The following is a 72089-nucleotide window of genomic DNA, read 5'->3' on the forward strand; positions in this document are numbered from 1 at the left end:
CTCCAAATTCAAGATAATACCAACAATACAAGAACAGAACAATAACAACATATATACATCATTTTCCAGCCCTATATACACCATCAAATACTACAAAACAGCCCAACACACCCCAATCTCTTCGTACACAAAACGACCACCGTAGTAGTGTCAAACGACCCGGAAATGTTATGACGAACGACCAGCCAACCACCCTACATTTATATGGTGTTTCTACACCCCCTTCCTCCTCCAAAACTCCACAAAATAGTAGTAAAACACGCAGCTCAACAGCAACACAAAACAGTCCACAAAACAGTCCGCTACAAGTGAATAACTCGAACTCACGGCTTCCGATCACCGTCCCGTGAGTTCTTACAAGTATATAACGACTTACCATGAATTTACAGCAGAAAAAAATGGATGAAAGAGAGCAGTAAACTCACCTTATTTGTTGGATAACTCAGCTCATATCTTGGTTCTTCAAATTCTAGGTTTTACCTCCAATTAGAACTTGAAAGCGAGAGAAAATCAATTAGGGTTTGTGGAAAATATTTTGGAGGATTCTTTGCAGAGCTTATGTCTAGTTATTATGCTCTATTTTAAGTCTAATATATGGAGAAAATAGGCCTTTAAAAGGCCTCTTTGGACGACCCGAAATGGCCCATTTTTGGGCTTTCATTTAAGCAAGTAGGTGACACACCTACTTGTCACCTAGCAGCTTGTGCAGTATCGCAACAATGCCCATATCTCTCTACTCCAATGTCGTATTGACAAACGGTTTAATGAGTTGGAAAATAGACTCATAGATATTTAATTTGATGGGTGGAACACCCCATAACTCTAAGTATATTGGAAGAAAATTGCAGTTACATTTGACCCAAAGTTTCAGTAAAACTTATGAATGTAACTTGTGATGACTTTCATCGACTTTTGTTCCACAACTTGCTTGACTTCAAAATATAACACACAGATGTCATACGACTAATATAAATCATAATATAATCTCCTTATCATGTTAATCACCCTAGTCTCACCCCAAAGGTACATGTTATAACATTCCCAACTTGTCGACTTTCGACGAAATATTATTTTATTTAATTGCTTTAGCTTCTGAACTGTCCAACCCTCTTTGTACTTGTTGTTCATGATCTTCAATATTTGTAACCTCAGAGGTAACATGATTAACTTACTTTATATACTTTTAAATATTATCTCATTTTTGGTCCTACAGTAGTTTGCTTACGACGCATTTTTACGTACGAAAATATAGGGTGTAACAACCAAGTTCTCCATATACAAAAAAAATGGAAGCAAGGTAAGTTAAAATTACCATAATATTTGGTCTTCCACCCGTATTTAAGGGCAAGTCCTTTCCACAAACGAGTTTCGGGCATCGTTATGTCCAAGATCTTCTGAACCCACCAGTCCAAGCCTTCCACCACCGGTGGGATCCATCGAGTTGCTGAGACATGCGGAGGGTGAAGAGTTGATACGGCCATAGAAAAATATTTAGTGAAAGAAAATATATTAACTAAAGATCTTACGAGTGCGGTTTCAAGCGGCCGGAAAGGATAAAGCCGTTGTCGGAATGATATTATTGGTGGCAACTGCAACATACCGTTCCGTCCACCCACAATCGTTATCATCATCCATGCTAGTCAACAGAGCATAGTGAGCACGTTTGCAGAGGTTTATCATACCCTCACAGAAAATTTTGGGAGAGTAGAGATTCATCATACGAGCTAATGTTAGCTCTTCTCCAGTATACATGCATAAGCATCGAAGGCAGGCAACCGTCCTCCACACTGAAGGACTTACCTATGCCAAACACACGTGGTAGCGAAGGCAAATCTCCGCAATTACAGAATCAAGCTCTCCACTCAAAGAAAACGCACCCAAAGTATAGGGATATGTGTAAAAGTATGTAAAATATTCCTTGGGAAGGGTCACTCGCTCCGATAGATCAGGAGCAATAATATCCAACTCATGGCAACAGTAATATTCCTTCACAACATGAATACTGGAAGGACGAATGGAAGAATGGTACCTACTAACAGCCCATGTACAAGGGTTAGAAGTAGGAAATTTCTCTTCAAAGTCCTTTGCGGTCTGAGTCTTCTTGGGATGATGGAACCCACCGTTGGAGGAGCAGAGTTCTCGGCTTTATTCTTGTTCTTTGAAGAACCGACACGCTTGGAGGAAGAAGCCATTGAATAAGAAGAAGGGAGAGGTTTTTGTTTGAAGAGAATTAGAGAAATAATAGAGAACAAAGATGCAAATTAGAAGTTCGAAAAATTATGAAGTGCAAAGAAAAAAAATGATGCGTATAAGTAAAATTTTGGCAGCTAAATTCATGGCCATGATAACCTCGATAATCGAAAAAAGTTGTGCTGAATCGTGGGATGACGCGTGTTCGGGACATTAAATGCGGAGAGACGTGTGTCTAATCAACCGTCAGAAGCCTTCAAAGGGAGTTATAGTAATTCCCGCCAAAAGAGTGTTTCTACCAACTTTCCGGTAACACAAAGTTATGTCACGAGAAAGCAGGGGGACTATCTGTATATGGTGAAATATGATATAACACGTGGTCATCTAAAGAAAGGACACGTGGAACCCAAGACGAGGATGGCCGAAGACCGAACGCAGCCATTCCACTTGTCACCGGAAGGGATAACGTTCATAAATATGTATTAAATGCTCTGCGCCCGATAGCATTTAATAAGAAATATTCTGCGGCATTAAGAGCGACGACCCGTTACAGAGAATTTGGCATTTATGTTCACTGTTACATCTTCATCAATGATCCTCACAATTGACACTAAAGGAGGACACGATCCTAGGACCTCCTTCCCTAGACTTAGCTATAAATAGTGAGCCCAGTTATCATTGTAGGGGACATGAATTTTCTGCCTAAACTTACACTATATTTTATACAAAGCTTAATACAATCTTACTTTCCCGCTTTTTGATCTCATCATTGCTGTGCCCGGAAACCTTATTTCCGGAACTGTCATCTCTGATATTTTATCTACATTTTAAGGTTAAGTATTGTTCATTTTTTCAATTATTGCATTATTTCAGAATCAAATTAGTTCACTTGTCTAGAAACCACATATAAATTCAACTGTACCGTTTTACGGGGTAAACAATGCCTTTGTTGCTTTTACTCTCAAGTGATGTCGATGACTTTAGTTCTTGCCTCAACCAACTTGCACAAAATTTTAGGTCCGCCACTGATTGCAGGCCCCCCTTTTGCCTAATTTGTTAATATTTTATATTACTGGTAATGAATTTTGACTCTAGACTAGTCTAACCCGCCTTCAAACTTCGTCAAAATTTGTATAATGCCTCATCTATATGTTTTCAACAAATCGCAACAATACCCATTGAATATTTTTTTTGCCTATTTTTTTGAATGTTGTATATCGCTGGTAAAGTTTTTAGCTATTTTGGTAGCATGACTAAAATAAATAGTTATTGTTAAGTAGTATTTTTTTTGGTACATTCCCGTAAGATTACCAAAGAATTACTTCTAAAAATAAACTGATTTTAGAAGCTCGTAAAACTTATGTCAGCATAATAAACTTTCGGTGATAGAGAAACCTATAGTTTATAATATTAGAATAAGCTTAAATCAAACGACATGGGCATGGATATTCACGTAATTGAGACGACGTAATATTATCTGGTCTAACTTACAACTTGTTTGGATGGTTGTTACCTATTGTATCATATCGCATTGTTACTTTAAATATAATATTTATTTTAATTGTTACTTAAATTTTATTGTATCGTATCGTTAAATCTGCCGTTACGTAACAATGAAAAGTGCCACTTTGTATAATGACGGATTTGGTGTGGCGGCACTGTTACCTTAATTTTTTCTCTTATCTTGCCTTTTCTTATTATTAAATAATCATATTTTATCATTTATTCTACTTTTTTATATAATATTTCTACTTCGTATCCTATTTTTTCTTAGAAATATTACAATTCTATCCTTCATATTGTTGGTGCGTGACATAAGGAAACGATGACAAACGATACAATTTATTCAAACGTTGTATTCATCAAACAATATAATACGATACATTATGAAACGAGATGTAACAACCATCCAAACAAGCTGTTAAGAAATTTTTTTTTCAAAAACTAATCCAAACACATTTTTTGTTTTTTCAAAATTATTTATCCAAATACTACCTCAATATAAAAGGAGTGAGTATTAGTCTTTGGTCTAAGATTTATTTAATACTACTACACGATAAAAATTGGAGTTTCATAACTCTATTTAATCATAAATTTTGAGTCAAAAGATGGAGCAGAAACGAAAGTGGATGAAGCAGAAAGCGAGGGACCAAGGAAAGGGAGTGGGGCTAAGTCCAATTTGTCTCTCTACTCAGTCTCACTTTCTGTCCTTTCCGAAATAGACAAGTGATTCATCCCTCTCAATCACTGGTCAGTATTACTTCCCACTCTCCACTGTATTTCAGTCTCTTTCTCAGAAACACAGAGTCACCTCTTCAATCACGCTACAAGGGAAGAAGAAAGGGACCCTTAATTAGATGAAACGTAAATGGAGTACGAAAGAATCGACAAGAGACATATACAGGTAATTAAACTTGACATTTTGAGCTTGAGAATCTTGCAGAATCAGTGGCAATGGAGTAGAGTACAAGCTTTAATGAGCTATGTACTACCATCTTTGATCTGGGTTGAAACCAATTTCTTTTACTTTTCTCTTTCCCCAATGTGGGTTTTAGTTTACAAGAAAAAAAGGGTAGAAAGAACGACGCTTTGACATTTCGTTTTCAACACAATTTGGGTTTTTACCCACTTTAATTATTGTTGGTTCTGCTTCTTCTCTTTTTGTGCTTTCTTTATTCTCCTTTTGTTTGAAGCAAAACAAATCAACCTTTGATCTATCAAATCTGCATATATTATATGAGCTATCACTTTCTTTGTGAACCCCATTTCTCATTTTAGCTTCTTTTGTCACATTTTGTTTGTTGTTATATAGCTGTCTCCTAGGAAGCTGAGGTCTATGCTACTGGGAGCAGAAAAGAAAAGAAGGGAAGAAATAGTAGAAGATCAAGAGCTTGAATCTGCTACTCTGTCCTTGAGATCCCAACTCCCTGAGATCCATGACTCTGGTATTTGTAATGCATTCACATTTTGTATACTATTTCAGTGAGATTTTTACTGTCCCATTATATGTGGTGGTGTTTGACTAAACATAGAGTTTAAGAAAGGAATGAAGATTTTTAAAATTTGTGGTCCAAGATAAGTCATAAATATTTGTCTGGTAACAAATCATCTCATTAAGGTAAGATGAGAAGTTTAAACTTAAATTGTTTCTAAATATAGAAACGTGTCATTTATTTTAGGACAGACTAAAAAGGAAAGTGTGCCACGTAATTGGACAGAGGGACTCATATTTAATCAAAAGAGCCTAAAGAAGTTGTGGGTTCTTCAAGCCTTCCAATTTCCAATGATAATACAGTTGCAAAGATAGGCATGGTCTGCTATTGGCTTGTTCTAATTTCGTTAGTATGAATGCAAGTACTTGTTTTTTGCTTACCAGGTTGTAATTTGGAGAAATGCAAAGATGTAAATGTTGTAAGTATTGTTCCTGAGAGCTCGACTTCCGTAGCAGTTGATACGCCAGCTTCCTTGGAGATGATGAATGACATGAGAATCAAAGATCAATCGTTGGTCAATTCAAGAATTAGATCTCAAGATGACAGTATTTTGGACTGTGATAGTGGGTTCGATAGTATTAGTACTATATCTCCACTCTTTGAATTTCAAAAGGCTGAGCGGGCTGCACAGAGAGTGCCCATAGCTCCTTTCTCAAAACCTGCCCCTTCTAAATGGGATGATGCGCAGAAATGGATAGCAAGCCCAACGTCTAACCGGCCAAGGACTGGGCAGAGCAGTCAAGTTGTTGGATCACGCAAGACTAGTCATTCTGGATATGGCTATAGACAACAACCTACAAAGGTTGTAATTGAGGTTCCTGATCAGCAATTGGTTCCTTATGAGGAGCCTGTCGACACAAAACAGATAGACTCAGGCCAACCGAAGGACAGTGGAGTTCAGAAGTTTGTGAGTTGGGAAGCTGAGCCGTACCCAATTGCTGAATCATATCCGAAGCCAGTGCTCATGATTGAAAATTCTATTGGACAATCAGCAAGTAAGACTAATTTTGACGTTCCATATCTATCACCCAACACCTTGCACTGTAGATTTAATGTTTTACCATAATTGGAAAAAATTCTATTTCCTCTTGATGAAATAGTGTACAAAAACAAGAAAAAGTGCTATTGCTAATTTATGTGTACTCTTTATATGGATATACTCATCGTTTCTAGTTTGTATTCTGATGTGTAAAGAAATTCGATTTAGAGGTTGCACAGAGATATTTAATAGTTGTCTCATATGACAAGCAATTTTTAATGCTTGTCTTCCTCCATACACTCCAAGACATTTCTTCTCTTAGTGGGATGATTGCACAGAGTATTGTGTTGACTAATAGTTTCTGAGAATATTAAAAATAAACATAGATTACTGAGGCACTGATAAAAAGAAATTGATACTTGAAAGCATTCAAATATTCTAGAATAACTCAAATCTTACTGAAAATGTAAAAGCCTATGATTTAGGTTCAAACAGAAGATTTAGTTGGCCACACGGCTGCATATTGCTAGGAGTGCAAGTGCACCTCTTTAAAGCTGCAAAGCTTTGCTTTTATTGTTTTGTTCTTTGATTGGTGATGTGTAACTTTCACTTTTACCTCATAAAAGAAAAGGAATATGTAACTTTCATTAATATACCACACACAGAGATTGTTGGGAGAGTTTTGCTTTTTGTTCTGGTTACATAGTTATATAAATAACCCTAGTCCCACATGGAATAGGAGTAGAATATGTATTTTATATAGTTATAAATAGGGTTATAGTAAAACACTTAATAGACTATCAATAATATTTTTTTCCCGTGCTTTCTCACATGGTATCAGAGCATACATGAGAGATTCATCACCGGGCAAAAATACCAGCAACTCCGGAAAGAAAAAAAAGGTCTCTGTGCAAATTCCGGTGGCTGTTCGGCGTCAATCCTTTTTCTGTTGGTGTTGTGCGAAAGCCAACATTACCACAAGGTTAAGCACCCTCTGGCGAGCAAACCCCAGCTAGAATCTCCGGCAACGGACGTCACACGTGCTCCCACGCGCCCTCAAAAGCCACAGTTCTGCCGGTACGTCTGCCCACGCGCTGGCGCGTGGAGGTGTTTCCGGCCACTTTCCGGCAAAACTTCTTGAGGACAGTTTGGTCGCGAGGTATTTCCGAGCTTACCCATCAAGGTTACACCAAATTTCGACAACTTTTTATTTTCCGGCGAGTGAACAGTGTTTTCCTAAAAAAAGGGAATAAGTCTCCCGCTTAACTTGTTCAAGAATTTGAGAAATCGGTTGTAGCAAAATGGGATTCAATACTAAGAATAGTTGGATGGTTTCTCTACCGGATTATATTGAGTTTCTTCAGACCAAAGCATGTTAACATACATCTTCAGAGATAGCTTCCGTAACAGGTAGTAGCGTGACTTGTGTCTCCCAATCTTCAACCTTCGAGTCTTGGGTCATCGATTCATGTGCATCTGATCACATTTCTGGCAATAAATCTCTTTTCATTATTATTTCATGCTCTCAATCTCTCCCAACAGTCACAATGGCCAACGGGTCTCAAACTGTTGCAACTGGAATAGGTTCTTCCTTCCTTACCTTTAGATTCAGTTCTTTATGTTCCCGGTAGTCCTTTTAATCTCATAGTCGTTAATCGCTTAGCCAAGTCACTTAAATGCTCTGTTCTATTTCTTGATGGCCTTGTTTTGATACATACGGGGCGGATCATTGGTTCCCGACGTGAATCAAATGGATTTTATTACCTTATCCTTGCAAAATCACATGGACTAACATCTTGTCTTCCTTCAACAATTTGTCATGTTACTGATTCACCAGATTTATTACATAAACGGTTGGGACATCCCAATTTAGCAAAACTTCAGAAAATGGTACCTAGTTTATCTCACCTGTCCACTCTAGAGTGTGAGTCATGTCAGTTCGGTAAGCATACTCGCTCTAATTTCCCTCGGCGTCGTGATAATCGAGCAGAGTCACCTTTCACTTTAGTCCATTTAGATGTTTGGGGTTCTAGTCGGGTCAGTTCTACCTTGAGATTCCGCTACTTTGTCAGTTTCATTGATGATTATTCCAGGTGCACTTGAATATTTTTGATGAAAAATCGATCTGAGTTGTTTTCTATTTTCTAGACCTTCCACGCTGAAATTCAAAATCAATTTGGGGTTTCTATCCACACATTTCGTAGTGATAATGCCCTAGAGTATTTGTCTTCCCCATTTCAGCAGTTTATGAACTCATGGAATCATTCATCAAACATCTTGTCCGTACACATCTCAACAAAATGGGGTAGCTGAAAGAAAGAACAGACATCTCATTGAAACTGCTCGTACCCTACTTATACAATCTCATCTTCCGTTGTGTTTTTGGGGGATGCAGTTCTCATATCGTGTTATCTTATTAATCGTATGCTATCCTCGGCTATCCAGAATCAAGTTTCATTCTCTGTCTTGTTTTCCCATTCACTTTTATTCTCTCTTCCACCCCGTGTCTTTGGGAGCACATGTTTTGTTCATAACCTTACTCCGGGAAAAGATAAGTCAGCTCCTCGTGCTCTTAGTGCATATTTATGGGTTACTCGTGAATGTAAAAGGGATATCGATACTATTTACCTGACCTCCAGCAGTACCTTATGTCTGCCGATGTTACCTTCTTTGAAACCTAGTCATACTTCACAGGTCCAGGCGATCACTTAGATATTTCTGAGGTGCTATCAGTTCCATCTTTTGGAGATTCAGTCACTATCTCCCCTTCATCTTCCTCCATAACTCCAGCTCCACCACGTACAACTCAAGTTCCAGCTCCACCACCTGCAACCCCATTTCATGCTCCACCACCTATAGCTCCAGTTCCATCACCTAGTCCAGTTCAACCTTCTACAGCTCCACCACTCCTGACTTATCATCGTCGTCCACGCCCAGCATCAGGCCCAGCCGATTCACGTCCTGCACCTGACCCTGCTCTTACTGTGGACTCATCTCCTCCTAGTCCACCGATTGCATTTCAGAAAGGTATACGGTCCACACTTAATCTTAATCCCCTGTCGGTTCAAGTTATCATCTTCTGTCATCACCCCATTATGCATTTGTATCATCTTTGTCCTCTATTTCCATCCTTGAGTCTGCAAGTGAAGCACTGTCTCATCCAGGATGGCGACATACTATGATTGGCGAGATGTCTGCTTTACATACGAGTGGTACTTGGGAGCTTGTTCCTCTTCCTTCAGATAAATCTACTGTTGGTTGTCATTGGGTGTATACAGTCAAAGTTGGTCCAGATGGTCAGGTTGATCGACTTAAGGCTCGTCTTGTTGCCAAAGGGTATACTCAGATATTTGGGCTCGATTACAGTGATACTTTCTTTTCCGTGGCTAAGATAGCATCAGTCAGCCTTTTTCTATCCATGGTTGTTGTTCGCCATTGGCCTCTCTATCTGTTGGACATTAATAATATTTTTTTCACCGTGACCTTGAGGATGAGGTTTATATGGAGCAACCACTTGGTTTTGTTGCTCAGGGGGAGTCCAGTGGCCTTGTATGTCGGTTGCGTCGGTCCCTCTATGGTCTAAAGTAGTCTCCTCGAGCCTGGTTTGGTAAGTTCAACACAATTATTTAGGAGTTTGGCATGATTCGTAGTGAAGCCGATCACTCTGTGTTTTATCGGCATTCTACTTCAATTCTCTGTATTTGTCTGGTGATTTATGTTGATGATATTGTTATTACTGGCAACGACCAAGATGGTATTGCTAAGTTGAAGCAACATCTCTTTCAGCACTTTCAGACTAAGAAACTGGGCAGATTGAAGTATCTTCTGGGTATTGAGGTCACTCAATCTAGCTCAGGTATTGTGATCTCACAACGGAAGTATGCCTTAGACATTCTTGAGGAGACAGGAAGCTGTAGACCTGTTGACACTCCTATGGATCCGCATTCTAAACTAAACTTCTGCCAGGACAGGGGAGCCGCTTAGCGATCCTGCAAGATATAGGCGGTTGGTTGGTAATTAAACTACCTCACAATGACTAGACCTGACATTTTCTTTCCTGTGAGTGTGGTGAGTCAGTTTATGGATTCTCCCTGTGATAGTCATTGGGATGCAGTTGTCCGCATTCTTCGGTACATAAAATTTGTTTCAGGCAATGGATTACTCTTTGAAGATCGAGGCCATGAGCAAATTGTTGGATACTCAGATGTTGACGGGACAGGATCACCTTGTGATAGGCGTTCTACGTTTGGATATTGTGTTTTAGTACGAGGTAATTTGGTGTCTTGGAAGAGCAAGAAACATAATGTGATTGCTCGATCTAGTGCAAAAGCAGAATATCGAGCAATGGTTGTGGCAACCTGCGAGCTAGTTTGGATCAAACATTTGCTTAAGGAGTTGAAATTTGGTAAAATCAACAAGATGGAACTTGTGTATGATAATCAAGCTACCTTTCATATTGCATCAAATCCGGTGTTCCATGAGAACTAAACACATTGAGATTAACTTTGTTTGAGAAAATATTTTTTCAGGAGATATTGTTACAAAGTTTGTGAAGTCGAATGATCAACTTGCAGATATTTTCACCAAGTCCCTCACTGGTCCTCGTATTAGTTACATATGTAACTAGCTCGGTACATATGATTTGTATGGACCGGTTTGACGGGGCGTGTTAGATAGTTATATAAATAACCCTAATCTCACATGGAATAGGAGTAGAATATGTATTGTATACAACAATAACAACAACCACCACCCAGTAGAATCTCACTAGTGGGGTTTGGGGAGGGTAGAATGTATGCAAACCTTACCCCTACCCCGGAAGGATAGAGAGGCTGTTTTCGGGAGACCCTCTGCTCAAAGACAGAATATGTATTGTATATAGTTATAAATAGGGCTATTGTAAAACACTTAATAGAATATCAATAATATTTTTCTCCCATGCTTTCTCACAGTTCTTATAGTCTTCACATTAGGCTGATACACACATATTTATTCATAGGCTCTTTACATTAGGCTAATATGTTTATTAAATAAACTCTATATCCCTTTTCTCGAAGTTTACCACTGTTCTCAACTCTGCATTGCACATGGTTAAGCCTATCTACCAATGTATTCAAGGAGTAATGAATTGTAAAAGGACAAGGTTTTTCGTTTAAGGAAAGTAGACAATATATTGGGCTGACTAAAAAAAAAAAAAAATGAGCAAGAGAATCTATTTGGAAGGCAGAGTACGTTATCATTTAGTCAAAGTCTTTGCATTAGATCCTCATCCTTTATGTTGCTAAAAAGTTCAAAGCTGCATGAATCATTCTTCATACTCAGTAATTGGACAATGAAAGTAACTTTTGGACCATTGGGTCCTGACTTATCTTTATGAGAATTAAAGGTGCTCATTTTCAAATTGATCTTCAATCTATATTTATTAAGTTAGCCAGCTCATTGATGGATGGGAAAATATGCCTTTTCTCCTTACTCCCGACTCCCATGAACTGCTAGTGGGGCAACCTTCCATGCCCATGGACTTCTGTTCCCCCCTTGTGAGCCAACTATGCAACGCCTCCGTCACTGTTCCAGGCATCACCCATTGCATCCCAAACAAGTTTAGGACCACCCTCCACAAATGATTAGCCATTTGACAATCCAATAGGAGATGATCTACATCTTCGCCCGAGCTTTTGCAACCAACATAGGTGATCCTCCTCTTTCTCAGATTTTTCGCTGTCAAAATCACTCCCCTTGCTGCCAACCAACACACCTTTCTTGGTACTTTAGGAATCCAAATAGAGTGATGAGGGAAAACACATTCCTCTCTCCCATAACCTCTTATAATAAGATTTAACAGTGAACAATCCATCTCTATTCTCTCGCCGTCTCCATACATCTGATATATTGTTCGGTGTACCCAGCCCATACAATAACTCGACCAAATTGTGATATTCTTCCATCTCCCGATCCCTTAGGTTCCTCCTGAATCTCAAATCCCAATGAACTACCCCCTCGTGAGATGTATGAATTTGTTGGACTGTCATCTCTCTTTGACATGATACTCGACATATAGTTAGGAAAAACTTCCCTCAACTCGTTCTCCCCGCACCACTTATGCGCCGAGAAACTAATCCTGCTTTCATCTCCAATCCTAAAAGAAATATGTCCACTAAAGTCTTCCCAACCCTTCATTATACTCCTCCATAAACCACACCCAAACGGTACTGTGATGTTTCTGGTCCTCCAACTCCCTTCCATAATACCATATTTTTCCGCTATCACCCTCCTCCAAAATGCATTCTCCGCCATCCCAAATCTCCATATCCACTTCCCTAGCAAAGCTTTATTGAAAACCTTGAGATTATTCACCCCAAGTCCTCCCCATTCCTTTTCTATAAGACGAAACTACAAAATTTTGCATTAGGGGAATGCCAAGAGACTCTTGGGATAACCTAACAATTGTGGATGTGCTGGGGGCACTGAGGTCTTAGAAGTACACGATTGAATACTAAGTTCTACAACCTGAGAAACTTGCGGCGCTTCATGAATATAAAAAAGAATAAAAACTGTTATCTTATTCCTTAAGATAGGTAACGTTCGTTGAAAATTCTATTAAAAATGAGGCACCAACAGATAATGCCATGAAGTTTGCTATCCTTATAAACAATGATGTATGTCATTATTTTTTGACAGGAAAGATGTATGTCATTATTAGTGTTACCATTCTCAAAAGAAGAAAGAATAGAGATGTATGTCGTTACATGGATGACGATGTTCTTCTGTCTGATATTTTATCTTTGCTATCTTTCCTTTTTCATTCTTTCGTTATGTCAGCACATCAACTTTTGATGAATTTTCTATACCAACTTAGTCCTATAGGTTCTGGCTGCAGCTAGAATTGGATTTGGTATTCCTTTTTCACACTTGTGTGGATGTAACAGAGAAAGAGATTCATGACCTTATTCATGATTAGTAACAGTGACATTTCTATATTTCTTTCTTAAGGTTCAGCTGATTCTGTTGTTGATGAATTTCCTATACCAATTCCATTTTCTGGATTCTTTGTGAAACTAGGATTGGTGTGCTAAATTTTGAGATGTGACTTGCTCTCTACTGGATTACAGCTGATACATCTAAAATTTGAAGAATCTATTAGAGTCGAAATAAATTGGGGCTTGAGTAAGATCTTGAATCATGATTGCTTATAATGGAAGTTTCATGAGGCTTAGATATACTGATGTTCCTGTATGGGCACATGCTCAAAACAGAGAGTGGAAGATTTCTTATACACATGAGCATGCAAATAATTAAATTTATTTCTATACACCAACTATATAGAGAGAGATCATTAAAGTAGTATTTGAACAATTTGGATGAAAGTTATTATGAAATTCTTAAGATAACAAGGCAAAATTTTATTGTCTGTGTTGTCCTCCAAATCTATGACTGTGACTATGAAGTTGTTGAACTCTAAGGACCTTGTCTTTTCTTACCAAGAATTTTGCATGTCAAGGTCACAACACCTCAAAATCATCAGTCACAGTATGCTCTGTCTATTAATATGATGCCATTCCTAAAATGTACATCTGGCATTTGAGTCGTGATTGAAGCTAAAAGTAAGCTTAACTAATTATGAATATTAAAAAAAATATCCAAGAATATCATTTGACGATTGTGTTCATATTTTCTGTTGATAGCATTGATATGTTTAATTTGATAACGGATACAGATAAATTCAAATTAGCATGGAACTTAAGGTTTTTGGTGCCTTTACGTCTTACTCGATTCATAATCTTCTGCAATAAATTGTTGAAATCTGATGAACTTTTTGGCATACAATGAAAAATGATTGTATATTTTTGCAGTAAATCTGAGCCGTCATGATTCGTCTGTTTCTATCCATAGTGCAACCGTCATTCCCCAACCATCGACTGCTAGGTCAGTCTCAATGAGAGATATGGGCACAGAAATGACTCCAATTGCAAGCCAGGAACCTTCCAGAACAGGGACACCTGTGAGAGCAACAACACCAACTCGCAGCCCAACTTCTTCTCGGCCATCAACTCCAGGAGCTGCACCAGCTTCTTCTCCTTTAAATGATAATTTGGAGGCTCGCATAGATGACTTGACTGACCAGGAATTACAGATGAAAACTCGAAGAGAAATCATGGCACTTGGAACTAAACTTGGTAAGATGAATATAGCCGCTTGGGCTAGCAAGGATGGCGAGGATAGAAATGCGTCCAGCTTACTGAAAACTGATAAGCAAGAGCAACTAACTACAACTGTCACTGAGACACGTGCAGCTGCTTGGGAGGACGCAGAGAAAGCAAAGTACATGGCCAGGTAATACCTTCTTAATTTAGTTATTGAGCCTTTTGGTCATAGTTTAGAATGTAGCTACAAGTCATGCTAGCTTATTCTTGGACCAACTTGTTGCCCCATTAATGACATTGATCCTGTTATCTATTTTAAAAAAAAGATATTGCTATCTTATTCAACTCTGTAGTTATCCCTAAGATGCTCTTCATCCGCGGCCGCACTTCTTATTTTCATGGTGATTGATGCTCTTTAAGTATTGCTCATTTTGTCCCCACCTCCACCCCCCACCCCCCCAAAAAAAAGAACCAATAAATCAATAAATGCAACGTAGAATGTAGGGGTGGCTCAACGAATCTCGTGGCCTAGGGCGAAACCATATTGAGAGGCTCTTAAATTTATTTTATAAAATTTGTATACTAACAAAAAAAATCCTTTCTAAACAACAAATTAATCATTTAAGACAAAAAAGCAAATTTTAAAAATAAAATAAAATTAGAAGGTGGATTATCGGATGTTGAGGTCCGGAACTCAAAGTGAAATTTTTTATTTGGCTATCATCACAAACAAGAAAAAGAAATGAACGTACATAACGTAATAATTTAAGTATTGAGCATTGACAGTTTCAAAAATATTTATACCTTCTGATCAACTTAAACGATAATTGTAGTTCATTCTTTTAAGTAGCACTCATTGGTGAATATCTAAAATTAATTGTAAATAACCTAATATAATATGTTAAATTGCACTAAAAGAAAACCGATGCATGAATCCTTTTGTGTTCATGCGGTTTCAGAGAAGATTATAAAAGAACTTCTGATCAACTTAAACGATAATTGTAGTTCATTCTTTTAAGTAGCACTCATTGGTGAATATCTAAAATTAATTGTAAATAACCTAATATAATATGTTAAATTGCGCTAAAAGAAAACCGATGCATGAATCCTTTTGTGTTCATGCAGTTTCAGAGAAGATTGTAAAAGAAATTCATTATGTTGTCGATGTATATAACTTAATTCCTGTATAAAAAGGATAAAATTAAAGTTGAAGAGTAAAACAAATATACTAATTAATGCGTGAAGGAAATTATCATAATTTATGAACTTATTGGTATAAAATAACCTCAATCAAATAATGAATTTCTTGTACAATCTTCTCTGAAATTGCATGAACACAAAAGGATTCATGCATCGGTTTTCTTTTAATGCAATTTAACATATTATATTAGGTTATTTACAATTAATTTTAGATATTCACCAATAAGTGCTACTTAAAAGAATGAACTACAATTATCGTTTAAGTTGATCATAAGTTGAAGAGTAAAACAAATATACTAATTAATGCGTGAAGGAAATTATCATAATTTATGAACTTATTGGTATAAAATAACCTCAATCAAATAATGAATTTCTTGTACAATCTTCTCTGAAATTGCATGAACACAAAAGGATTCATGCATCGGTTTTCTTTTAATGCAATTTAACATATTATATTAGGTTATTTATAATTAATTTTAGATATTCACCAATAAGTGCTACTTAAAAGAATGAACTACAATTATTGTTTAAGTTGATCATAAGTTGAAGAGTAAAACAAATATACTAATTAATGCGTGAAGGAAATTATCATAATTTATGAACTTATTGGTATAAAATAACCTCAATCAAATAACAAAAATATATATACTCTTGCAATAATTTAAAGTAAATTTGGGGGGTCCTTCAAATTTTGGGGGCCTAAGGCAATAGCCTCACTGGCCTAGCCTTTGAGCTGCCCCTGATAGACTGCGTACATAAGACCCAATGTGGTCCGGCCTTTTCCTAGACCTCGCGCATAATGGGAGTCTAGTGCATCAGGTCACCCTTTTAACCAATAAATCAATAATAAGTTAATAACGAAATCCTAGTTGATAATGACTGATAATTCTGAGTAATTGCTTCTTTCTTTGCCACATAGCATATGACTTACTGCTTATCTTTGTTCAGGTTTAAACGTGAAGAAATCAAGATACAAGCATGGGAAAATCATCAACAAGCAAAGACAGAAGCCGAGATGAGGAAAAATGAGGTGATTGTCTTTTGCGTGATTATCATGCTTCTAGTTCAGCCATCTACACTATACATATTTCACTTCTGAAGCTCTGCACCAGGAGTACATGACTTCTATGTTTTCTGTTTAGACTTTACACGTTTTTATTTGTTTCTCTAATTTAGTACCCTGAAACCACAAGCCATAGTCCAAATTATTGAGTCTGGTGTAAAACCTGACTTTATTTCGTTATTTTATCTGGTGGTGCAATTTCAAATAAAAGGTACTCTCTCTGTTCCATTTTGATGTTGCATACTTTTTCAGTTTGTTCCAAAAAGAATGACACCAATTTATATTTAGAAACAATTCCCATTTTACCCTTGATGAGATGATTTATAACCACAAATATATACGAGTTGTTTTAGACTACATGTTTCAAAAGTCTTTCTTTCTTTCTTTCTTAAACTCCGTGCTCTGTCAAACACCATCACTTAAAATGGAACGGAGGTAGTATTATATTTTAAAAGATATGTCCAAACTGCTTGGAAAGTTATATTTGTTGTCGCAAACTAAGCATTTTGGCTTTCAGGTGGAGGTGGAAAAGATGAGGGCAGGAGCACAAGACAAGTTAATGAACAAGCTAGCTGCTGTGAGGCACAAAGCTGAAGAGAAACTGGCAGCAGCAGAAGCTAGGAGAAATAATCATGTTGTAAAAATAGAGAAGCAAGCAGAATATATTCGTAAAACTGGCCGCTTACCCCGCTCATTCTCCTTCTGCCGCTGGTGCTTCTGAAGCTACAAATCACTATTAAATGCTCTGTATATTTTTCCTTTTTTCAATAGCGTTGTATGCTTGAGCTCTTGCACAAACTCAACTGGTAGGCACATTACATGTAATTGTTGCTTAATGGAAGTTGAAGTTCAGGCATTATTGGCCACTTGTGATTTTACCTACAAATCATAAAAATGAAACAGTGTAGAGAGAAAGAATTCGTGCCACATTTTTGCTTGAGATTGAAGCACCTCTACTCTACACTACTGCCAAAAGCACCTCTACTCTACTCTATTTTCCAAATGATGGATTTTATTCATTTTTTCTTATATAAAAAATAATCTGCAATAGAGAAGTCAGTTTCCTTTCAGAAGCCTGTCGTGGCCATCAAGCTTATTAATTCGAATTTGTTGTCCACTCCAAAGCTACCTTGGTTATGCACAACTGAAAAGTTCTTTGTATGCCATTTTTGTTGACATTTCGACTACAGGTTAATTGTTTATAACCTTTTCATCTTTATGTTTGTGTGTCTAGGTCTCGTATAAATTTCTTACAATTTTATCCTCCTAGAGGGCTTGTCTATTTCCTTATTAAAAACAGAATAATGAGACTAAAGAGGCGAGGTTAGACTTCAATATTGGCAAACCAACTAGACCTGAAAGATCTTAGAGTAGGTTGAACTACTAAAGATGACCTGAAGAACTAATGTCCACTATCCAGGCTGAAGAATAAGTTCGCTAACAAGTCACTATTACTTTAATAGAGTAAAGACCAAAGTTGGGGAAGTGCACAGATAGCCACTCCTATTTAAGGCATAGCCGAAGTTGATAAATTTTTGTAAGCCTAGCCGTTTATATACGGGTCTGAAGTTAAGGTGTATATGACCTTTCCGTATAAGTTTAAGAGGCAACTCATGTATTTTCTCATTTATCAATACCAAACACTATTCATCATGCAAAAGAAATTCCACTAAGCTAACCTGATCAGGCAATTGCAAGGAGAGGATATAGCAAAGATACTTTCTGTTTAACACTCTAAAAGTTACAGTCATGACCCTTTTGGGCAAAACCTGAATGATAAAGCTGCCCCGAGCCACTAACTGGTGGAAAATTATCCATCCAGTCAGAGAATTTAAATAAATGAGAAAAAGTTTCTAATAGTACAAAGAGCAAGAAAAGAACTCTCTCTACTTCTAAACTCAAAACCAGTAGAGTTAAATTTGCTCATTAAAAAACCTAAAAGAGCTCACAGATGTATAGAAAATGAATGTCCCGACATTTATGAGGAAACAACACCCAACTTCTTTGCAAAGTCATCTCCATCATCATCATCATCCAGGTATTCGTCATCAAGGTCACCATTCTCACCTTCATCTAATGTGTAATCTTCACCCTCAACCGGCTCATAGTCATCATCGCCATCTACCTGATCATAGCCTTCGTCGTGGCCTTGAGCGTCTGCTCCTTCCACAATCATCTCTTCTTCAGCTTCAAGTTCATTTGCACTGCGGCACAAAGGAGACTGGTGATCTGCAGCAAGCTTAGATTCTTCCTCCTGCTGAATAGAAAGGCCAGATCCATTTTTGATGATAGCAGACGGAAAATCCACCACATTCCCACATTCCCAATAGTCATCACTGTCTGGCCTTTTCTTTCATGTTCATCGTCTTCGCTCCCACCAGATGTCATACCAGCTCCACCCCCTCTTTTCCTCTTCAGAATCTCTTGCAGAGACATTGGTCCTTTAAATGATTGATCCTCCCCACTATCAAGCTTTTGGAACTTACGCTTCCCCAGGTGTTGTTGCTCGTTGAGATTTTGCTCATTGCTCTCCGCAGTTTTCCTAACTTTAAGTTCAACAAGACTTTTAGGACGCACAAAGTTGGAATTATTGTCATTTATTATATCTTTTCTTAGACGAGGACCTCTGTTATTTCTGTCACCATTACTGAGATCCTCTTGCACTCTTCCCTTTATTCTGTCTTGAAGCCTTCCTTGGTAAGAGGACAGCTGTGGCCTTTCTGAAGACAACCTACCACGATATCTTGCCCTATCCATTTCCCTATTCAACCGTAATTCAGCCCTGTCAGTCGGAGAAGATGACCTAACTGGAAGCTTTATTCTTCCTCGAAGGCGACCACTAAGAGAACTATCATGTGAAGGTACATAGTGTGCATCCCTCCTAGAACTCTTGTTGGCTCGATCCTCAACATTCTTTTCACTTGAAAAGTCATGACCAATGACAGATTTCAAACCATTACCTCTCCTATGCTTCGACAACCGATGTCTCAGATCTGACATTTTAACTTGTTCAGGTCTATCTACTGTACCATATCGTCTCCTTTCAAGATGAGCTGACCCCCCTGGTATTCTCTCAGAAGAAGCTATAGGCTGCTCCCAAGCATAGCGACTCTGTAGCCTGTCATATGAGTCGTATCCATGCCCATCACGGTACATATCTCGGTCAATATCTGCCACTGAATCATAATCAGCAGAATCGCCCATGTCATATTCATTTCTCCCCCCATTGCTCCTTGTTCCACCATACTGATCTTCATCATGATAATAATCTGAACCTCTTAGCTCATCGTCCACAAGAACATCAAAACCAGGAGAAGGCTCTCTTGAAATTTCATCATCCTTGTTCTGCATGCTGCTGTGATCATCAAGGCCAATGGGCTGCTGCACCCTGTTGGGGCCACTGAGCGAATTGCCATTGGTTGCAGGCATACTTGTTGGCTTGTACCTGGTATTCTCTCTGCTTATGACAGAATTTGGTGGCAGTACCTTCTCATCAAAGGTATTCTCTTTCTTAGTCAGATGATTTTCCAGTTTCCAAACTGGTTTAGGCAGTACACTGGGCTTCGGATGATTTGTTTGCGGAAGTTTCTTCCCTTGCACAGCATTTTGAATCCCACCAAATGCATTCTTAGCAATTGGTGTTTCACTAGATGCAGTAGACACTGGAGGTTGTAAAGGTTTGCTAGAAATGGAGTTCGGTGCATGCATGAATGCACAGTTATCACCTTTTGAACAAATCCCTCTCTGGAAGAATACGCAGGGCACGCCTTGTTTACTAGAAGCATAAGGAACCTGTGGCATAGGTGCAACAGACACCACTGGAGCTACAGAAGATCCTATAACAGTTGGAGCTTGAGCTTCCAAAAATCCATCAAGAGGCTGTAAGGAGGAGGTTAATAATGATCAATTGAATGATTAACTTGCCAAAATAGAGCAATATACATCTGCTAGTAAAAGTAGAAACTCTAAACGTACATGATAACAAGATACTTTGCGTATTTATAGCACAGAGATGATAAAAAGTCTAGAGCATGTTGAGAAAGAAATAGTAACTCACAGGATGCCGGAATGCACACTTCGGGTTTAAGCAGTTTCCGTGCAACCAGTACCAGCAATCCCTTGGATTAAGCCGAGCCATGTCACTATGGCGGTACTCACACTCGCTTCCCTGTTAACAAAATATTTAGTGCGTCAGCGGAAGTATAAATAGATCCATGGAGGCGAATTAATTAAATTAGAACATTATATAGCATGGAGAAATGCACATAAACGTATTCACACAAAAAGGGACACAGATCCATAATAAAGAAAGATGCTAAGGCATCTGTATAGCAATTGCTTTTTCCCAAACAGTTATCAAAAGAGAAATAAATGAGAAATAATTCAGTAATTGCAGTGTTGCATCGATTAACTTTGTCTTATATGATAAAAAGAATGAGGCATACTTGCAGCCGATAGATTCAATTGCAAAACTAACAATCCGACAAAGAAAATAAATTATGAAAAGAGAAATAATTCAGTAATTGCACGCGTTGCATCGATTAACTTTGTCTTATATGATAAAAAGAATGAGGCATACATGCAGCCGATAGATTCAATTGCAAAACTAACAATCCGACAAAGAAAATAAAGACAAATGTGATTGCCCGAATAAGATTATATGTGTTCCTGGAGGCATAAACCAACATTTATTGTCTGAATCCAAGTCACCAACTTTAAACTCGCTACAAGATTGTCTACATCCAGTTTGACAAAACCAACATAAAAGCCGCAGAAACAAAACAAATTTCGAAGACAAAACAATTAAGCTCTTCTAATCCAGACAACACAGCAGCAGAAATCAAAAAAGTTCCACAAGAAGTTCAATAATCCCAAGCGATAGATAGTTTTATAATCGCAGCCACACAAACATAGCAGAAATTTGAAACAAATATCCCAGCCCATAATATTTGTGGCAAATTATACATATATACCTCAAATCTTGTATTATGTAGATAAATCTCGACATAAAAATTTACTAAAATATTGCCAAGATTTTCTGACAAGAGGAATCTTTTAAGCTGTAATCTGACAGCCGCCAAATATAGGGTTTACTGATAATAAAAGCGGTAAAAAGAAATCATCTTAAAATTTTATAAAAGGAATAGAAAACACAATCTTTATCTCTTGCAACTCAGATCCTCAACTAGCAGCCACACACAATACTTCACGATTTTTTTTTAATACTTCACGATTTTTTTTTTATAAAGGCACCAAATTCAATAGAATTAACACTTGATCGAGAATTAAAGGTATGTAGAAGAACCAAAAGCCAAAGATTGGACCTTTTTGCAAGTGAGAGGAGAAGCGAGAAAATAGACACAATCGGTGTTTCTCTTGAGAGCTTCATCTTCAGCTGATGAAGGTGCCGGTGGCTGAGTTTGCAATTGCGGCAGCGGCGGCGTAGGGCCAACCATGGTGGCTTGGGTTTCTTGAATTGAACCCTAAAGAGATCCTACAAAAATCTTGAGGGGTGGATCTAGGGTTTCCGGAGGCGGCGCCGCTCCGGTATGTACACCAAATAATGCGTGTTTGTGTGTGTAATTAACGGCACATCTGTGATGTGAATGAATAATTTGCAGGGTTTGGGAGAGGAGAAGAAGATGAGGTAACGCTGTGTGAAGAGAAGAGAGGCTTTTTAATATCCAGGTGGACTGGACCTTCTTAATTGTTTTTTTCCCTTTCTCTGCCCCTATTTCCTTTTTTTGTTTCTATTTTTTGCTTCTTCTTGTGAATATGGAGTAGTAATTTCAACTTTCCTAAAAAGGTCGGGAAAAAAAAAGTTTTCTCTATATATTGCAAAAGAAAAGTAACGAGAATTCATGCATCGTAGTTTCCTCTTTTGGAAAAACGTTTAGTTTCTCCCATTCTTATTTCCCTTTCTTCCATCCTTTATACTTTTTCCTAAAATATGCATTGTTAAGTTGTTATTAAGAAACTTAATGAAATAAATTACGACTAGGTAAACTCCTTGTCTTCTACAATTGAGGTGTAGGATTCAAATTTCATCAGTAATAACTTCTTCTTTTCCTTATCTGAAAATGGCATATTGTTTGTGCGGTGCAAAGGCTTTGGCAGAGTTCTCAAACTTCAAATCTATGTGTTTGAAGTAAAAAAAAACATTCAATTTAAAAATCTAAAATAAGTGACTAGTCAAGCCTAACTCCAGACTCAAATATTCAAAGTAGACATATAATTGTTGCGTATACAGTAATACCCTTGAATGAACTTGTATTATGCTATCTGATTATAGTTCTTGGGAGATAAATTAGGTGGGAAGATTGGTGGTTTTGCTCTAGTTACGTGCTGATAATTTATGAATGATTTTAAATGCTGATAAATAGATTATTGTTTCTTGATTGAGTGCAAATTCGTCCATTATTGAAATTGCATTTCTCTCTTTAAGTTCTCTTCGTGTACCCGTATACCAACAATTTTGAAGGAGAATATCGTGTTAACTCTAAAACAGTCTCATATAATCCTCACGAATTTGTTAGGATGATAATCCTTTCCTTTTTAACTTTGATGTTGCTCCTAACAATACTATTCTAAAACCAACTACGCATTAATAAAGAAGGGGATTGATGAAACTTACACTGAGAGATGAAATCGAAGAGAGATGATTGGGCTCAACAATTTCTTATTTGATTCAGCTAAGAGGGAAAATGAAAATTACATCTCCTATTCCATTAACTCTTCACTATATATGCAGCTCACTCTAACCACTAAACCTCTAACAGCAAACACGCGTGTAAGTAGTTGCTAACTTTTAAGTGTTACAAATACATCAACTAACTTAAGTTATTTACACTTTACTACCCTGGGCATTACATGACTAGTTTTATTAGTTCCCCTCAAGTTGGAGGGTAAAAAGATGTTAAGCAACCCCGGCTTGGAAACCAAATACTCTTGTTGTGGTCTTGTAAGGCAAGGAAAAATAATGTTTCGTGGTGCCGAACTGCGCTTACGTGTTTGAGGGTTATAAAAATTCTTCGCGGCGAGCCTCCGAGTCGCGGCTCGGACTTTTTGGGTTGAACAATGCACTGAAAAGTGAAGAAAAAAATTGGACAGAAAAATACATTTCTGCGGCCCACTATGTGGCCGCAGAATCACTCTACGGACCGCATAATGGTCGCAGAATGAAGCAGGGGCGAGGCGGTTTGGGTGAAAGTCTGCGGTGTATTATGCGACCGCAGACCAGTTCTGCGGTGCATTATACGACCGCAGAACAGGTCTGTGGGCAGCATAACTACCGCAGACCCACGCAGATTTTTTTTCAGTTTTTGGCACCAAATTGTGCGGCCGATATGCGGACCGTATATTGAGTAGAGTTTTGGTATTGTATTTACACCTCCACCTGCATACATTGGGATGAGGCGGCAGGGCCGCTTGAGTAGAGCTTTGGTATTGTATTTACACTTCCACCCGCATACATTGGGGTGAGGCGGCAGGACCGCTTGAGTAGAGTTTTGGTATTGTATTTACACCTTTACCCGCATACATTTGGGTGAGGCGGCAGGGTCACTTGAGTAGAGCTTTGGTATTGTATTTACACCTCCACCCGCATACATTGGGGTGGGGCGGCAGGGCCACTTGAGTAGAGTTTTGGTATTGTATTTACACCTCCACCCGCATACATTGGGGTGAGGCGGCAGGGCTGCTTGAGTAGAGTTTTGGTATTATTCTTACACCTCCACCTGCATATATTAGGGTGAGGCGGCGGGGCCTCTTTGTGTGAAAATGGTTACAGAGTATCTCATTTTAAATTATATAAATATCAATGACAACTCTTGATAAGATTGCTTTGGTTTAAACGACTATCTATATTATTATATTGTCGTCTTGATTCATCATATTCATACTATATTTTCAAGTTCTTAAATTGGTGTTTGGTTTTCATACTAGTACTATTCGACATGTACTAACATCCCTTTTGCCGGGGACACTGCATCTTTAATAGATGCAGGTGGTTCCACATCGGAGGATACTGACCAGTGATAGCAGTGCTCATCTTTCCCAGCTGACTTGGTGAGCCCCATCTCATTCCGGGATTGTGCGTCTTTTGTTTCGTATGTGTTATCGTGTTTTGAGGTATAGCCAGAGCCTTATTGTCGGCACTATCATTGTACTCTTTGGTATTTGTAGAGGCTCTGTAGATTAAGTATGGGTTGTGTATGGGTATTAGGAATGTTAAACAAGTTGTGTTTTGATTAAATCACTTGTTTCACTTTGAACCATGAAGGTGTATGTGTGTGTGTTTTGAGACTTATAAATGGAGTAACTAATGATAATAAATTGATATTGTATACATGATCACCTTATTATCTAATTAACGAAAATATGTATTATCCTTATTCATGGTTTAGTTTGGGTAGAAAGAAATCTAACAGGCTTGCTAGGCCGGGTTCACTCGGTTGAGCACCGGTCGCGCTCCCCAATTTTGGGGAGTGACAAACTTGGTATCAGAGCCTAAGGTTTCAAAGTGTCCTAGGATGTCTCGGAGCCGTGTCTAGTAGAGTCCTCCTTATCGATGTGTTGTCGACCATATCTATAATTAGGATGCTATTTGGGCATTTAGGAATAATACCCTTCTTTCATGTTCTCGATCGTGCGATAAAGCTGATTGTAAAATTGTTCCTCCTTTAACTCGTGAGTTGCTCTAATTTTCAGTACATGGCACCTAAAAAGAAGGAAATAGCTGGCCAAAGAGCTAATGTCACCGCGAGAGTGGCAGTTTATCCTATATTTGATTATGCGGGTGAGCATCCGAGGGGTGAGGATATTCCCCCAGTTACTACACTGCTTGATTCCACCACAGCTGATCAGACCGCACATTTCCCTATGCCTACTGAAGGTGCAACGGTTCCTCCAACTGATATTCTAGTTCCACCTCCAGCTCTAGCTTCCGATTCCGGTGTGTCTAATGTTGATCTTAGGGGAGCCATACATATGTTGACACAGATAGTGGCTTCTCAGGCCCAGAGATCAAGTGTTGGGCCTACTTCTTCCAGTCAGCCAGGGGAATCTGCTAGTTCCAGGGTGAACAAGTTTCTTTAGTTAGATCCTCCAGTGTTTACGGGTACTAATCCTGAGGAGGACCCCCAGGACTTCATTGATGAGATGCACAAGAGTCTCCGGGTTATGTATGCTACAGAGATGGAGGGAGTGGAGTTGGCCTCCTACCGCCTGAAAGAGGTGGCCTATTCTTGGTTTGAGTTGTGGGAGGAATCCCGTGAGGAAGGAAGCCCTCCGGCAAGGCGGGGTGAGTTCACCGATGCCTTTATGGTTCATTTGTTGCCTGCCAAAACTAAGGTAGCCCGTGCCGCTGAGTTTGAAAGCCTGAAGCAGGGTAGTATGAATGTGTGAGAGTATCATATGGAGTTTGAGCGCATGTCCAAGTATGTTATTCATATGTTGCCCACTATGGAGGCTAGAGTGCGTCGGTTTGTACAGGGATTTAGCCCCTTGGTTATTAATGAGGCCGCTACAACTGCCTTGAATTCCGATATGAACTATAGTAATATGGTGGCATTTGCTCAAGCCATAAAGACCCATAAATTGAAGAGTAGAATGGAGCGTCAGAGTAGCAGCAAGGCTCGGTCCGCGGGCAACTTTGATGGTTCTTTTGGTGGTGGTGGTGGTAGGTCGGCATTCAGGGGAGGGTCATCAGGACCATCTCAATCATTCTCTCAGTCTTCGATGAGTGCACAGTCATCTGGACCCAGTAAGGGCAACAGGGGACCCCATCAGCAGGGTCGACTCGATAGAAGGTTACAGTAGCGGAGGCTCCCATGCCCTAAGTGTGAGAGGATGCACTTTGGGTCCTGCTTCATGGACCTACCTGTATGCTATGCGTGTGGTGTGAGAGGTCACGTTCAGAGGGATTGCCGCTCGTCCCGCCGAAATATGGGCAGAGGTGCGGCGCAGCCAGCTAATTCTGCAGCTACTACATCCACAGCACCTCCAATCAGAGGCACCCCAGCACCCGCAGGGCGTGGTGCAGCTAGGGGTGGTGCACAGAATTCGGGAGGATCCAGCAGATTTTATGCTATGCGGAGGCGTCAAGATTCATAGGCTTCTCCAGATATTATCACAGGTATATTGTCTGTCCAATCCCTTGATGTATATGCTCTTATTGATCCCGGTTCCACTTTGTCATATCTCACTCCTTATATTGCTATGGAATTTGGGATAGAACCGGAACAGCTTCATGAGTCGTTCTCTGTATCTACTCCAGTTGGTGAATCTATTTTGGTCGCGCAGGTTTATAGGGATTGTGTTGTGACGTTGCGTGGTCGGGACACCGTGGCAGATCTTATTGAATTGAGAATGGTCGATTTTGATGTGATAATGGGTATGGATTGGCTTTATTCTTATTTTGCCAAGCTTGATTGCCGAACCAGGACTGTGAGGTTCGAATTTCCAAACGAGCTAGTTATGAGTGGAAGGGTGATGATGTAGTACCGAAAGGTAGGTTTATTTCTTACCTTAAGGTCACGAAAATGATCAACAAGGGGTGTATTTATCATTTGGTCCGGGTTACGGATACCGATGTTGAGGCACCTACACTTGAGTCTGTGCCTATTGTGAATGAATTTTCGGGAGTCTTTCCGGATGAACTCCCTGGGATCCCACCAGACAGGGAGATTGATTTTGGGATTGATGTGATGCCAGACATGCATCCTATATCTGTTCCACTCTACATAATGGCACCAGCAGAATTGAAGGAGCTAAAGGAACAATTGAGAGATTTGTTAGAAAAGGGTTTTATCCGGCCGAGTGTGTCGCCTTGGGGCGCACCAGTCCTTTTTGTAAGAAAGAAAGATGGGTCACTGAGAATGTGTATTGACTATCGGCAGATTAACAAGGTCACAATCAAGAATAAGTACCCACTGCCAAGGATAGATGACTTGTTTGACTAATTGCAAGGTGCTAGGTATTTTTTTCAAGATCGATTTAAGATCCGGATATCATCAATTGAAGATCAGGGAGCAGGATGTTCCGAAAATAGCTTTTAGAATTGAATTTTTGGTAATGTCTTTTGGGCTAACAAATGCCCCAGCAGCTTTCATGGATATTATGAATCGAGTCTTCAAGCCTTTTCTTGACTCCTTTGTGATAGTGTTTATTGACGATATCCTTGTATATTCATGCAATCAAGAGGACCATGCCGATCATCTCAGGGTAGTTCTGCAAACCCTATATAAGCACAAGTTATATGCAAAGTTTTCGAAGTGTGAATTTTGGCTTAAATCTGTCACATTCTTGGGTCATGTAGTCTCTAGTGAAGGAATTATGGTTGATCCTCAAAAGATTGCGGCTGTGAGGAATTGGTCGAGGCCTATAACTCCAACAGAGATTCGCAGTTTCTTAGGCTTAGCTAAGTATTACAGAAAATTTGTGGAGGGTTTTTCTACCCTTGCCTCTCCGTTGACTAGACTGATTTCAGAAGGCAGTTAAATTCCAATGGTCAAATGTTTGTGAAAGGAGTTTCCAGGAGCTGAAATCAAGATTGACTACGGCACCGGTGTTGACCTTACCAGAGGGTGCAGATGGATTTGTGGTATATTGTGATACTTCAAGAATTGGGCTTAGGTGTGTATTAATGCAACATGGCAAGGTGATACCTTATGCTTCTAGGCAACTCAAGAATCATGAAAAGAATTATCCAACACATGACTTAGAACTTGCAGCGGTGGTATTTGCGTTGAAGATTTGGCACCATTACCTTTATGGGGTCTATGTGGATATATTCACGGACCATAAGAGCCTTCAATATATTTTCAAATAGAAGGAGTTGAATCTGAGGCAGAGAAGATGGCTTGAGTTACTCAAAGATTACGACATCGATATCCTATATCACCCGGGAAAGGCCAATGTTGTGGCGGATGCTCTTAGCCGAAAATCTATGGGTAGTTTGGCTCACTTGGAGGTATATCAAAGGCCATTGGCCAAGGAAGTTCACCGATTGGCTAGTTTGGGAGTTCGTCTTGCGGACTCTAGTGAAGGAGGGGTAATTGTGCAAAATATGGCTGAATCATCGCTTGTTATGAAAGTCAAATAGAAGCAATACAACGATCCATTTTTGGTATAATTGAAGGAGGGGATTCATAAACATAAGACTATGGATTTTCCTCTCGGCTTGGATGATGGTACGCTAAGGTACCAAGGGCGGTTATGTGTTCTAAATGTGGATAGTCTCTGGGAAAAAATCATGACTGAGGCTCACACTTCTAGGTATTCCGTGCACCCAGGCTCTAAAAAAATGTATCATGATCTCAAAGAAGTCTATTGGTGGAATGACATGAAGAGGAATGTGGCAGACTTTGTGGAAAGATGTCCGAATTGTCAGCAAGTAAAGGCCGAACACCAATGACCCGGTGGGTTGGCACAGAACATAGAAATTCCAATGTGGAAGTGGGAAATGATTAATATGGACTTTGTGGTAGGATTACCGCGCACTCCGTGCAAGTTTGACTCAATTTGGGTGATTGTGGATCGATTCACAAAATCAGCACACTTTTTGCCGGTTAAGGCTACCGACACAGCGGAACAGTATGCTCAGTTGTATATCAACGAAATAGTCAGGTTGCATGGCACTCCAATTTTCATCTTTTTTGATCGGGGAGCACAATACACTGCTAATTTTTGGAAGAAATCTCAGCAAGGTTTGGGTACTCAGGTGAATCTTAGTACAACCTTTCACCCGCAGACTGACGAGCATGCAGAGCGGACTATTCAGACGCTCGAGGATATGTTGAGCGCTTGTGTTCTAGACTTCAAAGGTAGTTGGGATGATCATTTTCCACTGATAGAATTTTTCTACAATAATAGTTATCATGCTAGCATTCAGATGGCGCCGTTCGAGGCTTTATATGGAATGAGATGTAGATCTCCCATTGGGTGGTTCAAAATTGGGGAAGCAGAATTGACCGGGCCAGACCTCATGCATCAGGCTATGGAAAAGGTTAAGATCATTAAGGAGCGGTTGAAGACTGCTCAGAGTCGTCAGAAGTCATATTCGGATGTTCGTCGTAGGGATTTGGAGTTCAAAGAAGATGATTGGGTATTCTTGAAAGTTTTCCCCATGAAAGGTGTAATACGATCTGGTAAGAAAGGAAAATTGAGTCTGAGGTATGTCGGACCATACAAAATCATTCAGAAGATCGGTGAGGTGGCGTACAAGCTTGAGCTACCACCTGAAATATCATTAATGCACCCGGTGTTTCATGTGTCTATGTTAAAGAAAGTAGTTGGAGACCCTACACTCACTGTTCCGGTTGAGAATATTGAGGTTAATGAGAAATTGACTTACGGAGAGATTCCAGTTTCTATTATTGATCGGCAAGTCCGAAAGTTGAGAAATAAAGAAATTGCCTCCGTAAAAGTATTATGGCGAAACCAGGAGGTTGAAGAGGCTACTTGGGAGGCCGAGGAAGAAATGAAAAAAAAATACTTATTTGTTTGAATAGCCATGTATTTATAAAGTTGTGTTCTATGAAAATTCTAAGGGTTACCTTCTATGAATTATGTATCATTTGTACAAATTAGCGTTAAGGGTGTTCCTTTCTGGTAATATATTGCTTGTGAGGCTACAATTGGTATTGTTTTATGTTATGTTACATCGTTGGATTATGTATATGTTGTTAGGATGTGTTTCTCGGATTCTCTAACAGGTAGATAGGCCCAATTATAAGGGAGACTTTGGCAAACGTTTTGAAAATTTAGGGAGTTAGACAAATTTTGAAACTACTGGTGAGTGTGAATTAACAGTTGGGCCACATTTGATGCTAATAACTGATTTTGACCCTTATTCAAGGATAAATGACCATAAGTGGGGGAGAATGTAAGGCCCCGTAAAAATTCGCAAAGGAAAAATAATATTTCGTAGTGCCGAACTGCGCTTATGTGTTTGAGGTTTATAGAGGCTCAGAATTTTTGGGTTGAACAATACAGTGGAAAGTGAAGGAAAACTTTGGGCAGAAAAATGCATTTCTGCGGCCCACTATGCGGCCGCAGAATCACTCTGCGGACCGCATAATGGTCGCAGAATGAAGCAGGGGCGATGCGTTTTAGACGAAAGTTTGCGGTGCATTATGCGACTGCAGACCAGTTCTGCGATTTATTATGCGACCGCAGAATAGGTTTGCGGGCCGCATAACTACCGCAGACCCAGGCAGATATTTTCCTAGTTTTTGGCACCAAATTGTGCGGCCGATATGCGGACCGCATATCCATTCTGCGGTCACATATGCGACCGCATACCCTGTTCCAGAGCTTCATTTTTGGGTTTTTATAACCCGATACTACTTCGTTAAATAGACAATTTGTCCCTTTTGGAGCTAAAATCTGACATTTTGAGAGTGAGAGAATGCCCTAGAGTGAGAGAGTGATCTTCAACAGATTGTCCTTCAATTCTTGCTCGAATCTTTGAAGATTAACAAGAAAAACTCACTAGGTCTTCATCCTAGAGGTAAGATTCTATACCCTAACCCTCAATCTCAAATTTTATCTAGAATTGGGTAACTAGAAAAATGATTCTTGGGTATGGGAGTTGGTTACTTCGCATGCATGTGTTATCAAAGGGTGTAGGAAAATTGTTGAGCTAAAAATGGTAAAGAATGGGTTGTGGGATGATAGAATCCTCCATAAGAGGACCTTGAAACCTTAATGCACACCTAGTATTTGATAAAATGCTCAAATGAGATAGAACCTTGACCATCTTCCTAATTTTGGTTCAACTTGTTATATTTCTAAAATAGATTGAAGTTGCTAAAAATTCCGGAACATTTTAGAGTTTGAGGAAGCTAAATTGAGGTATGTTGGCTAAACTCTTCTTTAAGAATTGGAACCCCAATATCCTTGTAAGTTCCAAGATATTTATTACAAATCAAGTATTCCGAATGAGTTTTGTGACAAAGATATATGTTCCATTCGTGTTTCAAATGCTCTTTTTATATTGCATTATAAATTGAGGATGTGTCCAAACTATGGATTGTGTATCTACATGTTATAATTCTAAGTCATGATTTATGCGAAAATTATTATGCCAAATCATGTAAAGATTGTGATTGGGATTACACCTCCACTCACATACATTGGGGTTGAGGCGACAATGCCGCTTTGTGTATGATTTTGGTATTGTTGTTGTACCACCACCCACCTATATATATTGGGGTGAGGAGGCATGGTCGCTTTGTGTAGGTATTGAAATCGTTGATGCATTTCCACCCGCATATATTGGGGTGAAACGGCAAGGCTGCTTTGTGTGAAAATGGGTATTGTATTTACACCTCCACCCGCATATATTGGGGTGAGGCGGCAGGGCCGCTTGAGTAGAGTTTTGGTATTGTATTTACACCTCCACCCTCATACATTGGGGTGAGGCGGTAGGGCCGCTTGAGTAGAGTTTTGGTATTGTATTTACATCTCCACCCGCATACATTGGGGTGAGGCGGCAGGGCCGCTTGAGTAGAGTTTTGGTATTGTACTTACACCTCCTTTTGCATACATTGGGGTGAGGCGACAGGGCTGCTTGAGTAGAGTTTTAGTATTGTGCTTACACCTCCACCTACATATATTGGGGTGAGGCGGCGGGGCCGCGTTGTGTGAAAATGGTTATAGAGTATCTCATCTTAAATTCTATAAATGTTAATGACAGCTCTTGATAAGCTTGCTTTGGTTTAAATGACTATCTATGCTATCTATTGTCGCCTTGATTCATCATATTCATACTGTATTTTCGAGTTCTTAAATTGGTGTTTGGTTTTCATACTAGTACTATTCGACATGTACTAACGTCCCTTTTGCCGGGGGCGCTAGATCTTTAATGGATGCAGGTGGTTCCACAGCGTAGGATACTGACCAGTGATAGCATTTCTTATCCTTCCCAGCTGACTTGGTGAGCCCCATCTCATTCCGGGGTTGTTCGTCTTTTGTTTTGTATGTGTTATCGTGTTTTGAGGTATAGCAGGAGCCTTATTGTCGGCACTATCATTGTACTTTTTTGTATTTGTAGAGGCTCCATAGACTAAGTGTGGGTTGTGTATGGGTATTGGAAATGTTAAACAAGTTGTGTTGTGATTAAATCACTTGTTCCACTTTGAACCATGAAGGGGTGTTCGTGTGTGTGTGTTTTGAGACTTATTAATGGAGTAACTTGTGATGACCCAAAATGTCATCTTTAAATTTAATAATTATTTCTATGTTCTAAGACCTCAAAAAGCACTATTTATAATTACTCGACTTGCGTGCGCAGGCCGTAAAATTTTCCGGAAAGTTTTTATGCGAAAAATGAATTAAATGTGAATTAGAGCTTTAAAACTCAACTGAGCTGATCTTGGTCAATATTTTTAGCAAACGGACTCGAATCAGTGTTTTGATAGTTTCGGTAGGTCCGTATCGTGATTTGGGACTTGGGCGTATGCCCGGAATCAAATTCCGAGGTCCCTAGCCCGAGATATAGAATTTTGAAGAAAAATTAAAAGTTTTAATTCAAATAGTGACCGGATGTCGAATTATTTGAAAACGACTCCGGAATAAAATTTTGATGATTCCAACAGCTCCGTATGGTGATTTTGGACTTAGGAGCGTGATCAGAATTTTAATTGAAAGTCCGTAGTGAGATTAGGCTTGAAATGGCTAAAAAAGGAATTTAAGTTTGGAAGTTTGACAGGGGAGTTGACTTTTTAGTATCGGGGTCGAAATTTGATTCTGAAAATTTGAGTACCTCCGTTATGTTATTTATGACTTCTGCGCAAAATTCGAGGTAAATCAGACGTGATTTGATAGGTTCTGGAGTCATTTGTAGAAATTAGAAATTTCAAAGTTCATTAGGCTTGAATCTATGAGTGATTCATGTTTTTAGTGTTGTTGGATGTGATTTGAAGACTCGACTAAGTCCGTATGGTATTTTAGGACTTGTTGGTATATTTGGTTGAGGTCCCGAGGGACTTGGGCGTGTTTCGGATGGTATTCAGAGTATTTTCCTTCATTTTCGCACTGCTGGTAGCTGCTAATTTATGGTATTTTAAACCTTCTTCGCGATAGCGAAGATTGGGACGCGATCGCGTAAGCTTAGTTGAGGCAGTGTTAATTTTGTTCTTCACGATCGCGTGAGGTAAACCGCGATCGCATAGGTTTGGCAAGCTATGCATCGCGATCGCGTGGCATTATTTGCGATCGCGTAAGGTTAATTGAGGGCTGCTAAGTTTTGTGCTTCGCGATCGCGTGAAGCGAGATGCGATTGCGTAGCTTTGAGACCTTGTGACTCGCGAATGCGTGAAGAGGACTGCGATCGCGTAGAGCTGGGATTTCTCTGCTCTGCGATTGCGTGAGGATATATGCGATCGCGTAGAGTTAATTGGGGTAGTGGTACTTTTTGCTTCGCGATCGCGTGTGGATGTTCGCGATCGCGATGAGTAAAAGCCTGGGTAGAATGTTTAAGTTTTGAACTTCATCCCATTTTCCATTTTTAACGAATTGGAGATCGGATTGAGGCGATTTTTTAGAGAGTTTCAGAGAAAACGTTGGGGTAAGTGTTCTTAACTCAATCTTTGTTAGATTACCCGAATCTATCACTGTTTTTAACATTTAATTAATGATTTAAGTTAGAAAAATTTGAAAACCCTCTTGGATAGATTTGAGGATTTGAGGGTCGAACTGTTATTGGAATTTAGTCATTTTGGTATGGTTAGACTCGTGGTTAAATGGGCGTTCATATTTCGTAACTTTCGCCGGATTCCAAGACGTGGGCCCCACAGGCCATTTTTGAGTTAATTTCGGATTTTATTTAAAAATATAGTATTTTCATACAAAATTAATTCTATAATTTTAGTTGACCGTATCGAATTAATTATGACAAGATACGAGTCGACCTGAATCGGAAAATCGAGGAAAAAGCGTACTACTTGTTTAAATTGGAGCAAGTCGAGGTAAGTGACTTGTCTAACCTTGTGTGGGGGAAATTTCCCCTAGGATTGGTATTAATTGTAATGTGATGAAAGTCGTGTACACAAGGTGACGAGTGTGTACACGGACTAAATGTGAAGGATTATGTTTTTAAATTGTGAAGATCACTATTGCATATTAATTAATTTATTAAATCTTGTTATATTTTTCATCATTGATTTGATTTGTATACTTTAATTGCTTGACCTTTTCCTGCTAATTATTTTACCTGTTTAGTTGAAACTTGGTTCCTTTTATTCTGTGCATTATTTGAAATTGATTTTCTTAAATTTAAATATTATTAATATGAAATATTTGACATTTTAAGTTTGGTATTGAAGCAACGTATTAATGATTTTGAAATATTATTTTGCTGAATTATTTATTCCTGAATATTTTTGTAAGATTTTTGTACTCATTGTGATGGAGCCGTGAGCTCTTTATTGTGGAAAAATATTATTGATGACTTATTTGGCATGAGCCGTGAGCTCTTTATTTTGGAAAACATTGTTGTTGAATTATGTTGGCACGTTAAATTATTTGAGCACTTGAGGTGCAAATTGTGATATTGATACGCATGCGATGGTATAAGGTTTGGGTATTGAAACACATGCGGTGAGATAAGGGTGGCTTGATACGCGTGGCTAGTAGGGGGAACTACTAGAAGTCATGCGGTGTGATAAGGATGGCTAAAACGCGGGATGCTATTTCAGGAAAAATGTTTTCTTTAGAATAAACTCCCGCGGTGAGATAAGAAAATGAGATATTGTGAATTTATTTATAATTTAGGACTACGAGGCGGTACCTCGGTAGTGCCCTTGTTGATATTGATTATGTCCATAGTTGCCTTCGATTAATTGTTGTGATTTTTATAAAGTTGAAATAAATTCTGTTTTGATTCCACGAGATATTATTTGCAATTATTTGGTGTCATTAAATGTGACATAATATTGATTCATTTCCATAGTCATTTTATCTTATTAAATTGTTTAAACATTTTTTCATGTCATTATCTATTCTCCAGTAGGGCCTGACCTGATCTCGTCACTACTCTACCGAGGTTAGGCTTGGCACTTACTGGGTACCGCTGTGGTGTACTCATACTACGCTTCTGCACATCTCTTTGTGCAGATCCAGGTACATCTTACCAGTCTAGACGTCAGTGAGTTACCTGCGCACGGACACTTCAAGGTATATCTGCCAGCGTCCACAGACTCCGGAGTCCCCTTCTATCATTTTATGTTGCTTCCTTAATTTTTTTTTTAGACCTTGATACATAGAAACATTGAGAATAAATTTTTAAAAGCTTGTGACTTATTTCTACCGGATTTCGGGAGTTGTAATTATTTGAATTGTATTTTATTTATTTCATATATTTATGATTATTCCGCATTGATAGGTTTACCTAGTCTTAGAGACTAGGTGCCATCACGACCTCCTACGGAGGAAATTTGGGGTCGTGACAAGTTGGTATCAGAGCACTAGGTTCATAGGTGTTATGAGTCTCAAGCAGGTTTAGTAGAGTCTTGCGGTTAGGTACGGAGACGTCTGTACTTATCTTTGATAGGCTATGGAACTATTAAGAAATATTCACTTCTTTGATTCCTTATCATGCGCCTTTGTTGATTTCAAAGATCTAAATAATTGTCTTTCTATTCTCTCACAGATGGTAAGGACACACACAACTGGATCTGATGGTCAGACACTCGCGCCCCTTGTTAGAGCCGCAAGAGGCCGGGGTCGGGGCAGAGGCCGAGCCAAAGGCCAAGGAAGACCACGTGGTGCAGTCAGAGTACCTGCACGAGCTGCTGCACCAGAGTCACCAGTAGCTCCAGTTGGAGAACAGGCACCCGAGACGCCTGTTACTACTCCTACACTTCAAGAGACTTTTGCCCAGTTTTTGAGCTTGTTTGGCAATCTAGCTCAGGCAGGGTTAAATCCACTTGCTCTTGCCACATCTTAGGTCGGGGAATGAGCACAGACTCCCACCGCCCGCACTCCAGAACTACAGGCCCAAGTTGACCGTGCCCTAGTGGTTATACCAGTGCAGCCAGTTGTCCCAGTTCGGCCTGAGATTAGGACAACAGTTTCAGAGGAGGAGCAGCTCAGGCTCGAGAGGTATAAGAAGTACCACCCTCCCACTTTCAGCGGTTTAGCTTCAGAGGATGCTCAGGGTTTTCTGGAGGAATGTCACCGTATCCTTCGTACTATGGGTATTGTGGATTCCAGTGGGGTTTCTTTCACGTCATTCCAGTTTATAGGAGCAGCTTACCAGTGTTGGCGGGCATATGAGTTGGATAGTCCCGCTGAGGCATCTTCACTCACTTAGACTCAATTTTCGGATATGTTCTTAAGGGAGTATGTTCCTCAGAGTCTTAGGGATGTATGGCGCACAGAGTTTGAGCAGTTGTGCCAGCGCTCTATGACCGTGTCAGAATATGCGGTCCGATTCAGTGATTTGGCTAGGCATGCACCAGCCTTAGTTGCTACTGTTTGAGAGCGGGTTCGTAGATTTATTGAGGGTCTTCACCCTAATATCAGATACAGTATGGCCCGAGAGCTAGAGATGGACATCACATACCAACAGGTGGTGTCAATTGCTAGGAGATTGGAAGGTATGCGGACTCGGGAGGGGGAAGAGAGGAAAGCTAAGAGACCCCGAGATTCTGGCACATATAATAATTCTCGTGCCCCAGTTGCAGCCCGTCATGGTAGAGGTTATGTGAGTCATTCTATTCATTCAGCACTTCCAGCTTCCAGTGGTATTCCGACTACTCCCATACCTCAGGTTCCGTATTATGAACCACCAGTGTCTTCTGTACCTCCTGTACGGGGTGCTTTCAGCGGGCAGTCTAGTCGATCAGGCCCGAGCCAGTCCCAGCAGCCACGTCCTCCGAGGGCTTGTTTTGAGCGTGATGACACTCGTCATATTATGAGAGATTGCCCCAGATTTAGGAGGGGTGTACCTCCACAGATTTTTCAGGCCCCACCTATTCCACAGGGTCCTTAGGCTTCTCAGGCCATGATTACTGCACCAGTTGCCACTCCATCTGCACAGCCAGCTAGAGGTGGAGGTCGGGCAGGTAGAGGTCGCCCTAGAGGGGGAAGCCAGGCCAGATATTATGCCCTTCCTGCTATGGCAGATGCCGTTGCATCCGATTCTATTATCACAGGTATTATTCCAGTCTGTCATAGAGATGCATCAGTCTTATTTGATCCAGGCTCCACTTACTCTTATGTGTCATCTTATTTTGCCCCGTATTTGGGCATATCACGTGATTCCTTGAGTTCTTCTGTTTATGTATCTACACCCGTGGGTGAATCTATTATTGTGGACCGTGTGTATCGGTCGTGTTTAATTGTTATCAGTGGTTTTGAGACCAGAGCTGATTTATTATTGCTCAGTATGGTGGATTTCGATATTATTTTGGGCATGGACTGGTTGTCGCCCTATCACGCTATTCTTGATTGTTACGCCAAGACGGTGACGTTGGCTATGCCAGGTCTACCGCGGCTAGAGTGGAGAGGTACCTCGGATCATGTTCCTAGCCGGGGTTGTTTCATTTCTTAAAGCTCAACGAATGGTTGAGAAGGGGTGTGATGCGTATCTGGCCTATGTGAGAGATATTAGTATTTATAATCCTACTGTAGAGTCAGTTTCTGTAGTAAGGGATTTTCCTGATGTATTTCCAGCGGATCTTCCGGGTATGCCACCTGATAGGGATGTTGACTTTGGCATTGATTTGTTACCGGGCACTCAGCCCATTTCTATTCCACCATACCGTATGGCCCCAATAGAGTTGAAAGAATTAAATGAACAGTTACATGAGTTGCTTGATAAGGGTTTCATTCGGCCCAGTGTATCGCCTTGGGGTGCTCCTGTCTTATTTGTAAAGAATAAGGATGGTTCTATGCGGATGTGTATTAATTACCGCCAGCTGAACAAGGTTACCGTGAAGAACATGTATCCATTGCCACGTATTGATGACCTATTTGATCAGCTTCAGGGTGCCAGAGTATTCGCTAAGATCGACTTACGTTCAGGCTATCATCAATTAAAGATTCGGGAGCCAGATATCCCGAAGATTGCTTTTAGGACTCGGTACGGTCATTAGGAGTTCCTTGTGATGTCTTTTGGGCTGACCAATGCCCCAACAACATTTATGCACTTAATGAATAGTGTATTTCAGCCCTATCTTGATTCCTTCGTCATTGTGTTTATTGACGACATTCTAGTGTATTCCCGGAGTCGGGAAGATCATGAACAACACCTGAGGACTGTGCTTCAGATTTTGAGAGAAAGGAAGTTATATTCAAAATTTTCAAAGTGTGAATTCTGGCTTGATTCGTGCGAGGGGATCAAGGTAGTTCCAAAGAATATTGAAGCAGTGCAGAGTTGGTCCAGACAGTCCTCAGTTACGGAAATCAGGAGTTTTCTTGGTTTGGCAGGGTATTATCGCTGATATGTAAAGGGTTTCTCTTCTATTGCTGCATCTATGACCAAATTAACCCATAAGGGTGCTCTGTTCAGGTGGACCGAGGAATGTGAGGAGAGCTTCCAAAAGCTCGAGACAGCTTTGACTACAGCCCCAGTATTGGTATTACCTATAGGTACAAGATCTTATACTGTGTATTGTGACGCATCACGTATTGGTCTCGGCGCAGTGTTGATGCAAGACGGTAGGGTGATTTCCTACGCGTCCAGACAGTTAAAGGTGCATGCGAAGAATTATCCTGTACATGACCTGGAGTTAGCAGCTATTGTTCATGCCTTAAAAATTTGGCGACATTATTTGTACGGTGTCCATTGTGAGATCTACACCGATCACCATAGTCTACATCATCTGTTTAAACAAAAGGATCTTAATTTGCGGCAGCGGAGATGGTTGGAGTTGCTTAAGGATTATGATATCACCATTCTCTATCATCCTGGGAAGGCCAATGTGGTGGTCGATGCCTTGAGTCGTAAGGCGGAGAGTTTGGGCAGCTTAGCATATTTACCGGTAACAGAGAGGACTTTAGCCTTGGATGTTCAGGCCTTGGCCAACCAGTTTGTTAGACTAGATGTTTCCGAGCCGAGTCGAGTTTTGGCTTGCATGGTTTCTCAGTCTTATCTTTATGAGCGTATCAAGGAACGTCAGTATGATGACCCCCATCTGCTTGTCCTTAAGGATACAATTCAACATGGTGATGCCAAGGAAGTCACTATTGGAGATGATAATGTATTACGGATGCAGAGCAGGCTATGTGTGCCTAATGTGGACGGTTTGCGTGAGTTGATTCTCCAGGAGGCTCACAGTTCACGGTACTCCATTCATCCGGGTGCTGCAAAGATGTATCAGGACTTGAGATAATACTATTGGTGGAGGCGGATGAAGAAAGACATAGTGGAGTATGTATCTCGGTGTCTAAATTGTCAACAGGCGAAATATGAGCATCAGTGACCAGGTGGATTACTTCAGAAGTTAGAGATTCCAGAATGGAAATGGGAGCGGATCACTATGGATTTCGTTGTTGGGCTCCCATGGACTCAGCAGAAGTTTGATACAGTTTGGGTGATTATGGATAGGCTGACCAAATTAGCTCATTTCATTCCTGTGATTACTACTTACTCTTCAGAGCAGCTGGCTCAGGTATATATTCGCGAGATTGTCAGACTTCACGGTGTACCGGTATCTATCATCTCTGACCGAGGTACACAGTTTACCTCACGGTTTTGGAGGGCAGTACATCGTGAGTTGGGTACTCGGGTAGAGTTGAGTACAACATTTCACCCTCAGACGGACTGGCAGTCCGAACGCATTATTCAGATACTGGAGGATATGCTTCGTGCGTGTGTGATAGATTTTAGGGGGGCTTGGGATCAGTTCTTACCACTTGCGGAGTTTGCTTACAACAACAGTTACCAGTCAAGCATTCAGATGGCTCCGTATGAGGCATTGTCAGGCGGTGCCGGTCTCTAGTGGGTTGGTTCGAGCCGGGCGAGGCTAGACTATTGGGTACAGACTTGGTTCAGGATGCCTTGGAAAAGGTTAAGTTGATTCAGGATCGACTTCATACAGCCCAATCTAGACAGAAGAGTTATGCGGATCGGAAGGTTCGTGATGTTGCATTTATGATTGGTGAGCGGGTATTGCTCCGGGTTTCGCCTATGAAGGGTGTGATGAGGTTCGGGAAGAAGGGCAAGTTGAGCCCTAGGTATATTGGGCCTTTTGAGATTCTTGAAAGAGTTGGAGATGTGGCTTACAGACTTGCACTACCACCTAGTCTCTCTGCAGTTCATCCGGTATTCCATGTTTCCATGCTTCGAAAATATCACGGCGATCCGTCTCATGTGTTAGACTTCAGTTCGGTTCAGCTGGACAAGGATCTATCTTATGTTGAGGAACCAGTGGCTATTTTAGATAGGCAGGTTCAAAAGCTGAGGTCAAAGAACATTGCTTCCGTGAAGGTTCAGTGGAGGGTCATCCGGTCGAGGAGGCGACTTGGGAGACCGAGCATGATATACGCAGCCGTTATCCACACTTATTCACCAGCTCTGGTACTTTTTTCTAACTCCGTTCCAGGACGAACGTTTGTTTTAGAGGTGGAGAATGTGATGACCCAAAATGTCATCTCTATTTATCAATACTCGACTTGCGTGCATATTCCGTAAAATTTTTTGGAAAGTTTTTATGCGAAAAATGAATTAAATGTGAATTAGAGCTTTAAAACTCAACTGAGCTGACCTTGGTCAATATTTTTAGCAAACAAACTCGGATGAGTGTTTTGACAGTTTCGGTAGGTCCGTATCGTGATTTGGGATTTGGGCGTATGCCCGGAATCAAATTTCGAGGTCCATAGCCCGAGATATGGAATTTTGAAGAAAAATTAAAAGTTTTAATTCAAATAGTGACCGGATATCTAATTATGTGCAAACGACCCCGTAATAGAATTTTGATGATTTCAACAGCTATGTATGGTGATTTGGGACTTAGGAGCGTGATTAGAATTTTAATTGAAAGTCCGTAGTGAAATTAGGCTTGAAATAGCTAAAAATAGGAATTTAAGTTTGAAAGTTTGACTAGGGAGTTGACTTTTTGATATCGGGGTCGAAATCCGATTTTGAAAATTTGAGTACCTCCGTTATGTCATTTATGACTTGTGCGTAAAATTCGAGGTAAATCGGACGTGATTTGATAGGTTCCGGAGTCATTTGTAGAAATTAGAAATTTCAAAGTTCATTAGGCTTGAATCTATGAGTGATTCATGTTTTTAGTGTTGTTGGAAGTGATTTGAAGACTCGACTAAGTCTGTATGATGTTTTAGGACTTGTTGGTATATTTGGTTGAGGTCCGAGGGACTCGGGCGTGTTTCGGATGGTATTCAGAGTATTTTCCTTCATTTTCGCACTGCTGGTAGCTGCTAATTTATGGTATTTTAAACCTTCTTCGCGATCGCGAAGATTGGGACGCGATCGCGTAAGCTTAGTTGAGGCAGTGTTAATTTTGTTCTTCGTGATTGCGTGAGGTCAACTGCGATCGCATAGGTTTGGCAAGCTGTGCATTGCGATCGCGTGGCCTTGTTTGCGATCGTGTAAGGTTAATTGGGGGCTTCTAAGTTTTGTGCTTCGCGATCGCGTGAAGTGGGATGCGATTGCATAGCTTTGAGACCTTGTGACTCGCGAAAGCGTGATGAGGACTACGATCGCGTAGAGCTGGGATTTCTATGCTCTGCGATCGCATGAGGATATACGCGATCGCGTAGAGTTAATTGGGGCAGTGGTAATTTTTGCTTCGCGATCGCGTGTGGTTGTTCGCGATCGCGATGAGTAAAAGCCTGGGCAGAATGTTTAAGTTCTGAAAATGGGATTTCGTCCCATTTTCCATTTTTAACGAATTGGAGCTCGGATGAGGCGATTTTTGAGAGGTTTTTTTAGAGAAAACGTTGGGGCTAAGTATTCTTAACTCAATCTTTGTTAGAATACCTGAATCTATCACTGTTTTTAATATTTAATTGATGATTTAAGTTGGAAAAATTTGAAAACCCTCTTGGATAGATTTGAGGATTTGAGGGTCGAACTGTTATTGGAATTTAGTCATTTTGGTATGGTTAGACTCGTGGTTGAATGGGCGTTCATATTTCGTGACTTTCGCCGGATTCCGAGACGTGGGCCCCACGGGCCATTTTTTAGTTAATTTCGGATTTTATTGAAAAATGTAGTATTTTCTTACAGAATTAATTGTATAATTTTTGTTGACAGTATCGAATTAATTATGACTAGATACGAGTCGATCAGAATCGGAAAATCGAGGAAAAATCATACTACTTGGTTAAATTGGAGCAAGTCGAGGTAAGTGACTTGTCTAATCTTGTGTGGGAGAAATTTTTCCTAGGATTGGTATTAATTGTAATGTGATGAAAGTCATGTACACGAGGTGACGAGTGTGTACATAGACTAAATGTGAAGGATTATATTTTTAAATTGTGAAGATCACTGTTGCATATTAATTAATTTATTAAATCTTGTTATATTTTCCATCATTGATTTGATTTGTATACTTTAAATTTGCTTGACCCCTTCCTGCTAATTGTTTTACTCGTTTAGTTGAAACTTGGTTCCTTTTATTCTGTGCATTATTTGAAATTGATTTTCTTAAATTTAAATATTATTAATATGAAATATTTGACATTTTAAATTTGGTATTGAAGCAACGAATTAAAGATTTTGAAATATTATTTTGCTGAATTATTTATTCCTGAATATTTGTGTAAGATTTTTGTACTCATTGTGATGGAGCCGTGAGCTCTTTATTATGGAAAAATATTATTGATGACTTATTTTGGCATGAGCCGTGAGCTCTTTATTTTGGAAAACATTATTGTTGAATTATGTTGGCACGTTAAATTATTTGAGCACTTGAGGTGCAAATTGTGATATATTGTGATATTGATACGCATGCGGTGGTATAAGGTTTGAGTATTGAAACGCATGCGGTGAGATAAGGGTGGCTTGATACGCGTGGCTAGTAGGGGGAACTACTAGAAGTCATGCGGTGTGATAAGGATGGTTAAAACGCGGGATGCTATTTCGGAAAAAATGTTTTCTTTAAAATAAATTGTGAAGGCTCCCGCGGTGAGATAAAGAAATGAGATATTGTGAATTTATTTATGATTTGGGACTATGAGGCGGTACCTCGGTAGTGCCCTTATTGATATTGATTATGGCCATAGTTGCCTTCGATTAATTGTTGTGATTTTCATAAAGTTTAAATGAATTCTGTTTTGATTGCACGAGATATTATTTGTAATTATTTGGTGTCATTAAATGTGACATACTATTGATTCATTTTCGTAGTCATTTTATCTTATTAAATTATTTAAACATTTTTTCATGTCATTATCTATTCTCCAGTAGGGCCTGACCTGACCTCGTCACTACTATACCGAGGTTAGGCTTGGCACTTACTGGGTACCGCTGTGGTGTACTCATACTACACTTCTGCACATCTTTTTGTGCAGATCCAGGTACATCTTACCAGTCTAGACGTTAGTGAGTTTCCTGCGTACGGAGACTTCGAGGTATATCTGCCAGCATCCGCAGACTTCGGAGTCCCCTTCTATCATTTTATGTTGCTTCCTTATTTTTTTTAGACCTTGATACATAGAAACATTGAGAATAAATTTTTAAAAGCTTGTGACTTATTTCTACCGGATTTTGGGAGTTGTAATTATTTGAATTGTAGTTTATTTATTTCAGATATTTATGATTATTCCGCATTGATAGGCTTACCTAGTCTTAGAGACTAGGTGCCATCACGACCTCCTACAGAGGGAATTTGGGGTCGTGACATAACTAATGGTAATGAATTGGTATTGTAGACATGATCACCTTATTGTCTAATTAACAAAAATATGTATTATCCTTATTCATTGATGAGTTTGGGTAGAAGGAAATCTAACAGGCTTACTCGGCCGAGTTCACTCGGTTGAGCGCCGGTCGCGCTCCCCGATTTTGGGGCGTGATAGGTCTGCCAAGTATTTTTGTTAAAATGTCTGCTTGTTGCTCCCTTGATTGCAATTGACTTGGCTTCACACTCCTATTCTGAATTCTCCCTTATAAAGCGAGTCAATTTTTATGTGCTTTGTCCTCTCGTGATAAACTGGATTCTCAGCAATTTGAATTGTTGCCTTGCTATCACATAGTAGAGCCATGGGAAATGCTAAGTGAACTCCCAGTTATGTGTACATTCTGATCAACAAAATGACTTCTGATAACGCAGAGGGCATACTTCTATATTCAGCTTCTGCTGAACTTTTGGAGATTGTTGCCTGCTTCTTTGATTTTCAGGAGATCAAGGAGTCTCCAAACTTTACTAAATACCATGTCATAGACCTCCTGGTATTTGGGCACGAGGCCCAATTAGCATCACATTAGGCATTAAGATGTGTTGATGGCTTGCTTGACAGTAGGACTCTCATTCCTGGTTCTCTCTTGATGTACTTCACTATCCTTAGTGTTGCCTCCATGTGAGACCTCTTAGGTTGTTGTAGGAATTAACTCAAGGTTTGCACATCAAAACTTATGTCTGGTCCTGACATTGTGAGGTATAATAGTTTTTCTATCAACCTTTGATATAATGTAACACCATCCAATAGCTCATCTTCCTTTTCACCAACATGATCATCATATTATTTGCTTGTCAACTTTACGTTGCACTCTAGCGGGGTCCATGATAGTTTGGCTCCCTCTGGTCCAGATTCTGATGTAAGCTGCAATGCATATTTCCTTTGATTTATAAATATTCCTTGCTTGGATTTTGCAAACACTATGCCTAAGAAAAACTTCAATTCCCCCATATCTTTTATTTTAAAGGCTTGTTGCAGAGTGTTTTTTGTCTCCAACATCAAGTCATTATCATTGCATGTGATTAGAAGATCATCAATATACATAAGCACCACTGCTATCTTCTGCCCAACCTTCCTGATTAATAGAGAGTGTTCTAGTTGGCTTTGTAGAAAACATGACTGCACTAGTGCATCTAGGGGTGTCAATGGTTCGGTCGATTATTTTATAAAATTTATACCATACTAATTTTTTGGTTATTCTATTATGTATAACCAAAATAAAACTTTTCAAAACCTTTCCAATCATGTCGATTGCTCTTTGGTATTGGTTATTTTTTAATGTTATGTAAAAGTCACTAGTAGAAGTAGAATGCAATAACATACATACTTTTATAGGTCTTCGTAAAACTCTCTAGACATTTTTATTGTTTAAAGGGTGATGAATTAAGAAAACATGAAAGATGACCAGAGTATAGATCCATCAACTATTCTATAACAGTGTAAAAGAAACTAAGCAAAGACAAAAAAATATACATCACACGAGCGAAAAGATATTAACCAAGTTGGGACAAGAATACAGTTTATACAAGATTCAATATTCAAAAAAATAAATCTAAATCATACGAAAGAAAACATATTCAATACATTATAGTTTGCTACTCATAATCGCTAGAATATCTTGTGTCTTGCTAGTGAATACGCTGAAAATAATTTAATTTTAATAGGAGTAGCATAATAGATTTGAAAATTAGGATTTTAGTTTAATTACTTGTTGGCTTGTAACCGTTTTCATAATTACAAGGCCCAAGGAAAAATTTAATGCTTTATTATTTTTAAACTTAATATATAAATATATTTTTCACATGTAAATTTGTTCGGTACGGTTCGGTATTTTTTCAGTTTATTTTCATAAAATAAAATACCTAACCTAATTATCGATATGATTATAGATTTATATAAAAACCTACAGTTTTATTAAAAGAAACCTAAAAATTGGTTCGGTACAGTATGGTTCAATCAATTTAATCGGTTTTTAAATATCCATTGATACCCCTGTGCATCCACCAGTTTCACATTCCACTGTCTTGATGCTTGTTTTAGTTCATAAAGGGACTTGACAAGCTTACATATAATACTTGACTCCCCCTAGCTGTGAAAACTTTGAGGAATTTGCATGTACACTTCATCATGGAGATCTCCTTACAGAAAGGCATTTTACACATCTATTTGATGGATGAGCCAGCCTTGAACTGCTGCAATAGAAAGGACCACCCTTGATGTAACCATTTTAACAATTGGGGAAAAGGTCTTTTGGTAATTAAGGCCCTCCTTTTGATTATATCATTTAGCTATAAGCCTTGCCTTGTATCTTTCAACTATTTCATCTGTCTTATACTTTACTTTATATACCCATTTATAGCCTATTGCCTTCTTACCAGGTGGTAAAGGCACGGTGATCCAAGTCTGTTATCTTCAAGTGCAGTCAATTTTGCCCTCATTACTTCAATTCATTTAGGATCTTTGGATGCCTCACTGAAAGAGTTAGGCTCAACAATTGCTAAAAGGCTGTTAGGTGACCCAGATATTTAGAAGACAGTCCTCTATAGGTCAGGTACTTCCCTAATGAATAAATATAGGAACTAGATACATGTATGGCCACATAGTCTTTCATCCATAATGGTAGAGATTTGTCCCTAGCGGATCTCCTCAAAGAAGTATCAAATTATGAGCATGATGATCAACATTGGGGTGTGCAACTTTAGCTCCAGCTTCATGATCCATGTCTGCATCTGCTATGTTACCTGCAGGATCAGTGTGTGCAATTGCTTTTTTAGTAGCAGGCTCTGCATATGGCATGTTTGCCATCTCTTCTTCTTGATAAAGAGGTATTGGCCATTCACTATTGTCAGAGTCATAGTGTGCATTATGTTGAATATCACCCCGGTCCTTTAGTATCATCTGATTAAACATTGTGAGAAGCAACATATATGATAGCATCCTCATCATATGGCCACTGTGAGGGACTAAGAGCAATAAGGGATTTTTGTTTTGAAAGGAAAAACATTTTCTCTAAAAGTGACATTTCTGCTAACAAAGAAAATTTTGTTAGTTAGATCAAATAACAAGTATCCTTTTTGGACCGCTAAATGCCCCATCATGGCATATGGAAATGCCCTAAGTTGAAATTTATCTCTTATAACTTATGGAGTAGCATAACAAAGACATCACGAGACTTTTATGTGATTCGTTGAAGGAATTCTTCTGTGAAACACCTCAAAGGGTGACTTTCCTGCAAGAACTAGAGTTCGCATTCTGTTAATCAAATAAACTGCTAACAAAACACATTTGCCCCAGAACCTAAAAGGGATATGTCCCTGAAACCTCATCGCTCTAGCCACTTCCAAGATGTGCATGTGCTTCATTTCTACTGTACTATTCTACTGTGGTGTGTAAGGACATGACTTCTGGTGTATGATGCCAAGATTATTGAATAAACTAGCACACTCAGAGTTAACAAATTCTATTCCATTATCAGTTCTTACCATTTTCACCTTGCTTTTAAACTGATTTTGTGCCATTAACAGGAAATCCTTAATCACTACAATCACATCAGACTTAAATTTCAACAAATATATCTAGCTCATTCTTGAATTGTAACGATCCGACCGATTATTTTACTTTTTAGATCCCCGTTTCCCTAATTAAGACTCCCCGTATGTGCTTTTATTATTTTATGACTTGCAGGGATAGTTAGTTCGGGCTTGGAAGGACTCAGGTTGAAATCAGAACGCTTAGTTCCTTAATAGTGGCTTATAATAATTAAGCTTAACTTAAGTCAACATTTTGAGTAAATGACCTCGGAACCGGAATTTGACAGTCTCAATAGGTTCGTATAATAATTTTGGACTTGGGCGTAGGTTCAGATTGGGTTTCGAATAACCCCAGAGCGTTTCGGCGCTTAATATTGAAAGTTGGCACATTAAAGGTTTTCAAGTTCTTTAAATTTAGTTTCAAGTAGGTTTTGGTGCTATCGAGGTCTGTTTGGGATTCCAAGACTGGGAATAGTTCCGTATGGTGATTTGTGACTTGCACGCAAAATTTGGTGTCATTTCGAGTAGTTTAAGTATGATTCGGAGCGTTAGGAGTAAGTTGGAAGAACTTGAAGTTCATAAGCTAATTTGTTTGGCTTAGGGTGAGATTCTTAGTTTTGATGTTGATTTACGCATTCTGAAGGTTCGAGCGACACCGTTTCATGTTTACAAACTTGCTGGTATTGGATGGGGCCCTGGGGGCCTCTTGTGCTATTCAGACGATGTGCGGAACATGTTTGAACTTGGAAGAAGGGCTGAAGCAGCAGCAGTTCTGGTGCGTTCGCACCTGCGAGAAACTAGCCGCAGGTGCGAGCCAACGAGCGCAGGAGCGGCTAGGAGTAGACTATCCAGTGTCTGCAGAAACGGACTTGCTTCTGCGATGGAGAGATGGCAGATGCGGAGGGGGCAGCAGGGAATGGTTGCAGGTGCACGAGGCGAGCCGCAAAAGCGGGCTCGCAGATGCAGAGTTTTTTTCCGCAGGTGCGACCAAGGATGGAGCATGCGTGTTCTGAGCGGATAATTTCCCGTAGAAACGGCGAAGCTGCTGCAGGTGAGAAAATCCTTGAGGCAGTGCAGTGCATTTATATCGGGACTTCGGCTCATTTTCTTCATTTCTCTCACTTGTTGGTCGAATTTAGAGCTCTTTGAAGAGGGGTTTTCACCTAGAACTTTGAGGTAAGTAATTTCTATACAATATGAGTTTAAATCACGCATTTTGGGTAGATTCTTAACATGTAAATTATAGAAATTATGGGTTAGTTAAAAAACCTACGTTTTGATAAAAATGGGATTAAACTACGAAAATGATTATGGAATTGGGTTTATATTACATATTTGAGTTAGTGAGATTATGGGTAACAATTATCTTCAAAAATTTTCGAAATTCAGGTACTTGGGCCCGATGGTGAATTTTAAGAATCTTCCAATTTAGGTTGGATAATTACTCTAATAGCTAAATTATGAACTTGTGAGTGTATATTAATTAATTTATATAATATTTGGCTAGCTTCAGATTGCTCGGCACCAAGTTGAGGCTTTAGAGTGAACTTGCGGGCCGGAAAGTGAGCTTTGGAATGAGGTAAGTCTCTTACCTAACCTTGTACGAGGGAATTCACCCCATAGGTGTTTAAAATTACTATTTGCTTCTAATTGTGGGGTTTATGTACGCACGAGGTGATGAGAGTCCGTGCGTAGCTACAAATCATGCTTATGTCCGTGTAGTTTTAGGACCCAATCATGAAATTACTTGTATTAATTGCACTCTACTTGTTAATTTAAATGCTTAAATTATATTGAAACTTGATAAAGGACTCGTAAATACCGAATTTCACTTACCTTGAGTTTTGGCTGGTTACTTGACCGTCAATAGAAATTGTGCTTCCTTGTGTATTAGTCTTGTGATAGCTTTTAAATGAGATGTTCGTAGAGTATTCTCTCTTCTTGCGGAGCGGGCCGAACGTCTCGACAGTATAATAGATGCATCTATGGTTCGTGTCGTTTGACCCTTGGCAGTGTACACATTATTATGGATTGGGTCGTACCACCTCGGCATAAATCATGAGTGATAATGCTAGGAGCCCGATTACACTTGATATTATATTTATGACTTGAGAGGTTATAATTTATTTATTGGCCCGAAATTTGTTGGAGTTAGTACGTATCAGTTGGAGATTTTTAAATTAACTATTAGTTAAAGAATCATTTATTCACTGCTTGCTTTTGTGTTATTAATATTATTCATGTATTCCATACCTATTTAGAATTTTTGTATTTTATTTGTTGGCCAATAGTAAGTATCGATGTCGACCCCTCGTCATTACTTTTTCGAGGTTAGACTGGATACTTACTGGGTACATGTTGTTTATGTACTCACGCTACACTAATCGTGCAGGATCTGAAGTAGGTGCATCTGGCATTCATTCAGGCGCGTACCCCCGTTACCTTGAGGCATAGTGGTGAGCTGCTCTCTGAGTCTGTTCTACTGCACTCACAGTCTCTCTTTTGTATTTTCTTTCTGTCTATCTTATTTCAGATAGTAGCATAGGTGTTTTGTATATTCTACTAGTTGCTCATACACTTGTGACATCGGGTCTTGGGAACATGCTAGTGGACACTTTATGGTTTTGAGTATTTATTTCACCCTATTTTCTCTTTCATTGGTTTACGCTTTACTTTACTAAATTTTCCACTCCTCATCTACTTAATAAATAAAAATCAACTACTTTGAAATTATTAAAAAGAATAAATATATGTCTAGTTCACCGTTGGCTTGCCTAGAGGCGACGTTTGGCGCCATCATGCCCTATAGGGAAAATTGGGTCGTGATAATATGGTATCAGAGCACTTGGTTCACGTAGGTCTCACAAGTCATGAGTAGGCCTAATAGAGTCTTACGGATCGGTGCGGAGACGTCCGTACTTATCTTCGAGATGCTATATGGTGTTAGGAAACTACTTTTGCTTCATCTCCTATCATGCAATTGATGTTGTGCTAAGTATCTTTCTCTTATTCTCTCATAGATGGTGATAACGCACATGATAGATGTACCCGACAGTGGAAGAGTTTCTCCCCATGTTGCTAGAGGCTTAGGGAGGGCTCCAGCTCGTGCTAGAGGATGAAGGCGTCCACGATAGATTCTTTGATGCATGCTGGTTTATTTCCAGCAGACCCATCCACATCTCAGGCGGGAGAGGGACCCAAACTCCTACCGCTCAAGCTCAAGGGCATGTAGCTATCGTATATTAGACCCCAGGCGCTCTACCCGTGGGCGGAGTTCAACTAGTTGCATCGGCTATACCAGAGCACAGACCAGCTGCGGCCGGCGAGACGCAGAAGCTGTTGGATAGATGGACCAGGCCACATCCTCCTGCCTTTGTAGGTGAGCGACATGAGGAGCCCCAGGACTTTATTGATCGTTGCAGGGACAAAGTGCATAACATGAGGATATTGGAGTCCCACGTGGTGGACTTTACCACCTTCTAGCTGGAGGGCAGGGCCTGTAGATGGTGACAGTCCTATCTTCTCAGCAGACCATCATGTTCTCCTCCCTTGACTTGGGACTAGTTCACACGTCTCTTTCTGGAGAGATATATTCTACCTTCTCAGAGGGAAGAGTTGCGGGGTCAGTTCGAGCAGTTCCAGCAGGGTCAGATGTCGGTGACTGACTATGAGGAGAGATTCTCTGAGTTGTCTCGCCATGAACTTATGATACTCCCCACCGATGCAAATAAAGTGCAGAGATTTGTTGCGGGTTTGCACTCTGGTATCCAGGCCACTATCGCCCGAGAGGTTGAGATGGGGACTCCTTACAGGCAGGTTATGGAGATAGCTCGGAGGATCGAGGGGTCGAAAGTAGACACCGAGGGACAAGCGATTTCGATATTCTAGAGGGTTCAGTGGTGCTCCGTATGTGGGCAGAGGTCAGTTTGTGAGGGGTTAGTTTAGCAGGCCCACATATTCAGCACCACCGTCTTTTCGAGGTGCTCCAGTGCGGCTCTATTTCGGCGCCATCCTAGAGAGATCCTACCGTCAACTGGCCATTCAGGGTTCCTCCAGTGGGAGTTCAGGTCCCCAGAGTTAGACTTAGGGTCAATCATCTTCCACACCGAGAGGTTGTTTTGAGGGGGATCTTGGTCATGTGAGGAGATTCTACCCCAGGCTTTGGGGCAAGGCAGTACAAAAGGGCCATCAGCCTATGATTACAGCACTAGCTGCCATACCAGCTGTCCGGCCGCCTAGAGGCGGAGTGTAGGTGGGTTGGGGCCGTCCTAGAGGTGGAGGCCAGTCAAGTGGCGCTCCATCTAGGTTCTATGCCTTTCCTGCCATACCAAATACAATAGCCTCAGATATTATGATCACAAGTATTATTTCTGTCTGCACTAGGGATGCTACGGTACTATTTGATCCAGGGTCTGCATATATATATGTTTTATCTCTGTTTGCTCATTTTCTGGGTGTTCCTCGCGAGTCCTTAGGTACCCCTGTATATGTGTCCACGTTAGTGGGCGATTTTGTTATTGTGGATAGGATCTATCGGTCATGTATCATGACTTTCTGTGGTTATGAGACTAGAGCAGATCTTATGTTTCTCGATATGACCGACTTTGAGGTCATCCTGGGCATGGACTGGTTGTCTCCATTTCATGCCGTCCTTGATTACCATGCCAAGACTGTAACCTTGGTGATACCAGAGTTGCCTAGATTGGAGTGGAAGGGTTCATCGGTTAATGTATTTAGTCGGGTTATCTCTTTCCTGAAGGCTCGACACATGGTCGAGAAGGGTTGTTTGGCTTATCTAGCTTATGTTTGTGATACTGCTGCAGAGACTCTGACGATTGATTCAGTGCCCGTGGTCCGGTAGTTCTTCGATGGCTTATCTCCTTTTGATCTACCAGGCATGCCACCAGATCGTGATATCAATTTCTGTATTGATTTGGCTCCAGGTACCCAGCCTATCTCTATTCCACCGTACCACATGGCTCCGAAAGAGTTGAAGGATTTGAAAGAACAGCTTGAGGAGTTGCTAGCAAAGGGGTTCGTCAGACAGAGTGTGCCCCCTTGGGGTACATCAGTGTTGTTCGTGAAGAAGAAGGATGAGACTATGCGGATGTGCATTGATTACCGCCAGTTGAACAAAGTTACCATTAAGAACAAGTACCCGTTATCGCGTATTGATGATTTGTTAACTAGTTGCAAGGTGCCAGGGTGTTCTCTAAGATCGACTTGAGATCGGGGTATCATCAGTTGAAGATTTGTGATTCATATGTTCCGAAGACGGCTTTCCAGACTAGATATGGCCACTATGAGTTCCTAATGATGTCCTTCGGCTTGACCAATACCCCGACGGTGTTTATGGATTTGATGAACGGGTGTTCAGGCCATATATTGACTCGTTTATCATTGTCTTCATTGATGACATATTGATCTACTCACGTAGCATGGAGAAACACGAGCAACATTTGAGAATGGTGCTTCAGACCTTGTGGAACAGAAGCTATATGCTAAGTTCTCCAAGTACGAGTTCTGAGTAGATTTTGTGGCACTCTTGGGGCATGTTGTATCAGGTGAGGGTATAAAGGTACCCAGGAAGATCGAGGCAGTTTAGAGTTGGCCTCGTCGTCCTACTACAACGATCAAGATCAGGAGCTTCTTGGGGTTAACAGGTTATTATCGCCGGTTTGTGGAGGGCTTCTCATCTATCGCGGCACCTTTGACTAGATTTACCCAGAAAGGTGCTCCGTTCTGATGGTCTGATAATTTCAGAAGCTCAAGACCGCATTGACTACAACACCGGTGTTAGTGGTTCCTCCGGTTCATGGATGTATACTATATATTGTGACGTTTCACGTGTTGGCATGGTTTGTGTATTGATGTAGGAGGGGCGAGTTATTGCATATGCTTCACATCAGCTGAAGTCCCACGAAAAGAATTACCCCGTACACGATTTGGAGTTGGCCGCAATAGTTTATGCTCTCAAGATCTGGAGGCATTATCTTTATGGGGTGTCCTGTGAGGTTTACACCGATCATCATAGCTTGAAGCATTTGTTCAAGCAGAGGGATCTCAATTTGAGGCAACTCAAGTGGCTTGAGTTACTAAAGGACTATGATACTACCATGCTTTATCATACGGACAAAGTGAATATGGTTGCGGATGCTTTGAGCAGAAAGGATGAAAGTATGGGTAGTTTGGCATTCATTTCAACAGAGGAAAGGCCATTAGCTTTGGACATTCAGTCCTTGGCTAACAGACTTGTGAGGTTGGATATTTCAGAGCCCAGCTGAGTTCTTGCATGCGTCGTCGCGCAGTCTTCATTATTTGAGCAGATCAAGGCTGGTCAGTTTGACGAACCGCACTAGTTGGTTCTTAGGGAGACGGTACTATAGGGTGGTTACAAAGAGGTTACTATCAGCGAGGATGGTGTTCTGTGACTCCAAGGTCATCTATGTGTTCCTAATGTTGATGGATTGAGGGAGAAAATTCTAGAGGAGGCACGCAGTTCTCGGTACTATTCATCCAGGTGCTACGAAGATGTATCGCGACCTGAGGCAGTATTATTGGTGGTGGCGGATGAAGAAGGACATAGTTGAGTATCTAGCGAGGTGCCTAAATTTCCATAAGGTTAAGTATGAGCACTAGAGGCCAGGTGGCCCACTCCAGTAGATGGTTATACCTGAGTAGAAATGCAAGCGCATCACTATGGACTTCGTAGTTGGGTTGTCGCGGACCTTGAGGAAGTTTGATGCAGTTTGGGTCATCGTCGATAGGTTGACCAAGTCAGCACACCTCATTCCGATTGTGACTACGTATTCTTTAGAGAGATTGGCCCAGATTTACATTCAGGAGATCGTACGGTTGCATGGTATACCTGTTTCCATCATATCAGATAGAGGCCCTCAGTTTACTTCGCATTTCTGGAGGGTAGTACAGAGTGAGTTGGGGACTCAGGTAGAGCTCAGCATAAATTTTCATCCGCAGACTGACGGGAAGTCGGAGCGAACGATTCAGATCTTGGAGGATATGCTCAGAGCATGTGTGATTGACTTTAGAGGGCAGTACGATCGATTTTTGCCTTTGGTCGAGTTTGCTTATAACAATAGTTATCAGTCCAATATTTAGATGGCTCAATTTGAGGATTTGTATGGTCGACGATTTCATTCGCCCATCGGATGGTTTGAGCCCGACGAGGCTAGGTTATATGGTACTGATTTAGTGAAGGATGCCTCGGAGAAAGTGAAGTTGATTCAGGAGCGACTTCGCACAGCACCGTCCAGACAAAAGAGTTACGTGGATTAGAAGGCGCGTGATTTATCATTTATGGTGGGCGAGAAGGTTCTCTTGAACGTCTCGTTGATGAAGGGAATCATGAGGTTCGGGAAGAAGGGCAAGTTGAGCCCAAGGTTTATAGGTCCATTTGAGGTGTTAGGGTGAGTTGGGGAGGTTACTTATGAGCTTGCTTTGCCTCCTAGATATCGGGAGTTCATCCGATTTTCCACGCATCTATGCACCGGAAGTATCATACCGATAGGTCACATGTGTTAGACTATAGTACGGTTCAGCTAGATAAAAGCCCGGGCTTTGAGGAGAAGCCAGTTACCATTGTTGATAGGCTGATTCGCCAGTTGAGGTCCAAGAAGATTTCTGCGATAAAGGTTCAGTGGAGGGGTCAACCATTAGATGAGGCAACTTGGGAGACCGAGGAGGACATGCGGAGCAGATATCCACACATATTCGGCACTCCAGGTATGATCCTAAACCCATTCGAGGATGAACGTTTGTTTAAGAGGTGGAGAATGTAACAACCCGACCGGTCGTTTTGCTTTCTAGATCCCCGTTCCCCTAATTAAAACTTCTCGTATGTGCTTTTACTGTTTAATGACTTGCGGGGATGGTTAGTTCGGGCTTAGAAGAGCTCAGGTTGAAATCAAAACACTTAATTCCTTAATAGTGGCTTATAATGGTTAAGTTTGACTCGAGTCAATGTTTTGAGTAAACAACCTCGAAACCGGGATTTGACAGTCCCAATAGGTTTGTATGATGATTTTGGACTTGGGCGTATATTCAGATTGGGTTTCGGATGACCCGGGAGCATTTCAGCGCTTAATATTGAAAGTTGGCGCATTGAAGGTTTCAAGTTCTTTAAATTTGGTTTGAAGTAGGTTTTGGTGTTATCAAGGTCCATTTAGGATTCCGAGCCTGGGAATAGTTCCGTATGATGATTTGTGAATTGCACGCAAAATTTGGTGTCATTCTGAGTAGTTTAAGTATGATTCGGCACGTTCGGAGTAAGTTGGAAGAACTTGCAGGTCATAAGTTGATTCGATTTGGTTTGGGGTGCGATTCTTAGTTTTGGTGTTGTTTTACGCACTCCGAGGGTTCGAGCGAGACCATTTCATGTTTACGAACTTGTTGGTATGTTTGGACGGGGCTCCGGGGGGCCTCGGTGGGGCTCGAGTGCTATTCGGACGATATGCGGAACATGTTTGAACTTTGAAGAAGGGCTAAAGAGGCAGTAGTTCTGGTGCGTTCGCACCTGCGAGAAACTAGCCTCAAGTGAGCCAACGAGCGCAGGAGTGGCTGGGAGTGGACTGGCCAGTGTCTGCAGAAGCGAAGCTTCTTCCACAGAAGCGGACAGCTGGGCATAGTCGCAGGTGCGCAAGGCGAGCCGCAGAAGCGGGCTCGCAGATGCAGAGTTTTTTTCCACAGGTGTGACCAAGACTGGAGAGTATGTGTTCCGAGCGGACAATTTCCTGCAGAAGCGGCCTCACAGAAGCGGCGAAGCTGCCGTAGGTGCGAAAATCACTGGGGCAGTGTGATGCATTTATATCGGGACTTAGGCTCATTTTCTTCATTTCTCTCACTTGTTGGTCAAATTTAGAGCTCTTTGAAGAGGGGTTTTCACCTAGAACTTTGAGGTAAGTAGTTTCTATACAATATGAGTTTAAATCACGCATTTTGGGTAGATTATTAACACATAAATTATAGAAATTATGGGTTAGTTGAAAAACCTAGGTTTTGATAAAAATGGGATTAAACCACGAAAATGATTATGGAATTGGGTAGAATATATATATTTGTATTCGTGAGATTATGCGTAACATTTATCTTCAAAAATTTTCAGAATCCGGACACGTGGGTCCGGGAGTAAATTTTAAGAATCTACCAATTTGGGTTGGATAATTACTCTAATAGCTAAATTATGAATTTGTGAGTGTATACTAATTAATTTATATAATATTTGACTAGCTTCGGATTGCTCGGCACTAAGTTGAAGCTTTAGAGTGAATTTGTTCCCCGGAAAGTGAGCTTTGGGATGAGGTAAGTCTCTTGCCTAACCTTGTAAGAGGGAATTCACCCATAGGTATTTTAAATTACTATTAGCTTCTAATTTTGGGGGCTACGTACGCACGAGGTGACGAGAGTCCGTGCGTAGCTACAAATCATACTTAAGTCCGGATAGTTTTAGGACCCAATCATGAAAAAATTATATTGGTTGCACTCTACTTGTTAATTTAAGTGCTTAAATTATATTAAAACTTGATAAAGGATTCGTAAAGACCGAATTTCACTTACTTTGAGTTTTGGCGGGTTACTTGACCCTCAATTGAAATTGTGCTTCTTTGTGTATTAGTCTTGTGATAGCTTTTAAATCGGATGTTCGTAGAGTATTCTCTCTTCTTGTGGAACGGGCCGAACACCTCGGCAGTATAATAGATGCATCTATGGTTCGTGCTGTTCGACCCTCGGCAGTGTACACATTATTCTGGATTGGGCCGTACGACCTCAACATAAATCGTGCGTGATAATGCTCGGAGCCCGATTACACTTGATATTATATTTATGACTTGAGAGGTTATAATTTATTTATTGGCTCGAAATTTGTTGGAGTTAGTACGTGTTAGTTGGAGATTTTTAAATTGACTATCAGTTAAAGAATCATTAATTTACTACTTGCTATTGTGTTATTATTTGTATTCACGTATTTCATGCCTATTTAGAATTTCTGTATTTTATTTTTTGGCCCATAGTAAGTGTCGATGTCGACCCCTCGTCACTGCTTCTTCGAGGTTAGACTGGATACTTACTGGGTACATGTTGTTTATGCACTCACGCTACACTTCTGCACAATCGTGCAGGATCTGAGGCAGGTGCATCTGGCATTCATTCAGGCGCGCATCCCCATTACCCTGAGGCATAGTGGTGAGCTGCTCTCTGAGTCCGTTCTACAGCACCCGTAGTCTCTCTTTTGTATGTACTTTTTGTCTATCTTATTTCAGATAGTAGCATAGGTATTTTGTATATTCTACTAGTTACTCATATACTTGTGACACAGGGTCTTGGGAACATGCTAGTAGACACTTTATGGTTTTGAGCATTTATTTCACCGTATTTGCTCTTTCATTACTTTACGCTTTACTTTACTAAATTTTACACTCCTCATCTACTTAATAAATAAAAATCAACTACTTTGAAATTATTAAAAAGAATAAATACATGACTAGTTTAACGTTGGCTTGCCTAGCGGCGACGTTGGGCGCCAACACGGCCTATAGGGGAAATTGGGTCATGACATGAATGATCATCAACTATTGTTAAAAAGTATTTGTTTTTATCATAAATAGTCATTCTAAATGGTCCCCATATATCCATATGTAGCAAATCAAAAATACTTTATGCTCTAGTATTACTAGTAGAAATGGTAACCTTGCTTGTTTTACCAAGGGGCAAAAATCACAATTATTTATTATATTTCTACATACTTCTTCACTAATATGTAATAGTTGTCTCATGAATCTTGATGAAGGATGTCCCATTCTCCTGTGCTAAAGTTACAAGTTATCTTGATCCAATTTAGCAGTTAGTGAATGTGTGGATTTATGAGCTTGTCCTCTATTAGAATTTGTAGTAGTTAGTAGATTGAGTCCATCAGCCTCTCTATCAATCCCCTTTACTTTCCCAGTGTAGAGGTCCTATAATACACAAAAGCCAGGAAAGAATGCAACCATACATTTAAGTTCCCTTGTCAATTTGGACACTAACAAAAATTGTACTTGAAGTCAGTAATATACAACACATTTTTAACTTCCTGATTTTCTCATATTCTGCACTTTCCAATATGTGATACTGCCACCTTGGTTCCATTAGGTAGATTCACAGTTTTGCTATTGATTTTCATCACATCTATTGTGTATGATAATAGGCTATAAACTGAAGTCGTGTGATTTGTTACCCCGGTATCTATAATCCAACCGTTGCCCCGATTTCTCAAGTGTGTCCTTTCATTATACAAAAATCAGATTGAAAATTGTAGCCTCTTTTAGGTCTGAATGGAACACCAGCTCTAACATTCATCAGGACAGTTGGATCACATCCTACACTCAGATCTGAATGGCTTGTCATAGCTCTCTAACTCTTAGGATCCATTAGCATTGAGTAGGCCTTATTCACAAAAGGAACTAGAATTATTATTAAAATTTGACCGCGAGCTTGTTTATATGACTCGTTCAGTCCCATAACAAACTGTAACGACTTCAAACATTTTATGAATACAATTGATTGGCACAATCACATCCTGGTGTCGGTGCTAATGCCAAACTATCAAATTCTTCCCAGAGTAATCGCAATTTTGAAAAATACGAGGAGATCGATGTAGTACCTTGATTGATAGTTGCAATTTCCTTGTGGATTCGGAAGATCCTTGAACGGTCAATTTTATCAAATTGTTCTTTTAGATCATTCTAGACTGCTGCTACATTTGACGAGTAGACAATTTCACTGAGTAACTCCGGTGACACACAATTCACTATCCATGACAATACAAGATCTACAAGGTTTGTACTGTAATTTTTTCTTTTGCATGTGCCGTCAATGAACCCTAGCTTATTCCGACGTAGGATTGTAATTCGCATTGTTCGACTCCAAATGGAATAATTCTCCGATCCTCGTAGTTGTAGAGAGATTAATACTACACCAGAATTGTCATTTGCGTTCTTAACAGAGGGTGATTGTGACTTAGTTTTTCCGGCAACTCATTGTCTACCACCGCCATTGATGATATCTTCATAAAACTCCGATGAAGGATCAAAATCGAAGCAGAGAGACAACACTAATGGCCGTATAGCTCCGATACCATGATGAAACTTACACTCAGAGATGAAATCGAAGAGAGATAATTGAGCTCGCTTCTTCTTTGATTCAGCTAAGAGGGAAAATGAAACTTACATCTCCTATTCCATTAGCTCTACTCTATATATGTAGCTCACTCTACCCACTAGCTAACTTCTAACAGCTAACACACGTGTAAGCAGTTTCTAACTTCTAAGTGTTACAAATACATCTACTAACTTAAGTTATTTACACTTTACTACCCCGGCATTACATCACTAGTCTCATAAGGGATATTAAGAAACTTTTTACAAATAATTCTTCTGAATTGCCTTGTTCACAAAATTATTTCTTAATAATTAACGGGAACATTAACAAACTAATTACGAACAACTCTCAGAACTGCTAATTCTATACTCTCTTCTTTTTAATTTATGTAGTACACTTTTTTATACACTTTTCTTTTAATGAAATAGATTTATACTCACATAAATTTTCTATTTCACAAGTATCAAAAAATTTTCTTTTCTTTTTAAATTTTGTGTCGGTCAATTATATAAATTGAGACGAAGGGAGTAATTAATTACCGCGATGAACTGAGAAGGTGGAAGAGGAAGAAGAAGCAACAACATTGGAAAAGTTTAAGCCAGCGTTTGGACATAGAATTGATTGAAACTTGAAAAAAAAGTTTTTGAAGTTGTGTTGAAAAATAATTTTTGAAAGTTGAAGTTGTGTTTGGACATGCATTTTATTTGAAGAAAAGTTGAAGTTTTGTGAGTGGAAGAAAAAATTTCACCCAAAACTGCCCTAAACCAGTTTTTTGGTAACTTGAATTTTTGAAAATATTTCCCCTAAATATGATCATATTTCATAAACAGACAATATTTTCAAATTATTTTTGAAAAAATGAACCCAAAATCTACGGCCAAACAGAAGCTAAATACCTCAAGAAAACTGGTTAGGCTATACCTGATGCAAATCCTAGCTTAAGGTTGGATTAGATTGAATTAGCATTTTGTATAAAAATTGCACGGGGCGCCCTATTTGGTTGCCCCCATTTAACCTATACCCACTTTTTAAAAATGTTTTAACTTGTACCCACTTTTTAAATAATTTCATGCCTCTTTCTCCTCCTCCTTCTCCTCATTTGTTTTCTTCTTCTTCTTCTTCTCCTTCTCCTCCTCCTCCTCCTCCTCCTCCTCCTTCTTCTTCTTCTTCTTCTTCTTCTTCTTCTTGTGATATTATTATTTTCTCTAGATGATATTATTATTCAAAGTGTTGGACTCGTCAAGGAACTCATATTTCTCAACACAAGTAGGCACGAGTGCATCTTCTTCACATAAAGCGAAGCTCTTGGATTCAGAAAATTTGGTTTAATTGATGAGTTATCAGGGAAGCCACTATGGCAAAGTTTTGATAAACCCACTGATACCTTCCTTCTTGGTATGAGGATGGATGACGGGAAGTTCAAGTTGATTGCTTGGAATATTACCCAAAAGGACCCCAAGCACTGAAGTGCATCCTCTAGGAGCTGAAGTTCAGCAAATACTAAACAAACTTCAGCTCCTAAAATGCTGAAGTTCAGCAGATACTAAACAAACTTTAACTCCTAGAATGCTGAAGTTTAGCAATTACAAAACAAAAACTTCAGCCAAAATTGCTGAAGTTCAGTAATTATTGAATTGAAGTGCATCCTCTAGGAGCTGAAGTTCAGCAGATACTAAACAAACTTCAGCTCCTAGAATGCTGAAGTTCAGCAATTACAAAACAAAAACTTCAGTCAAAATTGCTGAAGTTCAGCAATTATTGAACTGAAGTTTTCCATTGTACTATGAACTGAAGTTTGCGTGATTGTCTTTGCAAGTCAGGCCAAACTTCAGGCAAAAATATCTGAAGTTTTGCTTTGATAAGGCTACACTTCAGGCAAAACATTCTGAAGTTCAAACTTCAGAAATAAATTTTTGCTACTTCAGGCCCGTATGTATGAAATTACCCGAAAAGTAAGTACGCTTGTAATTTATTTTGCAAAGCGGATATATGTTAAATGGTGACCTAAAAACTGGGTATAGATGCAAATTCCCCGCATTTTATAGGCTCTTCAATATGAAGGGTTGGACTGGGCTATTAAATTCTCAATCCGCTAAGGCTGGACTGGACCGGTCCATTTTGACAGCGCTATGGACGAGTGGTTACATAGAGTAGGTTGGTCCGGCTACACCTATAATTCATTTCATTTCTAGTCGCTCTTCGTTTCCCCTTTTTTTTCTCAAAAGAAAAAAGGAGGAAAAGGAAATTTTAAAACAGGACAAAATCAGACTCCGCATTAGATCAATTTCCTTCACGAGAATAATACAAGAACTCTCACCTGCTCACCTAACTCTTTTATCCTTCTCATAATTTTGAAACTCTAAACCCTACAGCAGCACTAAAACACACTCCAAAAACTCCGCCGGAGACTTTCCATCACCGCCGGTAACACCACCACCACCCAACGGCGACCACCATGAACTCCACCTTGTCTCTTGGCTCATCCTTCTTCCCCTCTACCGCTAACCCCAATTTACCATCCCGTCCCTTCATTTTCCCTATCCCAACAACTGCTGCTAAGACCCACAACAAAGGATTTATCCTAAAGGCCTCCGCCAATGCTAATTCAAACCCATTAATCTCTACCCTCAAAACTGCCGGCGTTGCCGTTGTTTTCGCCGCCGTGGCCTTAGGAAAATTCTCTATAGCGACGCCACTGGCAAGAGCAGAAACCCCATCAGCTGTATTAGAAGAGCAACATCAGGAAGAGCAACAACAAGAAGAAGATTCTCCACTGACCCAGTTTTTAGAATCCAGCCCTGAAGCCATTGAAACATTGAAAAATCTCCTCCAGGAAAAGTTGGAGGCAGGGGAGGATGAGGAGAGCCTGAAAATACTGAAGAAATTATCCTCTGCCCAGCCGGAGAATACGGAATGGAAATTCTTGACAGCAAGATTGTTAAACGAAATGGGGAAGGTACAAGAAGCAAGGGAAGTTTTCGAAGAGATTTTATCGAAGAATCCCCTTTCGTTCGAGGCATTGTTTGAGAATGCATTGTTGATGGACAGGAGTGGAGAAGGGGTGAAAGTGATTCAGAGGTTAGAGGAAGCATTAAAGATAGCTGAGGATGAAAACAAAGTTAAAGAAGGTAGGGATGTTAGGTTTATAATGGCACAAGTACAGTTCTTGCAGAAGAATGTTGAGGAAGCATTGAGGAGTTATGATGAGCTTGAAAAAGAGGACCCCAAAGATTTCAGGCCTTACTTTTGTAAAGGGATGATTTACAGTTTGCTTGATAGGAATAAAGAGGCTAGAGACCAATTCGCAAAGTATCGCGAGCTTTCTCCTAAGAAATTTGAGGTGGAAGGTTATCTGCAGACGCCTTTGTCAAGAATGAAGCTCTTTGGAACTGACGAGAAAGAGAGTTGAATTTGATTGGAATGGAGTTTATGGTTTGTCCGATACGGAGTTTTAAGCAGCAAATGACTTTTTCCAGGAAGGTGGAAGCTTTAACTTTGGTATACATTACTTATTTTTGAATTATATGAAGATAAGGTGAAGAAGATAAATTAGGCAATGAAATAAAAGAATAATTGCTAGAGTCTAGTTATGTTCTAGACGGATTCATTTATGAACATCAGCAGGTGATTTCTGCTTTGACTCTTGACTTAAAGTTACAGTCAATTTAGTTTACTTGCCTTTGCATGTCCTGTTGTTTTGATTAGCTAGCTGAAGTTTATTTATGTATCCTAGGCCGAGGTCTCTGTTTATCTGTATGGGCAAGTAAGTTCAGTAGGAAATGTTTATGCTTTATTTTTCTCCAAATATGAATGTTGCTTTAATTGGTTATGCATATATGAATCAAACCTTTATACCAGGGGTGTGACCCAATTGGAATAAACACCACGAGAGACCAGAGTTGGAATCACAGAGGTAAAAAAAAAAATTATGCAATTTTTTCCCATCCGGACAGAATTGCTGGTACCTGTGTTAGTGTGAGGATGCAGGTATTATATAGAATAGTAGATGTGTGCGCAAGGTGGTTTAGAAACCGTTGTTATCAGAAGAATAAAAGGATTCAAACATTTTTAACATGCCATAACTTCATATCAGATCTTTGTGGATGATATGTGTTTTCTCAGTGGAATTTATTTTCTGTGAGGTGAATAGGAGAATAAGAGGGGGAAAAAAGGATAGAGCCTATACGGAAGGCAGTTTCTCTCGTATTTGGTTTGGGTGCTTCTTATATTCCATATTACGTAGCACCAAACATTTGTTTTAGAGGATCAATTGAGTTATAGACTGTTAATTAATATAGCACGGCTTAACTTTATAAACAACCTTTGTGTGTTCTACTTGTGGGACGTCTGGTTGCCATTGGTGAAAAGAAGAAAAGATTAGCCTACAACTGAAGTCCATCACTATTCTTTATTTGTTTTGGTATTTTAGTACCAGTATACAAGTTTTATGAAATATTGTATTTGTTCCATATTTCCATCCTTAAGGTTTCCAAAAGTCAGGTGTTTTTCCAAAATGTCCTGTTTTTATCAGTGTGTGAAATATCAGGTGTCAGTTTGTTATTTGAGAAGAAGTTGCTAGTCTTTCTGTTTCATGTGTTTATGTATGTTATTTTTATGTTTGCCAAAATACATCTCTGAAGCAGGCAGTCTAAATTTGTAGAAAACATCTTGGATATGATTACTCCTAAATTACTTATCAGTAAAAGGAATGACTTTTCCCTAAACGTCTGTTGCTTATATTACAGTCTCACAAGTTGTGTTGCAGAAGCTAGAAATCTCTACTATCTCTCTGTTAACTAATTCTGCAGATTGTTGTAAGTCTATTAACTTTGAAAAACTGCATTCTCCCCCCATATCTTTCTAGCTATGTAGTTGTCGTTTAAAAATTTCTTTTGGTTATGTAGAAATGAACAAAGCTGTTCAAAGAAGCTGAGGTTCTAATCAACTCCTTGAACTTACTTGGTTAATTGGTATTTGGTTAGATCAAATTCAGATGAAACCAAGCTTTTAATATCATCATAATCGTGTCGAAAATTCCCATGGAAGAAAAACTTTTTATTTGTATGGAATAGCTGTGTGATGCTTTTGTTCAGTGATGAAATTTCTCCTCCTTGGTTTTAGATAATTGTTGTTAGTGTAAACTCACCACCTTGTCTCCTTGGTTCTGAGATTGTAAGGATCCTTTAGAAGGAAACTTCTGATTTCATAAAAGCTTGGTTGATTAAAATGCGAACCATGCAAGGTACATACTTGGTTGAACTTTCACAATTTTTTTTTGTTTCAAGTGAAATTCATTTCCATTTACTAAACGTTAATTATACTACACGTTAATTAAATATGTAGATCTCAAGAATTTCATTCGAACTACCGTAATTAGTGCCTTAACTTTTCCATTGTGTTGATTTGATTAAAGGTTTTGAGAGGACTTGGATTGATTCCATTGTTGTTGCTTCGAACATGAAATAATCCTATTGTTGATTAAGCTTATTTTCTTTGGTTAGTGAATTTCTTATTATGAATTTGAAAACTGGTGCAAATAATTAGAGACATAGGTGGGGTTCTAAGTTCTAACTGGCACGGGCAACTCATGTTTCCACCATTGTCCTAACGTGAACTCCAAAGTCCAAACTCGATTAAAAATAGTTAAACCAGATCAAAGTCATTTAACCAGGACGTATGCGTCTTTATTTATTCGTCATAATTGATCTTAAGTTTTTTTTTTTTAAAGGAAATTAAAGTAACTTAAATCTTCAATTTCTTTTAATTTATGGTTCGTCCTTTTTCTTCAAAAAACGAGATGGAGATTCCCTGTTTTTTGAAGTAATCCTTCCTCAAGGCAGTCAAGGCACTTTATCTATTTTCTAGTCTTTCTTGTTTACTGTTTAAGTATTCTTTCCTTCTCTGTTAATTGCTTTAACTAATTACTTCATTAAAGTCTGTAATTTCAACTCCAAACTCGACTACAAATAGTTGAAACGCGATCCACGTGTAGACCAGGACATATTATTGATTGTAAATTCTTTAGGGAATTGAATGTAACTTTAAATTTTCAGTTTTCTTGTATATTTAGATAGATTTTGTTTAAGTGTACTCAAGTCTATCTAACTATGGTAAATGTAGGTGGTTAAGTTTATTAGAGTAGTTAAGAGAGTCGGTTAGTTAGTTGATATACAAATGTGTATAAATACAACACTGTAGCAATAAGTTAGTTTGTACAATCATTTTCACATTTCAATAGAGTTGGTTATTCTCTCTCTGTGCCTACTGTTCTATCGAGTTGCCTTCTCCTTCCTCTCCGGCTTAACCGCCATAGCCTTAGGGGAGGTGGAAACATATAAAGCTCGGTTGGTTGCTAAAGGCTACAGTCAGAGGAAAAGTCTTGACTAGACAAAGACCTTCTCCCATATAGCTAAGATAGTGACTGTCAGGACAGTGGTTGTTCTAGCTGCAGCCAATCATTGGCTGATATACCAAATGGATGTTCACAATGCTTTCCTTAATGGTGATCTACTAGAGGAAGTTTATACGCAAGTTCCTGAGGGGTTTACCAGACAAGGGGAGTCATTGAAGGTCTGTAAACTTCACAAGTCACTGTATGGTCTTAAACAAGCATCAAGACAGTGGAACAAGAATCTTACCGAGTCATTGCTGCAGATGGGCTTCCAACAAAGTCATTTTGACTATTCCTTGTTATCACAAGAAACAATCCCTCACTACTCAATCAAACAAGGGAAAACTTACATAATCAATTCAAGATGAAAGACCTAAGTGAGTTGAAGTTCTTCCTTGACATTGAGTTTGCAAGATCCAATGAAGGTATTATGATGTGCCAGAGAAAGTATGCTCTGGAACTTGTCTCTGAATCAGGGCTAGGGGGAGCAAAGCCAGTTGGCACTCCACTTGAATTGAATCAAAAGCTGACATGAAAAGTATGACAAACATATAAGAAGTGATAAGGACTGTGTGGATGAACTCCTCAAAGATCCAGGGGCTATTAAAGATTAGTGGGTAGACTTCTGTACCTAACCATGACTAAGCGAGACTTGGCATTTGTGGTTCAAGTGCTAAGTCAATACATGCATTGTCCAAAAGTGTATCACACGGAAGCAGCTCTTAGAGTAGTAAGGTACTTAAAAGAGGCTCCACGTTTGGGACTGCTAATGCCTGACACAAGACACCAATCAACTGAGTGCCTATTGTGACTCAGACCGGGGAGCTTGTTTGCAAACCAGGAGGTCTGTAACAGGCTATTTGGTCAAGTTTGGGGGTGCACTAATATCTTGAAAGTCAAAGAAAAAACAAACTATATCTTGGAGTTCGGCAAAAGCTGAATTCAGGAGTATGGCTTTGGCTTCATGCACAACTAAGATAACCCGACAAATAGGATTGTTCAAAGAGCTTGAAGTAGATGTGGAATTCCCAGTAAAGCTGAGGTGTGAAAGCAAGGTTGCAATCCAGATAGCAGCCAATCCAATATTTCATGAGAGAACTAAACATATAGACATTGATTGCCACTTTGTAAGGGAAAGAATCATGCAGGGAATGCTGAGAACTGAACATGTTTCAACCAACGAGCAACTAGCAGATGTTCTCACAAAGAGCTTAGGAAAGGTTCAACATGATTACCTGCTAAGCAGACTTGGAGTATAAAATCTATTCAAGCCAACAACTTGAGGAGGAGTGTTAAGTGTACTCAAGTCTATCTAACTATGGTAACTGTAGGTAGTTAAGTTTATTATAGTAGTTAACAGAGTCGACTAGTTAGTTGATTTACAAATGTGTATAAATAGAACACTGTAGCAACAAGTTAGTTTGTACAGTCATTTTCACATTTCAATAGAGTTGGTTATTCTCTCTGTGCCTGCTGTTCTATTGAGTTGCCTTCTTCTTCCTTTCCGGCTTAACCGCCATAGCCATGGAAGTTAACAGTTCTTTTGGTATATGTCCACTGGTAAAACTTTTACATAATTTGTTAATAGCAAAATATTGCTTCAAAGGATTTAATTTTTGCATTTGACCTTAGTTTTAAAGTAATTAAATTGGTCTCTTGAAAGATGTAAAATAAGATTATTCGGAACCGAGGGGATAAAAACAAAACATATACTTCATATAACATTTGAACTTTGCATTATCTTCATGCACTTTGTAAAGTCCACTTCTCATAGAATAATTAAACCTTGTAAAGAAGTATAGTTTTGTATATATAGGTTGTCAATGATATGTGTCTGTATGGAGATTTGACACATCTTCCTCCTATTTTTTACCTTATATTTAATTAACAAAATATGTCCCCCTAAAAGAGTAAGCATGAGTCAAACATTGGTGCATAATTCATGTGAGACAGTGAAATTTGTATCACTGTCAAAGATTGTAATGAGATGAATAAGATCTTTTCACCTTTAACCAGAAGTCTTAAATTCAAGTTCTAACGATGAAAAAAATCCTAGTAGCTAGGGAGCACTTCTTCTTTTAATAAGCCTTATGTAGCACGAATACAAATTAGTTAGGCCTCAATACTATCGAACTTTGGAAGAGGGAAAAAAAAATAAAACTCGTATTAATAAATTTAATCAGATTAAAAGGCAAACTACCAATGACAGTATAATAAGCAAATCCTCTCTTTTGTCCTTGAGCTTTTAGAGTTAGTGCACCTTTGGAGATTGTCTCGTACAACATAAAGCACTTAATCTTTTTTCTATGGTCCATATGGAGCGCAATTGATCACCCATTATTAGCTAGAAATTAAAGTTTAAGTAGAAATAATAATGTCATCCCCATCTTTTTAATGTGGATTATGACTTTTCGTCTCTCAGCATGGTCCCAGTGGAGTGCTGGGCATCATTAGGTCAAGTTTAGATCATTTTGGCACAGTGTGTTCTGAATTTAAACGAGTGAATACGTAGTAATTTGCTCATGTATTATTTGAAATTGCTCGCTTTCTGTTACATTTTTTTATTCATTCATGTTTAGGGCTAGCAAATCGTCTCTTGCTCTTACCACTAAAAAGTTCCAATGCATAATGAGTGAACTTCACGTGTCCAAATTCTTCGAAAAAAATGGTCCAAATTTGCTCCTAAACTTTTTATGAATGCCTAAAGTTACTCATAAGTTGGAGCTCCTTAACAGCGAAGGTAACACTAGACCAAAAGACAATGTTGCTCAATTTCATATAGTATTTGGTCAAATTTAACTCTTTTCCTTAGACTCAGATTTCCTTCCATTTCATCAGAAGTCCTGTTTAGGATTTAGATACAATGTACCCTGTTCTTCCCTATTAAAACAAAAGAAGATCGCACAACAATATCGATACCTAGGTGAGAGAACCTTCCGTAGTGAAAATCTGTTGAGCATACAACATACATAGTCTAATTTACTTTCTCCAATTTACTAAATTAGGACAGGCGAAAACTATCAAATATAGGTGGGATAAACATTAATTTAAATAACTAGGGTTCTCCAAAAATATAATAATTGATGTATAGCAAATAGAGGGGGGAAAACCAAAATGCAGTTATTCATAATATTTCAACTAAGAAACAATTAGGTGTCAGATATTTTAATGTGTATAAATTCCCTTTCACTGAGGTAAATCAAGCGTAGACGACAAATTTCTAAATTCTTTTGAAAATAATTATTGTGAAATATTCTTATATGAAATGTACAGGAAAAACTAAAAAATTTGCATGTCGATAAGGCATATCAAGCAGAAAATCAAGAATAGGATGAAATATATGCTACTATAAAGGCTCTGAAATGTTAGTGGTTGTTTGATTTGAGGGATAAGAGATTGTAATTCAAAGACTAAATTCGAGATTAGCTTATTTCACATTTAGTAGGAATTATTTATTTATTTTGGGATTGGTAATGTTGAGATAGTTATATCACAATTGTGGTAAGTATTATTTTTATCTTACACTCTATTTGGGATAACAATTCCAGAAGTCGTAATCCCGGGATTAAACACCAAAAAATATATTTGTCAATCTCCAAAGTTCTTTAAGAAAGTTTAGGTTAAAATGTAACGACCCGGTCGGTCGTTTTGAGTGTATTAGCCCCGATTTTTTCTTTACTATTTTTTCCGTATCTGTTTCTGCTTAAGTGACTTGCCGGGACGTCTTTTTTTTGGTTTCAGAGTGTTTTGGGACACTTAGTCCCTAAAACGGAAGCTTAAGTCTCAGGATTTTAACCGTAGTCGGAAGTGTGTGAAGATGACTCCGGAATTGAGTTCCGTCGGTTCCGTTAGCTCCGTTGGGTAATTTTGGACTTGGGAGCGTGTCCGGACTGTGATTTTGAGGTCTGTAGCTAATTTAGGCTTGAAATGGCGAAAGTCGAATTTAAGAAAAGTTTGACCGGGGGTTGACTTTTTGATATAGGGTCGGATTCCGGTTCCAAAAGTTGGTGTAGGTCCGTAATATTGAATATGACTTGTGTGAAACATTTGAGGTCATCGAACGTGGTTTGGTAGGTTTCGGCGTCGTTTGTGGAATTTAAAAGTTTAGAAGTTCTTTAGGCTTGAATCCGGGTGTAATTAGTGTTTTGATGTTGTTTTGAGTGATTCGAAGGTTCGACTAAGTTCGCATGAGGTTATATGACTTGTTGGTATGTTTGGTTGAGGTCCCGGGGGCCTCGGGGGTGTTTCGGATGCCCATCGGAAGGAAATTTGGACTTAGGCATTGCTGGTTTCTTCTGGTGTTTCGCACATACGGTGGGAGCCCGTAGGTGCGGCCCCGCAGAAGCGAAGAGGAGGACACAGATGCGGGCAAGGCTGGCTTGGACTGGAAGCGCATGTGCGAGGTTAGGAGCGCATCTGCGAAACCGCAAATGCGGAAGGTGAGGCGCAGATGCGAAAAAAGACCTGAGTGGGAAGGATCGCAAAAGCAGGCAGGGCCCGGAGGTGCGCACCCGCAAATGCGAATATGTGACCGCAGATGCGGAATCTAGGAGCTTAAGTGGGATTCGCACCTGCGATGGAATTTTCGCAGGTGCGGCATCGCAGATGCGACAGGAGGTCCGCATGTGCGGTTTTGCTGGGCAGAACCTATAAATAGAAGACTTCGTGATTTTTCACCATTTTCACATTTTGGAACTCGAATTTTGGAGGATTGTGAAGTGTTTGATGAGGTAAGTTGCATGTGCTTATTTATCTTCAATAATGGTATTTACCCATTGATTTTATACCTAGTTGGTGAGTTTTTGAGGTGAGATTTGGGAGATTAGAGCTTGTGAATTCGAGAGGGAATTTTAGGATTTTGGAAGGGAAAATGATGTCGGATTTTGATAAATTTGGTATGGTTGGACTCGTGAGTGAATGAGTTTTTGAGTTTTGTGACTTTTTGTCAGATTTCAAGAGATGGGCTCGGGGGCCGGTTTGAGCCTATTTCGGATTTTGGCTTATAATTTCGTATTTTTCTTGTGGAATTGATTCTTTTAACTTATACTACCCCCGTTCCAGTTTATGTAAACCTATTTTCTTTTTGGCCAGTTCCAAAAAGAATAACCTCTTTCTAAATTTGGAAATAATTTTGCTTAAACTTACAATTCTACCCTTAATGAGAAGTTTTTATAATCACACAAATACTATGGGCCCCTTTTTGAATTGTTTAGGACCACAAATTCCGAAAGTCTTCATTTTTTTTAAAACTCTGTGCCCAATCAAACAGATTTACATAAATTAAAATGGAAGGAGTATTAATTATATCGTACTGCTTGTGGCTAGATTCGGGGCGTTTGGAGATTGATTCGAGGGGCAGGGGCATTGCGTAGTAGGATTTTGCGCGGTTTGAGGTAAGTAACAGTTTTTAAATCTGGTCCTGAAGGTATGAAACCCCGAATTTTGGTATGATGTGACTATTTTGGAGGTGGCGCACATGCTAGGTGACGGGCGTGTGGGCGTGCACCGTGAGGGATTGTGACTTGGTCTGTCTCGTGAGATTGTAAAGTCGAATAGACTATTGTTAATTACCT

The 72089-nt window shown here is 39.6% G+C and overlaps 3 protein-coding genes across 4 annotated transcripts; 2 read left to right on the forward strand and 1 right to left on the reverse strand.

The window, feature by feature from the left end:
• Positions 1-4312: 4312 nt before the first annotated feature.
• LOC107792916 (uncharacterized) lies at positions 4313-17422 on the forward strand. 2 transcript variants are annotated; one of them, XM_016615204.2, is made up of 6 exons: positions 4313-4594; positions 5003-5135; positions 5567-6178; positions 14013-14493; positions 16452-16533; positions 17084-17422. In XM_016615204.2, the coding sequence occupies exons 1-6, from the start codon at positions 4559-4561 to the stop codon at positions 17285-17287; spliced, it is 1548 nt and encodes a 515-aa protein (XP_016470690.2). In that variant the 5' UTR covers positions 4313-4558; the 3' UTR covers positions 17288-17422. The 2 variants fall into 2 exon arrangements, with proteins under 2 accessions (XP_016470690.2, XP_016470755.2); XM_016615269.2 differs by lacking the exon at positions 4313-4594 and adding an exon at positions 4603-4696.
• Positions 17423-18271: 849 nt separating this feature from the next.
• Positions 18272-22215, reverse strand: LOC107792775 (zinc finger CCCH domain-containing protein 17). Its single transcript, XM_075221785.1, is given in 4 exon segments — positions 18272-18874; positions 18877-20445; positions 20624-20734; positions 21891-22215. Coding segments are annotated over 4 exon segments (2142 nt in total). The 5' UTR covers positions 22023-22215; the 3' UTR covers positions 18272-18544.
• Positions 22216-62344: 40129 nt separating this feature from the next.
• LOC107813268 (protein SLOW GREEN 1, chloroplastic-like) lies at positions 62345-63798 on the forward strand. The gene has a single exon (XM_016638516.2). It carries the CDS (start codon positions 62581-62583, stop codon positions 63532-63534), a length of 954 nt encoding a protein of 317 aa, XP_016494002.1. The 5' UTR covers positions 62345-62580; the 3' UTR covers positions 63535-63798.
• The last annotated feature ends 8291 nt before the right edge of the window (positions 63799-72089 follow it).

The sequence above is a fragment of the Nicotiana tabacum genome, chromosome 9 (genome assembly GCF_000715075.1).
Source record: "Nicotiana tabacum cultivar K326 chromosome 9, ASM71507v2, whole genome shotgun sequence".
Classification (NCBI taxonomy): Eukaryota; Viridiplantae; Streptophyta; class Magnoliopsida; order Solanales; family Solanaceae; genus Nicotiana; species Nicotiana tabacum.

Bases quoted from the DNA above. Each gene is read 5' to 3' on its own strand.
- LOC107813268 (XM_016638516.2), top strand. From the start codon at position 62,581: ATGAACTCCACCTTGTCTCTTGGCTCATCCTTCTTCCCCTCTACCGCT.
- LOC107792916 (XM_016615204.2), top strand. From the start codon at position 4,559: ATGGAGTACGAAAGAATCGACAAGAGACATATACAG. The intron at 4,595-5,002 runs GTAATTAAACTT...GTTGTTATATAG, and splicing joins TCGACAAGAGACATATACAG to CTGTCTCCTAGGAAGCTGAG. The intron at 5,136-5,566 runs GTATTTGTAATG...TTTGCTTACCAG, and splicing joins CCCTGAGATCCATGACTCTG to GTTGTAATTTGGAGAAATGC.